Source organism: Dipodomys spectabilis, unplaced genomic scaffold (assembly GCF_019054845.1).
Source record: "Dipodomys spectabilis isolate Male_0828 unplaced genomic scaffold, ASM1905484v1 ptg000173l, whole genome shotgun sequence".
In the NCBI taxonomy this organism is placed as follows: domain Eukaryota; kingdom Metazoa; phylum Chordata; class Mammalia; order Rodentia; family Heteromyidae; genus Dipodomys; species Dipodomys spectabilis.
Window position 1 is genome coordinate 6,546,676 of NW_024870850.1, and position 72,089 is coordinate 6,618,764.

Below are 72,089 nucleotides of genomic sequence, written 5' to 3' on the forward strand. Positions count from 1 at the left end.
AGCAACAAAGAAATCGTCTTATAAATATGTTAGAAGCAATTATATGAAAGAAAAAATATTTGAATCCTTATCTTGGGGTTCATTTCACCTAACATCAACTTATCTGACCTTTTCTGCTTGTCTCAGACATATACTAGTTATTGCAAATAAGGGAAACCATGGGGCCTATGTTTCTTTTGGCCTGGCTTACTTCACTTATAATTTTTTCCAAGTCTTTCCATTTCCTAACAAATGGGGCAATGTCATTCTTTCTGATGGAGGCATAGAATTCCATTGTGTATATATACCACATTTTCTTTTTTTTTGGGGGGGGGTCTGGTCGTGGGGCCTGAACTCTGGGCCTGAGCACTGTCCCTCAGCTCTTCAGCTCAAGGCTAGCGTTCTACCACTTGAGCCACAGTGCCACTTCTGGCTTTTTTTTTCTTTTTTGCTTATGTGGTGCTGAGGAATTGAACCCAGGGCCTCATGCATGCAAGGCAAGCGCTTTACCACTGAGCCACCTTCCCAGCCCTATACCACATTTTCTTGATCCATTCATACTGAGGGGCATCTGTGTTGGTTCCAAATCTTAGCTATGGTAAATAATGCTGCAATAAACATAGTTGTGCTGGTAGCTTTAAACCATCTTAACAGGCCCCTATCAAGCATTGAAATAGAAGAAGCAATAAGAGAACTCCATCTAAGAAATGCCCAGGACAAGATGGTTTTATAGCAGAATTCTACAAGGCCTTCCAACAGAGCTCACACCAATAATCCTCCAGTTCTTCAATGGAATTCAAAGACAAAGTTCACTACCAAACTCTTTCTATGAAGCCATCGTAACCCTCATCCCAAAACCAGGAAGGGACTCATCAAAGAAAGAGAACTTTAGACCCATTTCTTTGATGAACATGGATGCAAAACTTCTCAACAAAATTTTGGCCAATCGATTTTAACAATTCATCCAAAAAATCATATACCACGTTCCTCCACTTCTTTGCCCTCTTCCTAGTTCCCCTCAGATGTGCATGCCTATGCTCCATATGTGGGGTCCAGAACATAGAGTCATCTAGAAACTATATAACAACTTAAGGAGACGTTCTTTGTTTCTTGGGTCTTGTTTACTTTTTCATATCTCACTGTAAAACAGTAACACTTTTATGATGGGTAATTTAGTCCAATCAAGTGGCGATTGGACACCACTGGATCTGAAAATGATAAGCAGGAAATAAAGTAGTGGTAGAAAGTACACACTATCTTTTCCCAGTATGGCTAAAGAAATCCCCCCAAAATCTAGTGTATCTGTTGTTCTCTTCTCTCTTCTTCTTTCATTTCTATTTGGGTGTCCTTAGAGATCTGGTCCAATATGATGCACAAATTGACTAATTGTGAGTTCTGAGCATGAATTTTCCCAAGGAAGTCAATGATGAGCCCATCCTTTCCCTCTTTCACTTGAGTGTCTCCAGGACAGGGGTGGGTTCCATGCTTGTATCCTCAGAGAAAGAGGCTGGTACTGGGCAGCTCCTGGTCTGTCAGTTCTGAGGATGGATGCCGAGCTTTCCTTGATTACCAGGCTTTAAAAGTTCTTTTGTTCTTTACCCCTTGGTTGTGTCTAAAGGCAGAAGCAGCTCTACCCAGTAAGTACTGATGTATTTGATACGTGAATATTTTTGGAAATATCACCGCTTAATCATAAATAACAACATAATTGCTTGGGGTAGCCAGTTGGTAGGACAGTGCAGTAAAAATTATTTCATCACTACTGTGATCATCACAGTTCACCAGGTTTTACACGTACTTAGTTGTTTTTGCTTAGTAGAATGGGTAACCAATTTCTTTTCTTTCTACATACACACAACTGGCTGTGTTTCCTGTTGAGATTTTCCCCAAACTACAATACAGGTATCATTCTTAACTCATTTTGAGTACTGTAAAGGTCTGGACCTCAGTTATCAAAACAAATGGTCTGGTACTAGTGGCTCACACCTGTAATCCTAACTAATCAGGGGATGAGATCTGAGGATTGCAGTTCAAAGCCAGCCTGGGCAGGAAAGTCCATGAAACTCTTATCTCCAATTAACCACCAAAACACCAGAAGTGGCACTATGGCTTAAGCAGTAGAGCACACTCCTTGAGCTCTAAAGCTCAGGGACAGCACCCAGGCCCATAGTTCAAGTCCCAAGACCCACAAAAAAAATAACAGCATCAATGATATTATTCAGAGATTCCTGTTTTTGCCAAGCTATGATTTTTGTCTTCTGTGTTGTTCTTTTAATTTCATATGCTTCATCTTTCTGTACTTCACAGTGAATTTCCATCATGGCCACCTAAAGAAATGAAAGTGAGCTGATGTTCTTATAGGTTTTTGTGTTTTATGATGCTGGTTCTGATAGTTGAAATCAGGCTCTAGGTGTTGTTTCTGAGCACTTTTTCTGTGTCAAGTGAGTGCTCTACCACTTGAACCTTGTATCATTGGAGATAAAAAACTCATGAACTTTCCTCCCCAGGCTGGCTAGAAACTTTGATCCTCACACCTCAACTCTCTGAGGAGCTAAGTTTACAAGCCTGAGGCACTAGTGCTCATCTAAGTGTGAGCAATTTTAATGTAATTTGTGACTGTTACAGCTGTGTTTGCATTGGGCTTGCTGCTTATGGACAAAAGACATGAGATCAGAATCATTCTAGTAAGTTGTGGCCTTTATTGTTTTAAGGAACACTTTTTCCATTCCTAGTTTCTCTAGAGCTTTTAACAGGAATGAATGTTGAACCTATGAAAAGCCTTTTCTGCATCAATGGAGATAATCATGTGGTTCTTGAGCTTGGATCTGTTGATGTGTTGGAATGCATTTATTGATTTATGTATGTTAAACTATGCCTGCATCTCTGGTAGGAAACCTACTTGGTCGCGGTGTCTGGAGTTTTTATGTGTTTCTGGATTCTGTTAGCAAGAACTTTGTTAAGGATCTTTGAATCTGGTTCATCAAGGAGATGGGTCTGTAGTTCTCTTTTTTGTTGGGACTTTGCCTGGTTTGGGGATGAGTGTGATACTGGCATCGTAGAAAGAGTTTGGGATAACTCCCTCTTTTTCTGTTTCTCTTAGGAGCTTGAGGAGTATGGGTCTTAGTTCTTCTTTAAAGGTCATGGAATTCCATTGTGAATCCATCTGGTCCTGGGCTTTTCCTTTTTGGAAGCCTTTTGATTGTTTCCAGTATCTCGATGTAAGGTATTGGCTTATTTAATTGATTTATTTCTCCTTTGCTTAGTTTGGGAAAACTTGCATTTCTCTACAAATACATGCATTTCTGCTAGGTTTTCTTTCTTTAGAGAGTATAACTTTTGAAAATAATTCTTTATAAGTGTTTGGATGATCTTGGGTATTTGTTCTGATTTTTTCTATGGCATCCCTAATCTTTTTGATTTGGGTTTTCTCTTCTTTTCTTAATCTTGCCAAAAGTCCATCAATTTTATTTATTTTTTTTGAAAAACCAGATTTGTTTTATTAATTTTATTTGTAATTCCCCTATTCTCTACTTCATTAATTTCCAGTTTCAATTTGGTTATCTGGCTCTGTCTAGTAATTTAGGTTCCATTTTGTCATGTTTTTCTAGCAGTTTGAATTGCAATGTGAGATTATTTACTTGGTCTGTCTCTATTTTCTTGATTGGGCACTGAGGGTGACAAATTTGCCCCTCAGGACTGCTTTTGCTGTGTCCTACAGGTTTCTTTGTGATGTGTATTCATTTTCATTGAATCGTAGGAAATTTATAATTTCTTCTTTAATTTCTTATGTTACCCAGGTGTTGCTAACAAGTGTTCTGTTCAATTTCCATGTATTTGAGTGATTTCTATTGTATGCTTTGTCATTGAGGACTAGCTTGATTCCACTGTGGTTGGATAGGATACTGGGGATTATATCAATCCCCTTGTATTTGCTGAAGTTCCTTGAATGAACTATGATATGATCTATTTTGGAGAAAGTTCCATAAGCTGCTGAGAAGAACATGTACTATGTCATTTTTAGGGTGAAATACTCAGTAGATGTTAGTTAGTTCTGCTTCAAATATGGCCTCACTTAATAATTGGGTAGCTTCTTTGCCAGTCCTCTGGTTGGTAGACCTGATGTTTGGTGAGAGTGGGTATTAAAGTCTCATAGTATTTTCATATTTGGATCTATTTTATTCTGTAAGTTTGAGAGTTTTTGCTTAACATATTTGGGTGCTCCAATGTTTGGGGAGTATAGGCTGATAATGATAATATATTCCTCTTGGATTGTTCCCTGTATTAATGTGCAGTGTCCTTCCTTGTTTTTTTGTGTTGATTTTAATGAAAAGTTTATTTTGTCAGATATCAGGATAGCTACTTCTGATTTCTAACTGGGGGCATTTGCTTGTTAAATCTTTCTCCAACCCTTCATTCTGAGTTTGTTTGTATGTTTGGCTGAGATGTGGTTCTCCTGAAGTCAACAGATGCATGGGTCTTGTTTTCTGATCCAATCTGCAGTTTTTTTTCTTCCGATTGGTGAATGAGTCCGTTAATGTCTATGGTTATTATAGAGAGATGCATTGTGATTCCTGTCATTTCCTGTTTTCCTAAGCTTTTCTTCTTTCCTTTCCTCCTGTGCTTACTAAGTTAGACTCTAGTAATACCTGTCTGATGAGGATCCCAGTTCCTGATTGCTTTCTTCAGGTTGTGTTCCCCTTCTTAGTATTCTTTGCAATGCTACTTTATTGTTTATTGTTCATTTACTTTTTCTTTCCTATTAAAAATTTTAGTTTTTCCATCAAATGTGAATGTAAGCTTTGCTGGGTATATCAGTCTGTGCTGGCAGTTATTGGTTCTCAGGGCTTGATTCTTACTTTCACAGGCCTTTCTTGCATTCAGTGTCTGTGTGGAGAGATCTCCAGTGATTCTGATTTTTTCCCATTATAATACAGCTCCTTTTATTTTCTGCATGCAAGATTTTCCTTTATTATTCAGATCTTTCATTTTTATTGCAATGTGTCTATAAGTGTTTCTCCTGGGATCCTGCTTCTCTTGTGTAGGTAAGATATTCTCTTTTTAAATGGGAATTTTCTTGCTGAGTAGGAGTTGCATTCCCTTGCTTTGATATTCCTTACCTTTGTCCATTCTAATTATATGAAGGTTAAATTTCTTGGCACTATCTGCTTGCTCTTGGATTTCCCGTTGGCATAACTTAAGTGATTTGTCCATATCTGTGACTTTTTTGTCCAGTTGGTGCATTTGTCTTCTGTATCTGAAACTCTAAATTCCATTTTGTTCACTCTGTTACCTATGGCTTCCATTGTGGTTTGCATGGGGGAAATTGATTCATTTATGGATTCTATGTTGTTTCTCAGAGTACTAATCTCACCTCTTATTAAGGTATGTATTGCCTCTATTTTTGCGTGCATCTCCTGTTTGAAAGTGTGCATCACTGTTGATATTCTATTTCTGTGTTCTTTAAATTTCTGATCTATTTCTTACTTTAATTCTTAAGTCATTACCTCCAGCATCTCTTAGATATAGCTTTTGTCTTCCATTCTTGCTTTGCTTCCACTGGGTGGTTGCCGGCTTTTGGGGATAGCTTACTATCTTGGGTCCTGTTAAAACTTGTAATTTTTCTTTGTGATTTTTGCATGGGGATTCAGGAGACTAATTATTGGAGACTAATCTGAAATATTGTTTTGGTTAATGTGTGTCTGTCTTTGATTGTTTGCTGGTTCTGGGTTGGCTGAGTATGTTTGTACCTAGTCTCCGCTCTTTTGAGGGAGAGGCTGACCTCTAGCTTCTAGTCTGACCCACATAGGACTCTCGGTGGTCTTCTGTACATCACTGGCAGTTTCTGCCTTTAGAGGGACTGAGAAGCCTAAACTGTTCCTGTTTACTCTTATAGGCGTTCTTGGGGAGATCACCTGGATTTACTCTCCCAGTTGACGGAGTCTGCTATGAGCTCCTAATTTCTTCTTTTGGTCAGTCATGGGCGTGAATTCTGGGTCTGGGTACTTCCCTTCAGCTTTTCAGCTCAAGGCTAGTGCCCTACCATTTGAGCCACACCACCACTTCTGGCCCTTTCTGCTTTTGTGGTGCTAAGAAATCAGACCCAGGGCCTCGTACACACAAGGCAAGCACTCTATACTTCAGTTGCCTTACCAGCCTGAGCTCCTGACTATTATCACGTGCTGGTGGCCTTAGTTTTCCAATTCCCAGCCTGGATATAAGGATCAGGTTCTGGTGGGGTTAGGGCTTCTAGTTCTCTTGCCCTGGACACACAGTTCTTTTGCTGTCACAGGCGCTATTCCCAGGTGATGTGGTTCCCTGCTTTTCACCCTCTGCTGAGGCATATGTTCAGCTTCTGACTTCAATCGGGAGGAGCTGGTTATGTTGCTCAGGCACCCAATCACCAGGCCTGGTCCTGGCCCTGGCTCCTGGTCACCCTCCTGTGGCACACCAGTTGGACCTGTACTGCTGGATATCCTGCATGTGTTATGCAGCCTGGAGTACACAGTTCAGGATTCTTGCACTGTTAGCTGTTGTGACCCCCAGACACTGTTCCTGGCTTAGGTGTTTAAGCTCCCTTCCAGGGGTGCTCTTGATCTAGCCTGGCTGGCTGGATGTGCTCCATGGGCTGGTGGACAACTCAAACAGTTCCCAGTTTTAGTGGGTCCTGTATTCTAGGTGTTGAGGCAGGGGTCTGGGTCAAGATCTGGGGATTCCCACCGGATCTGGTCTCCCTTGAGGGGGTATATGCTGTCCCCTGTGGGGTACTCACCCTGAATCTAGTTGAGAACTCTCCAACTGTAGTTTCTGTGTGATGTAGGTTGCTGGTTGCCTCTGCAATCTGCATTCAGTAGAGATGCTTGTGGGCTAGGCTGGCCACTAGTGGCTCTGTTTCAGTGTTTCACTTCTGTCACTATGTCTATTGATGCTGTTTGTGTCAATGCTGCAGGCTGTGGATGCCACAGGCTGGATTGTGCATACCATGGGCTGCCGTGGGTGGAGGGGTGGGAGAGGGGTCTCTGTACAGGTTCTGAGCCCTGAGGTTTGTCTCTGTCTGCGTTCTCTGGATCATCACCAATACCTAACAAGTCTTCTACACTGGCATTCTGCGTGCAGACCCCTGTAGTCCTGGGGTTCCTCCCATGGGGCCATGTGGCTGAGTGGCTTTGGTGGGATGGAGCCCCTCTGCTCTGTGGGGGAGGGGTGGAGGATTGGTCTTTGTGCAGGCTCCCAGCTCCGAGGTTTCTCTATTCCTCAGAATCAGAGGATCCAGCACATGTACCTCAGAGGTCTTCTGCAGGGGTGATCTGTAAACGACCCCCTGTGTCTCTGGGGACTTTGGCAGTCCCCACAGGGCCAGGCAGGCCATAGCTGGGAGAGGTCTTTGCACTTTTCTGCTCTGAGATTCTTCCTTTTCTTTCTTTTTTGTTTTTTCCACCACATGTTTTTTTCTGAAATTTTATCTTTTGGTTATTCTTGGATGCTTGGGGAAATTAAGCATTAGAACTCGAACTCTCTCTTTTGTTGGAGAGAGCTGTGGTGTTTCCCTACTGTCCCATCACCATCTGGTTCCCACTCCCCATCCTAGGTTCTTTACCCCTTGGTAGTGTCTAAACACAGCAGCAGGTCTATCCAGTAAGTACAGATGTACTTGATGAGTGAAGAGTCTTGGAATGATCACCTCTTAATTATAAATACCGACATAATGGTTTTGACTAGCCAAATGGTAGGACAGAGCAGTAAAAATTATTTCAGCACTTGAGTGAATGCCACAATTGACCATGTTTTATACATTCTTAATTGTGTTTGATTACCAAAATGGATAACCAAAACAATTTTTTTCTTTCTACCTATACACTACTGGCTCTGTTTCCTATTGAGTTCTTCCCCAAACTGCAATACATGTATTATTCTAATGTCTTTCTGAGTTCTGCAAAGCAACTATCACAATGATATTAAAGGTCTACACCACAGTTATAAAAACAGCATCAATGATATTATTTGGAGATTCCTATTTGCCCAGCTATGACCACTGTGTTCTGTGTTGCTCTTTTTTCATATGTTTCATCTTTCTATACTTCAAATGGAACTTACATCATGACCAACTAGAAAAATTAAAGTGACCTTGTGCTCTTATGGGGCTTTTTGCGTGCTGGTTGTGATAGTTGAAGTCAGGGAATAGGTGTTTTTCCTGAACATTGTTTTTGTGTAAAACTAGTGCCCTACCACTTGAACCAAAGATATATTCTGGTTTTTATTGGTTCATTGCAGATAAAAGACTCATGAACTTTCTTACCCCAGGCTTGCTTGGAACCCTGATACTCACATCTAGCTCTCTGAGGAATGAAATTTACAGGCCTGAGGCATGGGTGCTCAGCAAATTGTGAACAATGTCAATGTAACTCTAAGTATACAGATACACACTGTTACAGCTGTGTTTGCATTGGCCTTGCTGCTTATGGATATAAGACATGAGACTAGGATAATTCTGTTAGTTTGTCCCCATTGACAAGGTAAACTCCCATTTTATTTCACTGAGAGCCCAGGAACAGGTCCATTGTACCTTAACCTCTTTCCTTAGAAATGACTTAATGCTTACTTCCTTTACTCTTAGAGTAGGATGAATGTATAATATAAGGGCAACTAGCTATTTTTTTTCTAGCTATTTATTATTAGCATAAAATGGTAAGTTTACATTTAATAAAGGACAAACAGTTATTGGATTTGAAGTTTCCTTGTTCCTATTTCTCTAGTGGGCAACTGATCAGTCTTCAAAAGTTTGATATAGATATTGGACATGGTAGTCTAACACTCAATTCTTTTGTTTAGTTAGGCTTCAAAAGTTTGAGATAGACATTTGACATGGTAGTCTAACACTCATTTCTTTTGTTTAGTTGGGTTGTTTTGGTACTTATTAAAGCTTTATGGTAGAAAAATTCATCAATATCCCTGTGTTGAAAACATATTTGTCCAAAATTAGCAGTCATTACACCTATATAGAACAGAGAGCTCTCTCTTAAGTCATTGAAACTGCGAATAATCAGTTTGGCTTCCAGACATTTCTGTTTTTGTGCAGATGCTTTTCTGTTTTCCAGCATTGGCCCAGCAGAATTAGAGACAGCGCTGTATGTGTCTCTGTCATGCATGCATGGGTGATGGCACTCCAATGAGCCACAGCTACAGCATTGAAGGACGACAATATCTCTGGACTCAGAGACATTATCTTGCTTGTCTTTTGGAATCCTCCTGACTGTACAATGCAGTGGTGGCCTGACAATATTCCCACTTTAAGCCCCTCAACACTTCTTGTTTCTTAATGGACTCTTCTAAATCATTCTTGTTCTCATAGAATTGTAAAGAATATTGAGAGATATGGAGTCTGAGCCTATCTAATGTTTTTGTCCTCTTTTTGGGGAGTTTTTCTCTTCTTATAAATGATTCTGTTTCTCCTTCCATTAATATTGAGGATTCTTAGGGACTGAGATGACAAGGCTCTGCTGGGCTAATTGTGCATTCTTTATCAATGGCTGTCATGGAGAAATAATGACCAATAAGCAAACTATTGCTCCCACTGCTCATTTGGACAACTCTAGTTAGTTTGGTGCCCTCACATTTCTTCCAGAAAAAAAAACCTGTAGATTCCTGTGGGAAACTGGAGCAGATAAATATTCTGCTATAAAATTCTTCAGGAAAGAAGAGAGAGAATGAGAGATTTTGTAAAAAATATACTCACTAATATAGCAAAATATAAAATATGTTATCTATAGGGTATGTTGTGCATGTCATTGTTACAATGGGTCAAACTCTAACCCTTTTTAAGCATTTTGTTTTTTCTCTTCCCTTCCTCAAATTAGAGAAATTTGTATAGAAGATGCAGGGCACTGGAATCAAGCATCCCAGGGGGATGCCCTGGGAGAGGAACAAAGACAGAAAAAAACTCATATACCACGTTACATCTTCAGCGAGGGTGGATCAGAGTAGTTGTGGAGGTGGGAGGGAAAGGATTGTAGGTGAAAAACTAAGGAGGAGGCAACAATGTTTGATTGAAAATGTACTCATTACCTTGTTCATGTAACTGGAACCTCTCTGTACAGTATTTTTACAATTAAAAATATACAAAAAAGAAATAAAGGAAATATAATACTAGCCTTAGAAATATAGTGCTGTACAAGCAGCAAAACAGCATAGGTAGGAAGAAAAATCGAGACAGGAAATAGAAAGGAAGAAGCACAGTAGATAATGTACTCACAAGGAAGAATGATAGCATAAAAGGCAGATTACATTCAAAAAGCATAATATATCCAAGTTAGAACGCAATTTAGGAGGTCTTGTTGGAAATTTGCTATGACTCTAACATAACCAGAGGAATGAATAAGAGTAACTTCTTTGCTCTAAGTATTCAATTAAGAGTTGACTGTCAAATTAGTACAGATTGCTCTCAGAGCCTCTAAACATTCTGGGCAACAATTAGGTTCATCTTAATGTTTGTTTCTTCCAGAACGTGATCTCTCCCTGATCCTGGACAGAGAATTTCTCTCAGGTCTTATCAAGATGATGTAGCACTTGGGGGCAAAAATGCAGCCAAGAAGCCCTGCACTGGAGGCCAAGATGGAGAAGACTTGCACAGCCACCATGACCTTCCCCTTGGTGCTGTGGTAGACAGGCAGGAAGGTGAGCCACACACTGCAGAACACCAGCATGCTGAAGGTTAGGAATTTGGCCTCATTGAAGGTGTCAGGCAGGTTCCTGACCATAAAAGCCACCATGAAACTGGCCAGGGCCAGGGTGCCCAGGTATCCCAGGACACAGTGGAAGGCAGTGAGGGACCCCATGTTGCACAGGATGATGACATGGCCATGTTCAGAGTGCACATCTGTGTCCACAAAGGGAGGAGTGGTTACCAGCCATAAGCCACAGAGAATCATCTGGATAAGGGTGCAGATGGGGATGAGGAGGTTAGGAACCCATGACACCAGCATCTTCCTCGCCCTTCTTCCTGGAGCAGTGAGTGTGAAGGCCAGAACCACAGTGATGGTCTTGGCCAGGACAGTGGAAATAGCCATGGTGAAGACCACTCCGAATGTGGTGTGCTGGAGGATGCAGGTGACTGTGTGTGGACGGCCAAGGAAAAGCAAGGAGCAGAGGAAGCAGCAGATGAGGGAGATGAGCAAGATATAGCTGAGGACCCAGTTATTGGCCTTGACAATGGGAGTGTCTTGGTGCTTGATAAACACCCAAAGAACAGCAGCTGTGAATGCAGAGCAGCAGAGAGCCATGCATACTAGAGCCATGCCCAAGGGGTCTTCATAAGCTAGGAAGCTCTCAGTTTTCATCAGACATTGGTTTCTCTGAGTGCTGGCAAACTGATGATCTGTACACCTCACACATTGCTCCATGTCTGGTGAGGAGTGAGAATCACTATTAATCTGTTTTCATAATTTCTCTTTACTCTCATCCCCTTCCACTCAAGCAACTCCTTTTCCCTGATTCACCATTTGACCTGTATTGCTTTCAATACCATGTAGACTACCTCTCTATATCAAAATACATTCAGGTACATTTTCTTTCTCACATTTCTTCTTCTTTCCTTACTCCCTTTCTCTTTTTTCTGGTTATCTCTTTCCTTCTCCTTCCCTCCTCTCCTTGCTTTCTTCCTTCTTTCCTTCCTTCCTTCCTCCATTCCTTCCTTCCTTTCTATCTTTCCTCCCTTCTCCCTCCCTCACTCCCTCTTTTTTTCTTTCCTTCTCTTTCTTTCTCTTTCTGCTATTCTTTACTTCTTTCCTTCCTTCTTTCTTCTTTTTCTTCCTTCCTTCCTTCCTTCCTTCTTTCTCCTTTTTCTTCCTTCCTTCCTTCCTTCCTTCCTTCCTTCCTTCCTTCCTTCCTTTCTTTCTTTCTTTCTTTCTCTTTTCTTCTTTCTTTCCTCTAGTGTTTGAACTCTGGCCCTGGGAATTTTTCCAGAGAATTCATGCCCAACACTGCCACCCTCACACTGACCCACAGCTTGCATTCCAACATTATTGTTGCTTAATTGTGGGAATGAATCTTATTGAGTTTCCTTCCCATCATTGCATCAAACTCCATCTCAAATCTCAACTGCCTGAGTACCTTGGATTTCAAGTGTAATAATTACCTAGCATTATGTACTCATTCTAGACAGGTCATATCACGCTGGCTCTCTACTACTAATTCAAGAAATAATGGAGAATAGAGAAGAGGGCCTAATCCACAACTCAACCTACTCCTTATATCAAACAAAAACCTCCTGAGCATTTGTTGTGTGTCAAGAACAATGCTACTCCCCACAACTGACAAAAAGCAAATCAAAACAAAAAATAAAACAATAAAGATAAATGGAAAAAAAGAACAATGCCCCTCCACCAATATGATACGTTCTGGGAAAGATCACTGGAGGAGGGAGAAGCCAAATGAAATGGAGATTGTAAACAACTTCTGAATGGAGAAGCCAAAAGAAATGGGGTTGGTAAAAATTTCTGAATCAATTATATTTGAATGGAGAAGCCAAATGAAATGGAGTTGGTAAACTACTCTTGAATCAATTACGTTTGAAGATTTGATAGTCAACCTAGTGCCTGTGTCAGATATGGAGTTATCCAAACAAAGCCCTTTGTATTATTAGAGTATGCTAAATATAAAATAAAATTTAATTTGAAAAGATCAGCAATGGGACTCAGAAATGAAAGGCTGTGTTAGATCCAGATTTCCATGATCATTTGCACATCATTTCAAAGATCAACAACTGGTACTTGATATTTTCTTTTTTTTTTTTTTTTTTACATATTTTCTTTAAATACAAAAAATGTGACGGTGGAGAGTGGAACAGGAATGTTCTCAAGATAAAGCCTGTAGTAGATTAGAAAATACAATCAGGTATGTAATGGAGAAGCATTGGGTTGGTTCTTCTAAGGAGAAATATGGTTAACAGTAGGATGGAATTTTGTATGAACATGCATGTGTCTTCTTGCCTTGCTACTAGATCATTCCACTGGCTTGAAGGTTAGGAAGGAGAGATGTGGAATTTCACTCTACAGACTCACCTGTCATATTAGAAATCTCATTCTCTGGGCAAGGAGTACAATCAAAGCAACAGGTAGCATTTCCCTCCAGAGAGGCTTTCCTGAATCCAGGACCACAGCTCTCACTGCACACAGACTGAGGACTCTGAGAACATTCAAATGAATGTTAGTGACTATTCATCTTTTACCTGACATTCCAGACACTACAGTGATTTGGGGGATAAGTTGATCAAAACACATAATCTTTATATAAATACAGCCAATGAATTGATTGAGCATTTTACAGTTTCATATAACATCACTTGAAGAACATGTGGGGCCTCAACACCCAGCCCCTCATGCTATCAGGAAGACATGGAGCCTTTAACATGTGGATTCTAGGAAATTGGAAAATGGAATTAAATCTTGCATCCATTTTTTTTAATTGGATACGATTCTTGAACTATGGTGATGATGTATTTTCTCTCTTATTCATCTGTGAATAGATGAATAAGAGCACGAGAGGAAAATCAATCAGGAAACTTCAAACCCACACTCTAAAGCCTGGCTAATTGCTTTGGAGGTGCTGCTGTACCCAGGGCCATTCACATCTCTTCCTCTTGCCATCCCAATTGCCACGAGGTGGGTGAAATTCACTGGCAGATGCTCCTTTCATTACATCCTGTCTCAATACAAACTCAAAATCAACACTCTATCCAACTGCGGTATGAAATCTCCAGGCAGAAGCAAACCAAGCCCTTCTGCCTTCTCATTTGATTCCCTCAGATATTTGGTCACAGTGCTGGAAAGATGATTCATAGGTGTTATTTAACTTTTATGATGTTTAATATACAAATATATAACAACATAATGGTAAAGAAAAGTTCTCCTATTCCCTCCATGAATCTGTTAGTAAGAAACTTCCAGGAACAGGAAGTTTTGAAATGTCCACCACTGAGACATAGTTTTATTGAACAAGCTTAAAAACAGGATAAGCTTATTGCTTATTTAAAATAGATCATGATATTACAGTTAGAGAAGACCAACTACGGGGAAGAAATAAGAGTGTGGTGACATTGTGGACAAGCCTTGAACTCAAAACATCACTAAGAATTCTAAGCTCTTCCTACAGCTACTTCACACTAACAATACAGTTTTTAAAAAACAAGAGAGCAAAAAAAGTACAAATGAATCACCTTGGTAATTCCTATGGGCCACTCTATCAGATTTTCAAACAAAATCAGTTGTTGACCATGTGGCCTAAATGGAGAAAATTTGCCAACTTTCACCGTTTGTCCCAGACCTTTAGGAAAGTTCCAAAAGCTCATAATGTCATACTCTGCCTCCAATTTCCTTTCCTCATTCAAAACCACTTGGTCTCCAACAAGATTGATAAATTGGATCTTCTTCAAAAAGTGATGCAGCTAAAAGAGACATTATAGTATGGCGAATTGATTGCCAGAGTTATCACAGAACCCCATAACAATGGATGCACACAGATTAGCTTAAATTCCCACCACATAATTCACTAGCACCACAGGAATCTAATCAAATGTATCAAATGTAGGCCCACAGAGGACTAAAGTGTTACCAAGTTCTAAAACCTAATTATCCAGGATGGGATGCAGAAACTCATTTTTAAAGGAATGAGACTCCAGCCACATCCAACCAAACAATGAATTATATTGTGACAGACCTCAATCACCACTCTAAAGTGAATTCCAATCACTTATTGAAGATCAGAGAGTCTGTCTGAAATATAGGTAAATAATGAACTAAGTAGAATATAGAGTGTTTATGGCAAGTATGAAAGATTACCTTAAGCAAGACTTAGTTCATTATGTGTGGGTATAAGTGTGTGTATGTGTACGTGTGTGTATGTGTGAGTGTGTGTATCCAGTCCTGTAGCTCAAACTCAAGGTTTAGGCACTGAACGTGAGGTATTTTTGTTTGTTTGTTTTTTTCCTTTCGACATAAGAATTCTATTATTAGAGCCACAGCTCCAACTCTGGCGTTTCGGTGGTTAATTGTACTCAGGGGTAGGCTACATAAGTGGGCCCCTTGTGTATAGACAATCTTAGCTTTACAAGAACTAGTCACCCTTGATTTGTTATTTTTAAAAGGTACAAAGTCAATATGGAAATATGGTATTGAAAAGGGGACGGCTTTTTCCATATTTAGTGCACATAGGGGTCAGAAGACACAGCACTTCCTTGTCACGGAAGCAGCATTCTTCAAAAACATTGTCTTCGCAGCTCTACAGTCATTTCAATGAGACCACAACAGGCCCAGTGTCTCTTGTATTTTCCTAAATGAAGCCAGATAACCTAGTTCCATCTGATTTGTAAGCTTCTACAGAAAGTCTGCATGCCTAGTGTAGGTCACCCAAAAGCAAAACCATTACCTGTGAAGAGATAAATGCCCTTGGTTTCCCATTGTGCACTGGTGGCTCTTCTATGTGATGAAGAAACATCTGGTGGAGGGCGTGGGCCAAGGCATACACAGCATTGTAGATGTTGTAACTTTCTTCTGACATGGTCATGTCAAAAATGTGCCTCAGCAACCAATCCAGTGTGGCATTGTATGAACAGTGCCCCAAGTCTCTGCAGTCAGACTTAATCAGTAGGCAATAAACAGACTGAATCCATGACTTGGGAAGGGAGTAATCTCCTGAGTTCTTGGATAAGGTATCTGTCAGAATATAATTGGTGAATCCGTGAGTGTTTCTATGATGGTGAGAGAAGATGAGAGGAGCATGAAAAGAATCGAGCAAAAAATATCTACCAATTGTCAAGTCATCATAGTGTGAGTTCATGACCCAGACTTTCCCTGTAATTAAAAAGTGCCCAAATTTAAGAGTAAAGCTTATTAGAAATTTACTGTCCCCATAAATGATAATCACATTGGTTGATGAATCCATCAGCTGGCGATGCATCCGTAGATCATTTGATAAATCTGCAAGTGCAGTGTAAGTGATCATGTTCTCAAAGGCCAAACAGACTCCATTTTTGTACAACTCTTCTCTCAATTCTGAGAGGAACCACACACCATAGTCATCTTCATTGGTGAACAGTCCCACCCATGTCCAGCTGAAATGAAGCATCAAGGTTACCATGGCCAGAGCTAGAGCTGAGTCCTTGGCAGCCATCTGATAGACAGTACTGAACTTTCCATGGACATTCAGGAGAGGATCAAATATCCCAAACGTGAACTACAGGGAAAAAAATGAACACAAACCCCAGGAAGAGAATGGTCATAGGCAAATCTTGGTCCTGATGTTAACTACACAACAACTCATAGCAGTGGGAGCAAAAGTTTGCTTATCCCATTTGCAAATATATCTCCCATGTTCCAAGCTCTTTGTAAAAATGTACAGATAAGGCTTAGAGTTTTGGATCATCCTTTAGTCTCCTAAAAACCTCTCCTTTTAGTTATTTATTTTTTGCAGCAAAGAAAATGTGTATGCCCCACTCACCTTTCGAGTCTTTTCCCTGTGAGATCATGCATTTTGGAGGGTTTTTTGTTCAGCCTGTAGAGGACAGAGTCAATGTGAACATGGTATCACATCTGCCCACCCCTTCCAGCCTCACCTGTGGTAGTTTGTAGAGGTCTAGCAGTGTCCCAATTGGGACAGATATGGTTGAGGTTCCTGTGAGTACTGCTAAAGCTTTGCTGTCTCTTCTGCAGTTGTAATTAGGGCTGTTTGTATTCATCCCAGAGAGCCAGATGAGAGGATTCTCTAACATATCAGCATCTTTGAAATTCTCATTATAGATCTCAAACCCCAGAGTCATGTTGGGTAGCAGATGGGCATTCTTGTTGATCTCCTCAACAGCTAACACCAGGGTAAGAAGCAATTGGTATTTCTGTAAGTTCATCCTGCACATAGGTCACAAAAATTTGGTGTGTATATGTGTATTACAAAAGATTAACTGCAAATCTCATGACATTGTTGAATCAAATGCTTATTTCTACACAGTAGTATATGTAGATCCTATCTTCCAACAGGATGGCATTATAATTTGGAGTCTTAGACAAGTTATTACAATTAGGAGAGCTCCTGAACTGGCCTTGATCAGCATACACGAGATGATTATTGTTCTGAGATTGTAGAAAGGGGGGGGGAGGGATGAGCAAGCTGGTTTTTCCTCTCTGGAATATATGGATATGTGAAAAACACTGCTGTCTTCTGGGACATAAGAGCTTGCCCAGCTCACATACCAAGTCATTAAGTACCTTGACTTAGCTGTGCATCTGAGAAAACTCTTAAGAAATCTAATTCAAATTGGGAGCAGCTTGTTCACCCAATTTCAACCAGTATGAGAAGAGAGGCAAGGCCTGCTGTATTAGTACTAACTAGGAAAACAGGCTACCTTGTCTCTGTGCTCACTTGCCAGATCATGCAGATGGCCCACCCTGCTGCAAAGAAGTTAATCTTGCCTTGTGAGGAAATTAAAGCAAACAAAGAAATACAATTCATGTTATGTGGTAGAGGCACACTAAGCTGACTCAGAGAATACCATCATTCAAGGGGATTCCCCAGAAGCAGAGCAAGATGGCAGCCAAGGAAGATAGAACATGAAGATTGCACCACCCAACAAAGAACACATCTGAGTCAAGTGGTGTGGACCAGAAGGTACTTCTCTAGTAGAACAAAACAACAGAAAAGGAGGTGTAAGAAATTGTGGAAAGAAGCTGGCTTCTTTCTCACCATCATCAGTGTTAATAGTTCTCTATGGACAGAAACCCTCTTACATTGCATGAAGGGAGAGAATTAAAGTTAAATCTCAGAATCATGCACATAAACTGAGACAAGTGGTTGGAAATGCTTATAGTCTCTGCTCTTGGGTCCAGATTGTGCCTCTGGAACTCTTTTAGGATAAAGAAGGAAGACACTGACACAACCTGCCTCCTCCAATCTTGTGAACCACAGCAGGTATTGGATTCAACCTCCTAGTGAGCAGGGCATAAGTATAGGTCAGGTTTTTCTTAGACTGCTGTGTCAGACATAAAATGGTTGGACCAATAATCCAGAATAAACAATATGCCTTGCTTGGTGCTAGCATCAGTGCGTCCATTGGATCTTCCAGGAGGATCCCAGTTGCCCCAGGGCAGCCTAGGAAGGAAAGTCTGTGTATTTTCTTTGTCAGTCATGGGGCTTGAATTCTGGGCAAGGGCACTGTCCCTGAGCTCTTCAGCTCAAGGGTAGTGTTCTACCATCTAAGCCACAGTGCCTCTTCTAGAGTGGAACTCTAGATAGCAGTCACCCTCCATCATCAAAATCTGTCTAGTCCCAACCAAGCCAAAAGAAAAGTGGACTATGGCAAAGCATACGAAGTTTTATCAGTAATTGGCTTTGAGGAATACATAGAGACTCAAGCTCCCTAAACAACCAGAGAAACTCACTCTTTAGGTTTTTTTATATTTGATGTTTGTTGTTTTTATTTCTCTGTGTTACTTTTGTGTATTGGTTTTTAGGATTTTCTATTTCTTCAATCTTCTATTTTTCACTATTATTTGTTTTTTCCTTCCACTTTTCAATTTCCTAATTTTCTATTTTGTGTTTCCTCTTACAATCCCCTTTTCATTTCTCTCCACATTATAATGCTACTCCATCAGAGATACCCTGTTTAGTTGTATACACAAAGAAAGGCCTCTTTCTATGTATGTAAACAATAATTACAGGAGTTATTTTAGATTCAGTGCCATCCCAATACTCTTTGAATAAACCATTTTCTAGTCTCAGCAACTTTTCCAAATACACTTATATATATAACTTTTTTTCTTATCTATATATACCTTTTTTTCTAAACTTTATCTAGCTCTCTCAGCTGTTCCCTACATAACATTTCTTTGAATTCTTTTCTACCTCTTACTCTCAGAAACAAAGCCTCTACTGTATATTCTTGTGCTATAAGCAGTTCTTACCCCTCTACTATCATTATACCCAATTTTTCTTCTGAACTTAAATTTATATCTCTCCAATCCTAACCCTTCTCTTTTTCATCTGCTCCAGTCCATTGATCCCTAACAGTTTCTATCTGACCAAATATTAGATTTGGTTCTGTTGTGACTATGTATAAGAGGCACATCCTGTTACCTCTAAGATGCAGACTAGTTATCAGCTAATCATACATCTCCTCAAAAGTTACAACTATATACAATTTCTACCTCAGAGCCACAACATCTCCCTTCAAGCAAAGAAAAAGAGAGCTAAATAGGAAAACACCTATCCATAATACTGAACCCCTAAGATCTATACATTTATATGACACCGGTTGCCTCTGGCCCTAAAAGACTGTCCTATAATCATACCCGTGTGGTTCTTATCTTCAAATGGGTAGAACTAACTGCAGAAACAAAGGAAACATGGCCAATCAACAAACTCCAACACCATCTCAATGTAAATAAGCCATAGAGTGTCCCAGAATGACCTAGAGGATAATACTCAAGCTATTTTAAAAGTATGGCTGGTAAATCTACTGAATGAAAAATTGGACACACTGCTTAGGGCTATAAGAGAAGGTGATCAGGCCTACCAGAAGTTAATAGATGACTTCATGGCCTCCACAAATAAAAGGATAAAGGAACTTCAAAAGAAGAAGAAAGAGTCTAATGAAAAGATAGAAACCCAGATAAAAGAGTGGAAAGAGAAGTCCAAAAACCAATTCCGAGAGATAAGGCAATCTATTCAAAACTTTAAAAAAAAAACCTTAATAAAGAGCTGGCCACCATTAAGAAAGGCCAGCAAAAAGGAAAGGAGATAAATAGCAAAGTAAAAAGTCTTGAAAGCAAAATGGAGGAGGCAGAAGAAAGAATCTCTGAGGCAGAAGACAGTTAAGACTCCAGAGAGAAACAGTACACAGATATTCATAACAAAACCAACAAGCATGAAGATCATTGCAGGAAATACAGGAGACATTCAGAAATCCTAATTTGAGAATAAAAGGTATACAAGAAGGCCTGGAGAGGGAAACCAATGGATTAGGAAATACATTCAGAAAAATCCTAGCAGCGAATTTCCCAAATATACAAAAGGACAGGCATATCTAGATACAAGAAGCTTTTAGAATCCCAAATAAGCCACACCAGAACAGATCATCCTACCACCACATTATAATCTCTCCTGGATCAATAGCTAGTAAGAAGACCGAGTTCCGGGAAGATGGCTGAGGAGAAGCTGGAGGCTAAACAAGCTTTTGCATAGAAAGAAATTTTAGAGTTCCAGTGAATAGTCCTAAGCCAGAGAATCACACCAAGTGTGCCTTCACAGGACAGAGAGTTAGGCCAGAGAGAGAAAATACAGGCAGGGAGACAGCCCTGAGCACTTGCCAGCAGCTGCAGCGGCGGCGGCAGCGGTGACAGGGCCAACTGTAGCGGCCATACCTGAAACACAAAGAGTCCAAGACAAAGGAGCCAGAAGCAGCAGGCAAGCAGATTCTACTCAACACCAGCAAGAACCGACAAGGAGAAGATATCTTCATCCTCCAGTTCCCAGACCAGAGACCACCCAGGAACCAAAACTCGGTGTGAGTAGAAGCCTGAAGTCCTCACTCCTTCTCAGGGAGCAGAGGAGGGAAGGCCACCCCTTCTCCCTCCCTCCAGTATCGGAGATCTCCATATTGGATACCGACAAAGCTCGGCAGAGCTGCTAATTCCAACTCAGACCCTGGAATAAATCTAGAGTCATCTAGCAGGTCAAAAGAGCCTACCTGACCTGCCAGACTCAGCTCCACCCAGGGAAAAGTCACCCAGCTCGGGCGCCAGCCCCAGGAGTGGCTTTCTTCACCGGGTAATAAGAGCCAGAAGCTGCCCCTCCCTTTAGCAGCCTCCACAATCAACTGAAATTCAGTAAACAGAAACCCTGATAGTGTCTCCATGCTGGGCTCTGTGAGTTTCTCACAAACCAGCCCCCCAGGAAAAGCTACGGTTTGCTGAAAGGCCTCAACTCTACCCAGAACCTAGCCTCATCACAGCATCTCCAAATTCGAGGAAAAAGCCATCTCCTCCCATTGAACTAACCTGGGAGGAGGATCGCAGAGCATTTTTCTGCCTGTTCAAAGAAACTGACTTAAGTAACCAACCAAGCCATAGGAACACAAGCAGACCAGAGACTCCAACAAGAGGCTGGTTACGGACACAAGGGAGACACGGGATTTTTCCCATCCCTCCCCCAAAAAATCAAAGAACTTTTTTCTGTTGTTGTTTTGTTGTACCTTGTATAAAAAATTTTTTTTAATCTTTAATTTTTACCTTTTTTGAAAAAAATTGTTTTCTAGTAATTTTTTTTCCTCTTAGAATTTTATTTTAGGGGTAAAAGTATGTGTGCATTTTTCTTCCTTTCTTCTTGTTTTTGTTTTTATTTTTGTTTTTTGTTTTGTTTTGTTTTTTGTTTAGCTCTACTGAACTTCTGATCTTTTTTCTTTCTCTCTTATCCTTTTCACCGGTTCTTCTCTTTCGTTCTTTATGTGACTTAATTGCTGTTCTGCACATCCTCAGATAAACCCATAATGGAATATTAGACCTTATCCCCCATTGTGTGCACACTTAATCCACAAATTTATTACTCAATTCAAAACCTCTTAGGGGTAAATTCCTTAATAGCAGTACTACCTCTTTATACCTATATAATATTTTAAGTATTTTTATTTTTAAGTTTTTCACATCTCCTTTATATCCCTCCCCTTCTCTCATTATATTCATCTTCTTCTCTGAATAGCTTGTTTTCGAATCTGTATAATATTATTAATTTTTACCTTTCTATTTTTTCTGGTCTCTTTTTGTTCCCTTTCTCTTCTTTTCTTTCTCTCTCTCTCTACTTTCATCCCATCCAACCTATTTCCTGCTTTGAGATTAGGACTTAGTTAACACTCCCTGTGCCTTCCCACATCACTCTATTCCTATTTTTTTACCCACATTTCTTCCTAAACCTAAAAATTTCTGGTTTACCAAATTCTTCTTTACAGTTCGTAGCCCATTAATATATAGTTGTTTGATGTTAAAGAGGTGTATCTGTTGAACTAGATTGTATCTGCAGACAATTGACTGTGCAAATACAGACTTTGATTGATGCTTGCCTTAAGATAGTGTTCTATCACAAAACTGGTGTTAACTTCATCCTAAATGGGCAGAGTAAACTGGAAAAACACAAGAAAAATGGCAAGTCCGGGTATCTCAGCTTCCACTCATGATAACCAGGGGACAGAACAGATAATGAATAATCCAGAGGAGAGTTCCCAGATAGCTCTACAAACACTGCTGGCAAAAATGATAAATGAAAAGATTGAAAACATACAAAGGTCTCCGTATGAGTGTGATAGGGATAATGAGGAGGCAATCCAAAAGTTTATACAGGAATATCATAAGCATGAGGAAGCTACTAAAAAACTGATACAGGATTTGCATGAGCAGCTTGAGAATATTCAAAGAGAAAGGCAGGAATGGTGTGAGCAGGCTGAGAACACTCAAAGAGAACTACAGGAATCGCACAAACGGGAGGAAGCTAATCAAAGAGTAATACAGGAATTGAGAGAACAGGATGAGAGTACACAAAGATCACTAAAGCCATTCATGGAATCCATTAACGAAGAGCTGAAGGAAGTCAGGGAGACCACAAAGGGAATGCTGAATGGAAACCAACAGAAGGAATGGGAGTCCAAGGAAACCACAACCAATCAACTAAGTGATTTGAGAATAAACACTGAACACCAAATTAAGGAAGTAAAGAAGTTCATACAAGATCTAGAACAAAGCTTCAACAAAGATTTTGAAGCCATCAAAGCTGACCAACTAGAAGGAAAAGAAATAAAAAAACAAAGTAGAAAGTCTCGACAGCAGGTTAGACCATGCAGAAGATCGAATCTCAGGGATTAAAGACAGCCTAGACATTATAGAGAAAGAACATACAACCATCCAAGACAAATCCAAGAAATATGAGAGATCTATCCAACACTTGGAAGACACCATCAGAAGGCCGAATCTAAGGATAATGGGAGTAGAGGAGCACCTAGAAACAGAAGTTAATGGTCTAGGAAATTTGTTTAACAGGATCCTAGCAGAGAACTTCCCAAACATGCCAAAAGAGAGGCCTATTCAAATACAATAAGCTTTTAGAACTCCAAATAGACCAGACCAGAATAGGACATCCCACCTTCCCATTATAATCCACAGAGGATCAATTCAGACCAAGGAAAAGATCCTTAAAGCTGTCAAAGAGAAAAGATTAACCACCTATAAAGGGAAACCAATTAGAATCACCTCAGATTTCTCAGCAGATACAGTCAAAGCAAGAAGAGCGTGGAATGATGTATGCCATGCCCTAAAAACAAACAGCTATCAACCAAGAATACTGTACCCAGCTAAACTCTCCTTCATAACTGAAGGCCAAATAAAAACCTTCCATAGCAAAGAAAAATTGAAACAATACATCTCCACCAAACCAGCCCTACAAAAGATTCTTAAAGATGTCCTACACATAGAAAACCAACAAGACCACAATAAAGGCCAAGTACTGCACCCAAACTGAGAATCCAAGAACCATAGGAAGAACCCAGTTTTCGCAGCCCCGAAGAAGGTGGATAACATGGTAGGAACTCCCAAATACCTCTAAGTTCTATCTCTTAACATTAACGGTCTTAACTCTCCAATTAAGGGACATAGACTGTCTAGTTGGAATAAAAAACAAGATCCTTCTATCTGCTGCCTTCAGGAGTCACATCTTGCCTGTAAAAACAAACACATTTTGAATGTTAAAGGTTGGAACAAAATCTACCAAGCAAATGGCCCCCATAAACAGGAGGGAGTTGCAATCCTAATATCAGATAAATATACTTCAAATTAAAATTCGTGAGAAGAGATAAAGAAGATCGCTAAATACTAATTAAGGGATCTCTCTTCCAAGAGGATATTACAATTCTAAATATCTATTCGCCAAACAACAGAGCACCCAAATTTATCCAAGAAACACTACTTTCCCTCAAATCCCACATAGATCCAAAGACATTAATTGTTGGGGATTTTAACATACCACTCTCCCCACTAGATAGATCAACTCAGCAAAAACTCAACAGAGAAACCGCAGATCTAAACAGCTGCATAGATCAACTAGATTTAACAGACATCTACCGAATATTTCACCCAACAGCATCAGAATACACGTTTTCCTTAGCAGCACATGGAACATTTTCTAAAATAGACCACATTTTAGGCCACAAAGCAAACTTGTCCAAATTCAGAAACATTGAAGTTATACCTTGCATTCTCTCTGACCACAAGGGAATAAAATTAGAACTCAACACCAAAAGCTATCAAAGAAAGTCTGGTAACACATGGAGGCTGAACAACACACTGCTGAATCACGAGTGGGTCAAGGAAGAGATTAGAAAGGAAATTCAAATGTTCATGCTATTTAACAAAAATGAGCACACAAATTACCAGCTCCTCTGGGACACAGGAAAGGCAGTACTCAGAGGCAAGTTTATAGCTCTGAGTTCCTACATCAACAAATTAGAGAGATCTGAAACCAACAATTTAATGAGACATCTGAACCTCCTTGAAAAATAGCAGCAAGATAAACCCCAATCCAGTAGATGGAAAGAAATAATTAAAATTAAATGAATTAGAATCCAAAAAAACTATGGCAAGAATCAACAAAACAAAGAGTTGATTCTTCGAAAAAATTAACAAAATTGACAGACCTTTAGCAAATCTTATCAGAAAAAGAAGAGTACACACCCAAATAAACTCAGAGAGGAGAATGGAAACATCACCATGGAAACAACCAAGATTCAGAACATTTTAAGGGAACACTTCTCAAAACTTTATGCTAATAAGTTTGCTAACTTGGCAGAAATGGACCTTTTCCTAGCAAATATTGACATGCCAAAACTAAACCAAGATGAGTTAAACCTTCTTAACAGGCCCATATCAAGCATTGAAATAGAAACAGCAATAAGAGATCTCCAAGCTAAGAAAAGTCCAGGACCATATGGTTTTACAGTGGAATTCTACAAGGCCTTCAAAGCAGAGCTCACACCAATACTCCTCCAACTCTTCAATGAAATTGAGAGAAAGTTCACTACAGAACACATTCTATGAAGCCATCATAACCCTCATCCCAAAACCAGGCAGGGACTCATCAAAGAAAGAAAACTATAGACCCATTTCTTTGATGAACATTGATGCAAAACTTCTCAAAAAAATTTTGGCCAATCAACTTCAACAATTCATCCCCAAAATCATACTCCATGGTCAAACAGGATTCATTTCAGGATGCAAAGGTGGTTCAATATATGCAAATCAATTAATATTATTCATCACATCAACAGGAGCAAGGATAAGAACCACATGGTTATCTCAATAGATGCAGAAAAAGCATTCGACAAGATCCAACACCCCTTTATGATGAAGGTTTTGTAAAAATGAGGAATCCTTGGAACATTACTCAATACAATAACGGCTGTATATGACAAACCTACAGCCAGCATTATACTTAATGGTGAAAAACTAAAGCCATTTCCTCTTAACTCAGGAACAAGACAAGGATGTCCACTCTATCCACTTCTCTTCAACCTAGTATTAGAATGCCTAGCTACAGCAATAAGACAAGATGCAGACATAAAGGGGATCCAAATAGGGAAAGAAGAAATAAAATTCTCCCTCTTTGCAGATGACATGATCTTGTACTTAAAGAATCCCATAGACTCCACTCTCAAATTACTCAAGCTGATTCAAAACTTTGGCAAAGTAGCAGGTTACAAAATTAACCCTCAAAAATCAATGGCTTTTCTGTATGCCAACAATGAGAAAAGTGTGGCTGAAATTTGGAAAGCAACACCATTTGTAATAGCCCCACAAAAAATAAAATGCCTAGGAATTAACTTAACCAAAGAAGTGAAGGACCTCTATGATGAAAACTTTAAAATCTTGAAAAAGGAAATCAAAACAGAACTTAGAAAATGGCAAAACCTCCCATGCTCCTGGATTGGAAAGATTAACATCGTGAAAATGGCAATACTTCCCAAGGCTATCTACAAATTTAATGCGATACCTATCAAAATTCCAACCTCATTCTTCAAGGAAATAGAAGAGACAATCCAAAAATTCATATGGAACAATAAAAGACCCCGAATAGCAAAAACGCTCCTCAACGGAAAGAACATGCTGGAGGAATATCAATACAAAATTTCAAACTCTACTATAAAGCTATAGTAATCAAAAGAGCTTGGTACTGGCACAAGAACAGACCTCAGGACCAATGGAATAGAATTGAAAACCCAGAAATGAACCTACAGACCTATAGCCATCTAATCTTTGATAAGGGAGCTAAAAAAATAGAATGGAAGAAAGACAGCATCTTCAGTAAATGGTGCTGGCAAAATTGGTGCACTACTTGTAGAAAACTAAAGCTAGATCCTTATATATCACCCTGCACCAGAATCAACCCCAAATTGATCAAAGACCTTGGAGTCAAAACAGACACTCTGAAAACATTACAGGATGGAATAGGAGAAACACTAGAACTCCTTGGTGCAGGACGAAATTTTCTTAATAGAGACCCAGAAACATAACAAATCAAAGAAAGGTTGGACAAATGGGATTGCATGAAGTTGCAGAGCTTCTGCATGGCAAAGGACATAGCTAGCAAGATCAATAGAAAGCTCACGGATTGGGAGAAGATCTTCACTAACCATACAACCGACAAGGGTCTCATATCTAAAATATACTTGGAACTCAAAAAATTAAATCCCCCAACAACAAATCTCCAAAGAAGCAACTGCCCAATAAATAAGTGGGCTAATGACTTAAAGAGAAACTTTTCTGAAGAAGAAAGAAGGATGGCCAATAGACACATGAAGAAATGCTCAACCTCCCTAGCCATAAAAGAAATGCAAATCAAAACAACATTGAGATACCACCTCATCCCAGTTAGAATGGCTAAAATCAAGAACTCTAATTACAACAGATGCTGGAGGGGATGTGGACAGAAGGGAACCTTACTTCATTGTTGGTGGGAGTGTAAACTTGTTCAACCACTTGGAAAATAGTATGGAGGTTCCTCAAAAGGCTCCCCATAGAGCTCCCGTATGACCCAGCAGTCCCACTTTTGGGGATTTACCCAAATGTTTACAAACAAGACCAGACTAAAGCTACCAGCACAACTATGTTTATTGCAGCATTATTTACCATAGCTAAGATATGGAACCAACCCAGATGCCCCTCAGTAGATGAATGGATCAAGAAAGTGTGGTATATATACACAATGGAATTCTATGCCTCCATCAGAAAGAATGGCATTGCCCCATTTGTTAGGAAATGGAAAGACTTGGAAAACATTATATTAAGTGAAGTAAGCCAAGCCCAAAGAAGCATAGGTCCCATGATTTCCCTTATTTGCAATATCTAGTATATGTATGAGTCAAGCAGAAAAGGCCAGATAAGGTGATGTTAGGCGAAATGAACCCTAAGATATGTATTTTAAATGTTTTTTTCTTTAATGTATTTGTTTCTAACGCAATTATAAGATTATTTTTTGTTGCTTTGTATGTCCCTCCCCCACAGTATAACCCATGCTTTCACTGTATTTGTTGTCGGTATAATTTGTGGAGGGGAAGGGGAAAAACAAGTCGTTTAAATAAGGATACAGGTGGACCTGTTGCAACATTGAGAAGTACAAGTTGTCATGTCAAAAATGAACTTTACAGCTTGGAGTGGGGGAGGATTATGTGGTGGGGAGGGAGGATGGGAAGGGATGGGAAGGGTAAACAAAGGAGGAGGCTACAATGCTTGATAAGTAATGTACTCACTATCTTGCCCATGTAATTGTAACCCCTCTGTACAGTATTTTCACAATAAAAAAAGAAATGTACTCATTATCTTACTTGTGTAACTGCAACCACTCTTTACAGCATCTTTACAACAAAATAAAATTTTAAAATAAGCCTAAAAAAATAGCTACTAAGAAAAGAATTCTTAAAGCTGCCAAGGAAAAGAAAACAATCACATATAAATGTAACCCAATCAGAATCACCTCAGACTTCTCAGTAGACACCATAAAATCAAGGATGGCCTGGAAAGAGGTTAGCCACACCCTAAATACAAAGACCTACCAACCAACAATAATCTACCCAGCTAAGCTCTTTTTCATAGCAGAAGGACAAATAAAAACCTTCCACAGCAAGGAAAATCTGAAGCAATATATCACTACCAAACCATCTCTTCAAAAAATCCTCAAAGACATTATACATATAGAACACCAACAGGTACAGAATATACCCAATGATGAAGTCCACAAACAGAGAACTAAGTAATTACAGCAGGAACAACCAAGGCACCTCTCCCCTACCCAAAAAAAGTGGATGAGTGTCATGCATAGACAAATATGTTTCAGTCATAGCTCTCAGTATTAATGGACTTGTCTCCAATTCAACAACACAGATTGTCCACTTTGATCAGAAAGCAAGATCCTTCTATTTGCTGTCTTCAAATGACACATCTTGCCCAAAAAGATAAACAGATTCTGAAAGTGAAAGGCTGGAATAAGATCTACAAAGAAAACAGCCTCCATAAACAAGCAGGAGTTGAAATCCTAATATCAGATAAAATAGAATACAAATTAAAATTAATGAGAAAAGATAAAGAAGGTCACTGTCATGATTCATTAAGGGATCTCTCATTCAGGAAGACATTATGATTCTAAATATCTACTCACCAATAAAGGAACACCCAAATTTATCCAAGAAACACTACTTTGCCTCAAATCACACATTGATTTAAAAACAATAATTGTTGGGTACTTTAACACACCACTATCCCGGCTAGATAGATCAACCCAGCAAGGATGCAACAGAGAAACCTCGGATCTTAACATCTGCATAGATCATCTAGACTTAACAGACATTTACCAAATATTTCATGAAGCAGCATCAGGTTATACTTCCTTTTTAGGAGCACATAAAAATTCTTTAAAATAGACCACATTCTAGGCCACAAAGCAAAATTTATCGAAGTTCAGAAACATTGAAATTATGCCCAGCATTCTATCAGACCACAAGGGAATAAAATTAAAATTCAACACCAAAAGCCACCAAAGGAGAACCTGTAACACATCGAGGCTGAACATCACACTGTTAAATCACCAGTGGGCCATTGACAAGATTAGAAAAGAAATTCAAATATTCATGATATTTTACGAAAATGAACACACAATCTATCAGCTCCTCTGGGACACAACAAAGGCAGTACTCAGAGGCAAGTTTATAGGTCTGAGTTCCTCATTAACAAATTGGAGTGATCTGAAACCAAAAAGTTAATGAGGTACCTAAATTTCAGAGGGAAACAAATAATTAAAATTAAATCCGAATTAAATGAATTAGCATCCAAAAATCTTTAGATAGAATTAAAAAGAAAAAGAGTTCGTTCTTTGAAAAACTTAACAAAATTTGCAGAGCCTTACCAATCTTATCAGGAAAAAGAACACATTCAAATAAACTCAGAGATGAGAATGGAAACCTCACTATCAAAAAAAAAAAAAAAGATTCAGAATATAATAAGGGGTTACTTTCCAAACTTTTATGCTAATAAGTTTGAGAATCTGAAAGATATGGATCAATTTCTAGCAAATATTGACATGCTGATACTAAACCAAGATGATTAAACCAATTTAGTAGACCCATATCAAGCATCAAAATAGAAAGAGCAGTAAGATACCTCCAACCCAAGAAAAGCCCAGAACTGGATGGATTTAAACCTGAATTCTACAAGACCTTCAAAGCAGAACTCACACCAATACTGCTCCAACTCTTCTATGAAACTGAAAGAGAAAGATCACTACCAAACACTGTCTATGAAGCAATCATAACCCTCATCCCAAAACCAGGCAGGGAGTCATCAAAGAGTCCCATTTTTTTGATGAATATCGATGTAAAACTTCTCAAGAAAATTTTAGCCAATTGACTTCAACAATTCATCAAAAAAATCATACACCATGATCAAACAGGATTCATTTCAAGGATGCAAAGATGATTCAACATATGGAAATCTACTAATATAATTCATCACATCAACAAGAGCAAGGACAAGAACCACATGATTATCTCAATAGATGTAGAAAAAGCATCTGACAAGATCCAACACCACTTTATGATGAGAGCTCTGGAAAAAGTAGGAATCCATGGAAAATTCCTCAATATAATAAAGGCTGTGTCTGATAAACCAAGAGCCAGCATTATAATTAATGGAGAAAAGTTAAAGCCATTTCCTCTAAATTCAGGAATGAGACAAGGACGTTGTGCTCTCCACTCCTCTTCAAATTGGTATTAGAATGCCTAGCTGGGGCAATAAGGAAAGATGCAAACATAAAGGGGATGCAAATCGGGAAAGATGAAGTAAAATTCTCCATCTTTGCAGATGACATGATCTTGTATTTAAAGATCCACATGGACTCCACTCCCAAGATGTTGAGCTGATCAGAAACCTTGGCAAAAGTAACAGGGTATAAAATTAACCCTCAAAAATCACTGGCTTTCATGCATGCCAACAATGCCTTCCCTGAAATAAGGAAAGCAACTCATTTTGTAATAGCCTCACAAAAAATAAAATGCGTAGAAGCTAGCTTAACTAAGAGGTAAAGGACTCTAAGATGAAAACTTTATAAACACCTGAAAAAGGAAATTAAACAGAACTAAGGAAGTGGAAAAACCTTCCATGCTCCTGCATTGGGAGGATTAACATCATGATAAAGGCAATAATGCCAAAGGCTATCTACAATTTCAATGCCACACCTACCAATTTTCAAACCTCATTCGTCAATGAAATAAAAGAAGCAATCCAAAAATACATATGGAACAATGAAAGACCCCAAATAGCACAAATGATCCTTAGCAGAAAGAATAGTGATGGAGGAATATCAATTCCAAATTTGAAACTCCATTACATAGTCATATTAATCAAAGCAGCTTGGTAATGGCACAAGAACAGACCGGAAAACCAATGGAATAATAAGATTGAAGACCCAGAAATTAACAAAGAGATCTAAAGGTACATAATCTTTGACAAGGGAGCTAAAAAATACAATGGAAGAAAGACAGCCTCTTTAGTGCTGGCAAAATTGGTTAATGGAGTATAGAAAATTAAAGCTAGATTTGCATATATCACCTTACACCAGAATCCAATGGATCAAAGACCTCAAAATAAAAGCAGACACCATAAAAACATTACAGGAAAGAATAGGAGAAACTCTAGGGCTCCTTGGCACAGGCAAAATATTTCTTAATAGAGACCCAGAAACACAACAAATCAAAGAAAGGATGAACAAACGGTATTGCATGAAACAGAAGAGCTTCTGCATGGAAAAGGACATAGCTAGCAAGATCAATAGAAAGCCCATGTACTGGGAGAAGTTCTTCACTAGCCATACAATGTACAAGGCTCTCATATCTAAAATATTCTTAGAACTCAAAAAACTTTAATCCCCCAACAACAAATCCTCAAAGAAGCAACAGCCAGATAAATACTTGGGCTACAAACCTAAAGAGAAACTTCTCTGAAGAGAAAAAAGAATAGCCAACAGACACAGGAAGAAATGCTCAACTTCTCTAGCCATAAATGTAAATCAAGACAACATTGAGATCCCACCTCACCCAATTTAGAATGGCTATAATCAAGAAATCTACTAACATATCTTAGCTGTAGTAAATAATGCTGCAATAAACATAGTTGTGCTAGTAGCTTTCGTATGTTCTTGTTTGTGATCATTCAGGTAAATGCCCAAAAGTTGGATTGCTGGGTCATAGTGAAGCTCTATATTGAGTCTTTTGTGGAATCTTCATACTACTTTCCAAAGGGGTTGAACATTTTTACACTCCCAACAACAATGCAGTATGGTTCCCTTCTGTCCACTTCCCCTCCAGCATCTGTTGTTATTAGAGTTCTGGATTATAAGCATTATAAATGGGGTGAGGTAGTATCTCACTGTTGTTTTGATTTGCATCTCTTTTATGGCTAGAGAGGTTGAGCATTCCTTCAGTTGTCTATTGGCCATCTTTCTTTCCTCTTCAGAGAAGTTTCTCTGTAAGTCTTTAGCCCACTTATTTATTGGGCCATTGTTTCTCTGAGGATTTGTTGTTTGGGGATTTAATGTTTTGAGTTATATTTAAGAAATGAGACCCTTGTCCATTGTATGGCTGGTGAAGTTCTCCTAATCCGTGGACTTCTACTGATCTAGTTAGCTATGTCCTTTGCCTTGAAGAAGCTCTGCAATTTCATGAAATCCCATTTGTGCAACGTTTCTTTGATATGTTGTGTTTCTGGGTCTCTATTAAGAAAATTTTGGCCTGTGCCAGGGAGACCTAGGGTTGCTCCTATTCCATCCTGTAATGTATTCAGGGTCTCAGTTTTTACTCTGGGGTCTTTGATCCATTTGCAGTTGATTCTGGTACAGGGTGATATATAAGGATTTAGCTTTAGTTTTCTACAAGTGATTAACCAATTTTGCTAGCACCATTTACTGATGAGGCTCTCCTTCTTCCTAAGATGTGGAAACAACACAGATGTCCCTCAGAAGATGAATGGACCAAGAAAATGCGGTGTGTGTATAGAATAGATTTCTATGTATCCATCAGAAAGAATGACATTGCCCCATTTGTTAAAAAATTATATTAAGTGAAGTAAGCCAGGCCCAAAGGAACAGAGGGCCCAGGGTTTCCCTTATTTTCAATAACTAGTATATGTCTGAGACAAGCAGAAATGATCAGATAAGATGACATTAGGCAAAATGAACCCCAAGATAAGGACATGAGTGGTTTCTTTTCTTTCTTGCTATTGTTTCTAACATATTTATAAGATGATTTTTAGTTGTTTTGTATGTCACCCCCAGCATGGTTTAACTCCTGTTTTCACCATATGTGATGTTGGTATAATTTGGGAGGGGAAGGGAAAAAACAAATTGTTTAAACAGGGATACAGGTGGACCCATTGCAACCATGAGAGGTACAAGATGCTATGTCAAAAAACGAACTTTACAACTTTGGTGTGGAGGCGAGGAGGGTGGTGGAGGTTGGGAGTGTAGTCCTGGAGATGGGAGGGCAGGGATGGTAGGGGAAAAACAAAGGAGGAGGCAACAATGCTTGATAAGAACTATACTCATTACTTTCCTCATGTAATTATAAACCATCTGTAAGGTATTTTCACAATAAAAAGAACTTATTAAAAAAAAGAAATCTAGTAACAACAGATGTTGGAGGGGATATGCCCAAAAGGAACCATATTGCATTGTTGATGGTAGTGTAAACTTGTACTTCGACTTGGGAAAGCAGTTATGGATGTTTCTCAAAAGACTCCACATACAGCTCCCCTATTACCCAGCAATCCCACTTTTAGGCATTTACCCAAATGATCACAAACAAGGTCATACTAAAGCTACAAGCACAAACATGTTTATTTCAGCATTATTCACCATAGCTAAGATACAGAACCAACCTAGATGCCCCTCAGTAGAGGAATGGATAGAGAAAATGTGAATATACATTGAGAGAGAGAGAGAGAGAGACAGAGACAATGGAATTCTATGCCTCCATCAGAAAGAATGACATTGCACCATTTGTTAGGAAATGAAAAGACTTGGAAAAACATTATATAAAGTGAACAAAGTCAGGCCCAAAGAAACATAGGTCCCATGGTTTCCCTTGTTTGAAATGACTAGTACATGCCAAGGACAAGCAGAGAAGGTCAAATGCTATGAACTTATGTCCATATAAGATGATGTTAAGCAAAATGTACCCCAAGACAGGGAGAAGAGTGTTTTTTCTTTCTTGCTATTGTATTTAATGAAATTATAATAGACTATGTGATTCTTTTGTTTCTTTTATTCGTTCTTCCCCCATGGTTTAACCCTGTTTTCACTGGATTTGATGCCAGTGTTCTGTATCTTGTACATACATTTTTGTAATGTGGGGAGGTAAAGGGGTATAGCAGAATGCTTAAATAGGGATGTAGGTTGACCTATTGTGACAATGATATGTCCAGGACACTGGGTTGAAAACAAAATTTACAATGTTAGGGGCAGGAGGTAAGTAGTAGTTGCGGCGGTGGGGAAGAAAGGGATGGTAGGGAAAAAAAGGGGGAGGTAACAATGCTGGATAGGAAACGTACTCATTGCCTTACTCATGCAACTGTAACTCCCCTGTACATTATTTTTACTATATATATATATTTTTTTAAAGGTAAAAATAATAATTAGGAGGTGTTGGAAGGTCCCTGAGGCAGAACCAAATGCCATTTGCATCAGTTCCCACCATGGGTGAAGGAGGTTGACACTTGTCTTCCTATGCCTTCCCCCCAAAAATGCTCCCTCAAAACTTAAGCAACCTCCTACCCCAAATATAAGCACCAGCACACCTTCCTCACCTCAAGGATAATCATTTTGAAAGAATGGCCAAAACATACAGAAACTCTGAAACACTGGGAGTGATTAGAGCAAAGATGAGATACCTATGTTTGCATAACTTTGAAGTCAGAACTCCTACCTTTACCATATTAATACCCCTGGCAGCCCAAGAGCTGTGTGTCTCTCCTCAGTTAGAGTGTGTCTTTGCCTTTCTGTTTCCTGTTTGTCTACCTACTTGTTTGTTTGCTTCCTTACTCAGTAAAGCTCTGCCACTTTGTGACTTGTCTAGAATTTCTTCTTCTGAGATCAAAGTTAAGGATCCTAAGTGAAGAGTCCCTACTTTTAGAGGGAAACTTCATTGAACTTCACCTGTTTTAGTGACCCTGCTAGTTGGTATTCCAGGTGTATTAGAGTTCTGTTGGCCACATCTATAATTAAGACCTGTTGCAGCACACAGATCTTGCCACTGCTAGACAGAATCTTCTCATATGACCATTCTCTGTGGATGAGGCATATAGGCCCCCTTGGCCCCAGGAAGAGGCAGGATGGAACCCACCACTCACTTGTGTTTTCCCTGAGGTTTGTAGAACCACACAGTATTTGTCACCCAACTTGCCTTTGGTTTTCTCTGCTACTGGTTTATCGCCAGACCGGCTGACTTCTCACCGGGCCTATCCTCCCTCTAGTGGTGACATTGTGGAAGTCACTGCAGACTCAGGAACCCTGAAGCCTGCCTGGAATTTCTGGAAAGACAGGCACAAACCCAGACCAGGCAGACTGGTCTATATCTCAGACTTTTCAAAGGCCAGATGATATCACATGTCCAATATGATCAAGTATGTTCCAGAATGATGAGCTCTCCTAGCATTCAATATAATCATTTTATGGAAATTCTCATAGAGAGAATCTCAAGTCTCGTGGATGTTTGCTGATGTCCTTTTGTACAATGTAACTCTGAGGCTTGACAACTAGAATGTTAGTAATACTAAATATTAATCCAACGCTGGTGGCTCAGGCCTGTAATCATAACTACTCAGGAGGATGAGATCCAAGAATTATGTTTTGCAGTCACTTTGGGCAGGAATGTCTGTGAGCTTCTTATGTGCAATCAACGACACAGAAAATGTTAGCAGATCTGTGGGTCAAGTGGTAGAGTGCCAGCCATGAGGAAAAAAATTTTAAGGGACAGCCCTCAGGACTTGAGATTATGCATGATTACCAAAGCATGTGTGAACATGCACACACACACACACACATACATGCATACACGCAGCTCAATTAGAGAATGGACAGAGCAGAATATAGCTCTATAATCTTCCACCTCCAATGGGAGTACTTTTCTATTGCTGGGTCTACACATGAGCCCCATCTGTCTCACTCACTTCCACACCACATTCAGTTGGCTTCAATATATCTCACAAATCTCTCATGGAATAAAGTTTTCCTTTCCATTCCCATACACAGTGTATCCACACAACTTGTCTGAGAAGATTCATCCATGACTTCACTAGTTTACAGAGAATTCTGTAGATCTAAAAGTGGTGAGCTCATCTGAGTCAAATGAATGAATCAAAGTGTATAAAATACATGAAAAAGCTGGGTGCCAGTGGCTGATGCCTTTAATTCTAGTTACTCACGAGGCAGAGATCTGATGATGGCTGTTCAAAGCCAGCCCTGGCAGAAAAGTGCATGAGATGCTTAAAACCAATAAAGCACTAGAAAACTGGAAGTGGTGGTGCTGTGGATCAAGTGGTAGAGTGCTACCCTTGAGCTGAAGAGTGCGAGGACATAACCCAGGCCCAGAGCTCAAGCCTCATGCCAAAAAAAAGCATGAAAAATACATTGAAATTTCATTTAGGAAGTTATGAGCAGGGGAAAAATAGATAAACCTGGAGAGATGTCAGAGAACAAGGAATAGAAGCAGGGCTTCTGGGAATGTCAGAGGAGACAGGCTGAGATAAGGACAGCAGGGCACAGGCTCACTTACATTAGTTAAGGCAAAAATCAAACATGTCATGGATCTCTTATTCCTGATCTGACCAGCAGCTCCCTATTCCAGGAGCTATGCTAACATGAAATTACACCAGAAGAAGAAAATGCATGTCTATCGTAAGAAATGTTGCCCTCAAGGAAGTCCAAACATTAGTCCTGTTTTTAAAAGTATAAACAACACAATTGACTGAAGATTCCCTGGCCTATGCCCTATGGATGGGGACATTGCATTTTAGTGTGTTAATATGGACTCTTTGTCACCCTATTGACCATGAGCCAGGTCAAGTAAGGCTTGAGGAGTCACAGAGATTGTGGGAAGTTTGGGAGAGCCCTGGGAAAGGGCAGTGGAATGGAACTGACAGAAATCTCTCTACCCTTTGGAAGAAAGAAAAATATTTATCAGCAAAGTCTGAAGTAAAGGAGAGTTGTTATGGTGAGGACAGAGTAGAAGATACAGAGAACAATAATGGATGTAACTAACTTCACCCACCCTGACTGATAATCAAACAGAAATTGCAAATTTTAAGAAAACTGAAGAAATTACTTACTGTAGGCTCTGTTGCTGCTCGCCAGGATCGTTAATGTTCCGAACAAATTCCCAAGAATAAAGGGGGAAAAATCCAGCAATCACCACATCTCCCCTGCTGTGTGCCACAGATTTCTCTCTGCAAATGAGTCTGCCATCTTCAGAGGAACTGACCACATGTAGATGCTGGAGGAAAAGCAGTGTCAGAGCCACAGGGAACATTGCTGCTGCGTTGTCATGGAGATATGATTCTGGCAGCAAACTGAGCCTGCTGTGTCGGGGGGTGTCTAAATGGATCTTCAGTTTCCGTGGCTCCTTGTTCCCAGGATGGCCACTGGGACACACCAACGGCCTCCTCCACGGTCCTATAGGAAAACAGAGCCTATTCTGCCCTCCGGCACTGCATCTGGGGTCCAGCTTCAAGGTCAACACAGAAGTTGGAAAACATGTGTAGCATATTCTCCACACCCTCAGGACTGTGATTTCATCCAAGATGGTAGATAATGAAACTCTAGGGATGGATTCCTTTCTAGTTGAGTTTTTCACAAACTTGTGTGAAAGCAAAGAGTTGAAAAGAAAAAAAATACACAAAATAAAGTCTCATAGGAAAGCCACTAGGGATGATAGGAATGGATGACACCAGAGGTTGCCAGGTGAAGGTCAAAAGGTCATAGAATGCCATGGCCAGAAAAGGCCCAATCAGAGTTATTGGAGCACAATCAAGGATAAGATGGGCAGACTCACAACCCAGGGCCAAGGGAGTCACAGAAGTTTACTGAAATGACCCATTCAGGTTTCCATACCAACTGTACATGCAGAAGTATCCACAAGTGGTCAATTCATTTATTTACTGTTGCTGAAGGTACCAACAGTGTCCCTGAATTCAACGATTACAGATCAATACTTTAAGGTCAAGGTACACATCCAATTGGATGTGAAACTTCTTCAGTGCTAGCATGTCTTTGACCAGCAGAATGCATCTATCAATACATTGGGGCCATCCACTGTTAGACAGAGATGTTCTTTGATATATGACTTTCTGGGAACATAGCAGGCCTGCCTACCGAGCATCCTGGAAGCTGTGTGTGTATGGATGGGTCTTGTTCTGCTGTGTGTCTCTTTCATGTCCCAGGTGCTGGGGGAATTATTGTTCCCACTTGGACAGGCATGTGGTCCCTGCTCTGTCCATGCCTCCCTACCTGTCTCCTCTTTTATTTGATCAGAAGAGAAGAGAAACAAGGTCACAGCATAGGTTCCTGCTCCCCACAGAGCTCACCTTGGTGCCTGGTTCTGTGATCTGGCTCCATATATTTATCAGGATGGGATTGGCAAAAGTAAGTTGGAGTGAGGTGGTGTCTCAATGATGTTTTGATTTGCATTTCTGTTATGGCTAGGGAAGATGAACATTTCTTCATGTGTCTTAGAATGTGTCTTCTTCATGTGTCTTAGCCTTCTTAGAATGGCTATAATCAAGATCTGTAATAACAACAGATGCTGGAGGGGATGTGGACAGAAGGGAATCTTACTGCATTGTTGGTGGGAGTGTAAACTTGTTGAACCACTTTGGAAAGCAGTATGGAGATTCCTCAAAAGACTCCACATAGAGCTTCCCTATGACCCATCAATCCCACTTTTGGGCATTTACCCAAATGATCACAAACAAGACCACGCTAATGCTATGTTTATTGCAGCATTATTTACAAAAGCTAAGAAATGTAACCTAACCAGATGCCCCTCAGTAGAGAAATGGATCAAGAAAATGTGGTATATATACATAATGGAATTCTATGCCTCCATCAGAAAGAATGACATTGCCGCATTTGTTAGGAAATGGAAAGACTTAGAAAAATTATATTAAGTGAAGTAAGCCAGGCCCAAAGGAACAGAGGGCCCAGGGTTTCCCTTATTTTCAATAACTAGTATATGTCTGAGACAAGCAGAAAAGGTCAGATAAGTTGATGTTAGGTGAAATGAACCCCAAGATAAGTATTCAAATATTTATGCTTTCACGGGATTGTTTCTAACATATTTATAATTTCTTTGTTGCTTTGTATGTCACTCCCCCACTATAATCCCTGCTTTCACTGTATTTGATGTTGGTATAATTTGTGGAGGGGAAGGGAAAAACCAAATCGTTTGTTTAAATAGGAATACAGGTGGACCCATTGTAACAATGAAATGTACAACTCATTATGTCAAAAAAACGAACTTTACAACTTTGGGGGATGGGAAGGGTTGGGGAGGGGAAACAAAGAGGGTGTAACAATGCTTGATAAGAAATGTACTCATTATCTTGCCCATGTAATTGTAACCCTTCTGTACAGTATTTTCACAACAAAAAAGGAAATAATTTTTTAATTAAAAACAAAACAAAACAAAAAAAGTAAGTTGGAAAAGTAAGGATGCAAATGCTACTTGGTGCTGGTAGTCAACAAGACCTTGAAAGAGGGTCAGTGCTGGGGCCAAGCTTGACATGGCTTTCATCCTGTTCCCTGACTCTATTACTCTATTTCTGTTAAGTCTGCCCAGAAAAGCCCCTCCCCACTTCCTCTTCACCTGCTTGAAACCTGTAGTCACCTGTCAATCACCTGACTGTGAGTCAGCAAAGGAACCCACATCTGAGGTCACTTCCTCATCTAGTGAGGTCACTTCCTGAACTGTCCTGGTCACACATCCCTAGTACAGAGAGAGGTTCCTCAGGCTCTGAGGTCACTTCTACATCCACTATGGTTCTGCCTCAGTGAAAGTTCCCTTCTCTTTCTTTGTCTTTTTCTTTTTCCTCTATCTTTTCAATATGCCTCCATTTCCTGTGGGTGGGTAGTTTGGTTTTTATTTCCTGAACCTTGGGTTACATTTCTTTTCTGGAGAACCTTACAATTGTTGTTGATATCTACTCTATTACTCTAAGCCTTTTTCTCCCTATATTTCAATAATGAGAGAAGGGACTGGGAAATTGGCTCAATGGTAGAGTGCTGGCCTTGCATGCATGAGGCCCTGGGTTTGATCCCTCAGCACCACATAAGCAGAAATAAAGCTGAAAGTGGTGCTGTGGCTCAAGTGGTAGAGTGCTACCTTAAGCTGAAGAGCTCAGGGACAGCGCCCAGGCCCAAAATTCAGGCCTCACAACCAACAAAAAATAATGAGAGAAATAATGGGGATCTGTGTTGGGTGATAATACATTTATGTATCTTTCTGGTTGGCTGTGTTGTAAAGATGAGTTACCATTAGGTAAGTCAAGTAATGAGTCCATTTCTGTTTTTACAAGTTTACCCAGTTTTTCCCTCCCTTCCACACACACAGGTTGTATGCTTCATTTTTCACACATGTCCAATATATAACATTGCTGCATTTGTCAGGGTGATTTCCTGAACACGATGATTTCCACTTCCTCCTGTATTCCTGACTCAAATATATACTTGCATTCTCAAGACGCCATTGTTTCTGCATGACTCCATTTACTTTTCCATTCATGTGTTGATTGGAACTGATTCTGGTTCTGCATCTCAGCTTTTAAGTAATGTCATGATAAACAGTAATCATATGTAAACATAGACATAACAAACACCCATACTAGTATGTGTGTGTAATGTGCATGTAATATTATATCTTTTGTCATGTTACCAATAGTGTTATAACATTCCTTTTGGCTACATCCTCACAGCATCTGTAATTATTAATTTTCTTGATCATCAACCAAATAATTTAATACCAATGATGTTATAATAAGCTCTATTTTATGAAACTCAAGACCTACTCTGACCTTGTGCTACTTGAACATTTTGTGGTTAGAAATAGTGAAGGCAATTTTTGCTTCTCAAATCATTTTTTATCCAAATGAAAACAATTTGTTTCCTCAATTTCCTTTCTCAAGTATTTATTTGATAACTTCACTCTTCCTTTACTTTTTAAAATTTCCTTAGTGAGATTTTTTTTGTCAGTCATGGGGCTGTAATATCTCAGTTGGTATTAATAAAGGGCAAAAACCTCTTGGTAAAGAAAAACCTCAGATAAAGACTAACTACTGGTCAGCCTTTGCTTCTCCATCCTTGTAAAAAGCAAAAGAATATCTCTCCCTCAGTAGAGAGGGCAACTTTGAAGATGTCTGCCTACAACCTTGAGGCTTATCATCAGCTGCCCTGGGATGCTGTATTAGTCAGGAGTTTATAATAAAAAATAATTTTTAATAGTGTCAATTGCATTAATAGTAATAGTAATGGTGGCTAAGTCAAGATTATGCTTTGCCTATGCTCCTATGACTCAAGGCTATGTTTTTGCTATGTTTTACTTCTGTAACTTTGCTTGCATGCCTCTGTAACAGGACCTTAAGACCACCAATTATAAACCACCACCCAGTGGTGCCACTATGGGCAGCCTATTGCAAGTTATTACATATGATATTTACCATAAAGAACAAATGAATTTAAAGGTCATATAACTATAACCAATGAAAATGTACCAAACATGCTAGCATAGCTGGTCTTTGTAACTCTATGTAAGCTACCCCTTAAAAACCCTAGCTTGAGAATTGCTCAGGGTCCCAGTCATAACTCCCTGGTCTGTGATGCATCCCTGGCCAGTCACTTCCCCAATAAATTCATCTTTTTACATGATGCTGTCTCTGCATGGTGAATCCTAGTAGAATATAACATCCCTACCAGGATAAATGTGTAATCACCTACAGCAGACCCCATAACAGGGCTTAAAACTCTAGGCCTCGGGGCTGTCACTCAGCTCTTCAGCTTAAGGAGAGTGCTCTACCACTTCAGCCACAGGGCCACTTTCCCTTTTCTTGTGGTTTATTAGAGAGAAGATTCTCATGGACTTTCCTGCCTGGGCTGCTTTTGAACCCTGATCCTCAGATCTCAGCATCCTAAGTAGCTAGGATTACAGGCAAGAGTCAACATTGCCTGGCTTCCTTACTGAGTTATAAAAAATTAAATTTTCAATTGACTCTGAAATATTTGATCTCAAAATGACATTTTTAACTGTAAAGTAATTACCCTTAGACAAACTGGTTGTAAATTAATATTTCCCATTTGGTTTAAAAGTAAGGAAAACAGGAGAATCACCTGCAGAGTGACATTGCATTAAGAGTCCAAACTTAACAAACGAGGTAGCTCAGATCATTTCTTTTGCTGCTTTCAAAATGCATCTAATTTCATCACTTTACACATCACTCTTCTAAGTTTTATCAGATAATATTTGAAGGAAAACAAGTTTTAGGTTAAACAGTCATATTTTGGCCTTTTAGCATGTAAAGAATTGAGCAATAGCCAGGAGCCTGTGGCTCATGCCTTTAATCCTACCTACTCAGGAGGCTGAGATCTGAGGATCGAGGTTCAAACCCAGTCTGGGTAAGAAACACCTTGAGTCTCTAATCTCCAATAAACCACTCAGAAAACCAGAAGTGGTGCTGTAGTTCAAGTGCTTTCCTTTAGCTGATAAGCTGAGGGGAAAGCACCTAGGCCCAGATTCAGGTCCTATAACTGACCAAAAAAAAAAAAAGAAATTGAGCAATATAAGTTAGGTTTTACATTGAAGTAAATATCTGATCAAAGCCAGAAAAAATTATGTATAATTTATTGCAAAAATACTGTACAGAGGATTTACAGTTACATGAGTAGGGTAATGAGTACAGTTTCTATCAAATATTGTTAGCTCCTCCTTTGTTTTCCACCTACCATCCCTTCCCTCCCCACCTGCCAACTCCTCCCTCCCCTCCCCTGACATTGTAAAATTCATTTTCAACGTAGTGTCCTATAGATCTCATCGTCACAATGGGTCACCCTGAATCCCCATTTAAGCATTCTGCCATATCCCTTCCCCTCACCAAATTACAAAAATGTATACACAAGTTGCTGAACACTGCAATAAAATACAGTGAAAACAGGGATTACAAAATGGGGGAAGAACATATAAAAGAAACAAAGCAACCACATAGTGCATTATAAGTACTTAAAAACAATATCAAGAAAGATAAAACCATTTGTGTCCCTGTCTTGGGTATATTTCCCTTCACATCATTTCTATGGTATTATATACATATGCTTTGCACTTCGCTTCTTGTCCTAGACATGTACTAGTCATTGCAAACAGGGGAAACCATAGGACCTATTTTTCTTTGGGCTAGGCATACTTCAGTTAATGTAATTTTTCCAAGTCTTTCCATTCCTAACAAATGGTGCAATGTCATTCTTTTTGATCGAGACATAGAATTCCATATATATCACATTTTCTTGATCCATCCATCTGCTGAGGGGCATCTGAGCTGGTTCCATATCTTAGCTATAGTGAATAATGTTGAGATAAACATGGTTTTCCTAGTAGATTTGGCATGACCTTGTTTGTAATCATTTGGATAAATGCCCAAAAGTGGGATTGCTGGGTCATAGGGGAGCTCTATATAGAGTCTTTTGAGGAACCTCCATGCTGCTTTCCAAAGTGGTTGCCCACATTTACCTGCCCACCAACAATGCAGTAGGGTTCCCTTTTGGCCACATCTCCTCCAGCATCTATTGTTAAGATTTTCTTGATTATATCCATTCTAACTGGGATGAGGTGGGATCTCACGTTTTCTTGATTTGCATTTCTTTTATGGCTAGAGAAGATGACCATTTCTTCCTGTGTCTATTGGCCATTTTTATTTCCTCTTCACAGAAGTCTCTCTTTAAGACTTTAGCTCTCTTATTAATTGGGCAGTTGTTTCTTTGAGGATTTGTGTTCGAGAGATTAAAGTTTTTTTAGTTCTAAGTATATTTTAGATATGAGACCCTTGTCCATTGTATGACTAGTGACCAACTTCTTCCAGTCCTTGGGCTTTCTGTTGATCTTGCTAGCTATGTCCTTTGCCAAGCTCTGCAGTTTCATGCAATCCCATTTGTCCAACCTTTCTTTGATTTGTTGTGTTTCTGGCTGTCCATTAAGAAATTTTGGCCTTTGCCAAGAAGCCCTAGAGTTTCTCTTATTCCTTCCTGTAATGTTTTCATGCTGTCTGCTTTGACTTCAAGGTCATTTGGAGTTGATTCTGGAGAAGGGTGATATATATGGATCTAGCTTAAGTTTTCTAGTGGTGATTAACCAATTTTGCCAGCACCATTTACTGAAGAGGCTGTCTTTCTTCCATTCTATTTTTTTAGCTCCCTTGTCAAAGATTAGTTGGCTATAGGTCTCTGGGTTCATTTCTGGGTCTTCAGTCCTATTCCATTGGTCCTTAGGTCTGTTCTCATTCCAGTAACAAGCTGTTTTGTTTACTATGGCTTTGTAGTAGTTTGAGATTTGGAATTGATATTCCTATAGCGCTGTTCTTTCTACTAAGGATTGTTTTTGCTATTCGGGGTCTTTTATTGTTCTATATGAATTTTTGGATTGCTTCTTCTATTTCATTGAAGAATGAGGTTGGGATTATGATAGGTATGGCATTGAAATTGTATATAGCCTTGGGCAGTATTTCACTTTTCACGATGTTAATCCTCCCAATCCAGGAGCATGCTAGCTTTTTTCAGTTTCTTATTTCTGCTTAAATTTCCTTTTTCAGGTTTTTAAAGTGTTCTTCAGACAGGTCCTTCACCTCTTCAGTTAACTACTAAGTGTTTCATTTTTTGTGGTGTTATACAAAAGGGGTGTCTTTCCACTATGGAAAGCAGTATGGAGGTTCCTCAAAAGACTCCACATAGAGCTGCCCTATGACCCAGTAATCCCACTTTTGGCCATTTGCCCAACTGATCACAAACAAGGCCATACTAAGGCTACCAGCACAACTATGTTTATCGCAGCATTTTAACCATAGCTAAGAAATGGAACCTAACCAGATGCCCCTCAGTAGAAGAATGGATCAAGAAAATGTGGTGTATATGTATATGTGTGTATATATATATATATATATATATGCAATAGAATTCTATGTCTCCATCAGAAAGAATGACATTGCCCCATTTGTTAGGAAATGGAAAGACTTGGAAAAAATTATATTAAATGAAGTAAGCCAGGCCCAAAGAAACATAGGTCCCATGGTTTCCCTTATTTGCAATAACTAATATTTGTGTAGGACAAGTAGAAAAGGTCAAAGGCAATGTACATATCAGCATATAAGATGATGTTAAGCAAAATGAACCCCAACCTAGGGACACAAATATCATTATCTTTCTTGTTATTGTTTCTAACATATTTATAATGTACCATGTTTTGTTTTGTTTTGTTTTTTTGGTTCTTTCTATGTTCCTCCTCCACAGTAAAACCCTGTTATCACTGTATTTGATGTCGGTGCCCTGCATCTTGTATATACACTTCTCTAACTCAGGGAGGGGAAGGGAAAATACAAAAAACTTAAGTAGGGATAAAAGTTGACCCATTGTAACAATGAAATGTCTAAAACACTATGTTGAAAATAAACTTTACAACTTCGACAGAGTTGCAGTGGGGGGTAGTTTTGGTGGCATGAGAGAAGAGATGGTAGGGGAAAAAATGGAAGAGGAAACAATCCTCGATAGGAAATATATTCATTACTTTGTAACCCCTTTGTACAGTATTTTTACAATAAAAAAAACTTACAAAAAAGAGGGGAATTGCTTTCCTCATTTCAGCCATGCTCTTGAAATTGGCACACAGGTAAGCCATTGATTTCTAAGGTTTAATTTTATAACCTGCTGATCTGCCAAACTTTCCAATCAGCTCATGTAATTTGGGAGTGGAGTCCATGAATTTCTTTGAATACAAGATTATATCATCTGCAAAGAGGGAGAGTTTTTCTTCATCCTTCCCAATTTGGGAAAGATGTTGGGAGCCGACAGTAAAGTTTTAAGGTCATCTTGACCTCGGTGCTCACTTGAAGGCAAGTACAAGGAACTGGCTTACTTTTTTTTTTTTTTTTAATTTTTTTTTTTTGGGTCCGGTCCTGGGGCCTGAACTCTGGGCCTGGGCGATGTCCCTCAGCTCTTCAGCTCAAGGCTAGCGCTCTACCACTTGAGCATTGTGCCACTTCCGGCTTTTTTCTTTTTGCTTATGTGGTGCTGGGGAATGGAACCCAGGGCCTCAGGCATGCAAGGCAAGCGCTCTACCACTGAGCCACCTTCCCAGCCCGGAACTGGCTTACTTAAAAAACACCAGGTACCCAGGATGGCTTTGCTATGCCTGCATAGTTTGTTTTACTTTCTACCAGTTGACCTTGTCTTGTTTTTATTGCACTCTGTTTTTACTGAAATTTTCCTTGTTTTACTGGACTATTGTAACCTTATGTTACCTCTTGACTTCTAATAGGATATATTAGGGAAAGTTAAAAATAAACTGTGCTGCAGTCTTGAGCTGCAGACCCTCCCAACCCCATACTTTGTCTTATGTTTTTATTTTTCCTCATCCTCACCCCCTAATTCAGGATTCCCTTTCGTTGCCGGCAGGCCCTGGCATCTTTATGTTTGCATCTTGTATTTTTGCCCTAGCTAAGCATTCTAAGTTGAAGAGGAGTGGAGAGAGTGGACATCCTTGTCTCATTCCTGAATTTTGAAGAAATAAATCCAGGAAAATTTAAACGTAGGTGCTATTTGTTTTCTTTGTCCCTCGAAGGAAACCACAATGGGAAAAATATGTATGTAGAGCAAATTGCACATTATCTATTTGAACGATATCTATAAAAAAGTAAAATCTGAACACACACTCCATGAATTTTTTTTTTACCAAAGGAATCCTGGGGCTGAAAAACAAGGCATATATGACTTTGGAGGGGTTAGTATTGGCAAGAAGTGGCAAAATAAGAGAAGAAAAATAAGAAAACTGTAAAACTCAAGGTAATATTCTTACCTTTTGATGTTCTCAAAGCCAGTTAGAAGATTTCTACCTCCTATCCCTTTGGTTGGTGGAAGCTACCAGTAGGTTGCCAGATCCTCCTGGGGAGGTACCCAAAGATTTCCAGATCCCAGTCTGGTTGCTTCTTGATCCATTCACCACCTGTTAGAGCTGGAGTGCAGCTTCTGCCTCTGGGAGCGTCTAGATCCACCCTTACCAGGCCAACGCCCTAGTTCACCCTGTGCATCAGGCCTTCCCCAGACATGACAACCAAGGTGTCCAAGCTGCCCAGCTCCTGTGCATAGATTGGCCCCTCTCAGGAAGATGGAGCTCAGGGTCCTGCTCTGGAAGGGGAAGGATACTCCCAGCATCCCCTGGGACATGGGGCAGTGAGCGTCATTGGGAAGGAGACCTGGGTCTTGACCATGGGGGGCTGCACGAGGCTCTGGAATAATACAGGGCCCATTTCTGGGAGCGGGTTCAGCAACACCAAATCACACAGATCCTGAGCAGCAGGCCCAGGGAGTTCTGGCGGGATCCACAGCCTATTCCTGCTATTCCAGCCCTTCTCTGGGTTGGGTTGTCTCACCTGCCACGAGTAAGCTTCTCTTTTCTTCTGCTCACACATATTGAGTTTGTTTTCATTTAATGATTGTGTGGCTTTAATATATCGGGTGTTTCTATTTCTCTCTCTCTCTTTTTCTGTCTTCCTCTCACCCCCCTTTTTATCTCTTCGTATATGCGGAACCTTTGCCATCATTGGTACTGCCTACAGTGGCATCTACAGACACAGAAAAGACATGACTTATTAGTTAAATATACATATATATATATATATATATATATATATATATATATATATATATATATATACATACATACAGGGTTGACGCTTTTAAGAGTTGGGTGGTGGGAATAAATGGAATTAAAATCAATTTAAGTATTCAATATGGAAAAAAGTGCGTCGGTTACAAAGGAGGAGGCAACAGTGCTTTATAAGAAATGTACTCATTACCTTGTCCATGTAATTGTAACCCCTCTGTACGGTGTTTTCACAATAAAAACAAAGTGTGTGTGTGTGTGTGTGTGTGTGTGTGTGTGTGTGTGTGTGTGTGTGTGTGTGTGTTGGTGGGTGGGTGGGTGGATATGTTTTGGGTTTGTGAATCAGCCCTGGAAGTCAGGGCCCCAGCTCCCATTCTTGGATTTCCTATTCACAAGTGGCATTATACCATTTAAGAAATACCTTCAGTCACATATTTTAACTTTTAAGTTAGAGATGGAGTCTCATAGACTTTTCTGTCCAGGCTAGTTTTGAATTGTGATCCTCAGATCCCAGCCTTCTAAGGGAGCCACTGGTGTCTGACTTGAAAAAAATGTTACGTGTATAATATTGAAATTCATAATGAATTTAATAATAGATTTACACAAGAATGTAAAAAGTTAACACATATTACTCAAGGTTTTAGTCAGTATTTTAAAACAGTAACACTTTTTCTTTATTGAGATTAAGTAAATACATAAATTTCACAGTACTGTGGCATAGTGATTCTTAGCTTAAGTCAGTAACACCTTTTAACCTTCACAATTCATCTTGTCATTGTCTTAATTACAAAGCTTATGAACTCTACAGACTTTAAAAATAAAACACTTTTTTCCAAACTGGCTGATGTGTACATTCCTTTTGCTTAGTACCAGCTGTTTCCTCATTCTTTCTCATCCCCTCCCTCCCATCATCACTCTTGAGTTGCTTAGTTCGCTTTCATCAATGACCATTGCAGCTGATGAGCCCCGCTGCCATATTTTTCACCCATTTTCATATAGTTCTTTGCCCTTCTTCTAGTTTCCTTCAGATGTGAATGTGTATACACCATATATGGGGTACAGAATATAGAGTCATCTAGAAAGTATATGACAAGTTAAGAACAGATCCTTTGATTCTTGGGTCTCGTTTACTTTGTCATATCTCATTGTAAAACACTAACACTTTTATGATGTGAAATTTAGTACAATACAAGGAGAGACTGAATTTCACTGGATCTTTAAAAATTAAGCAGAAAATAAAGCAGTGGAAGAAAAGACACACTATCTTTTCCCAGAGTAGCTTAAAGAACGGTCCCCCAAATATTGTGGGTGTTCTTGTTTCTTCTCTTCTTCTTCCATTTGTGTTTGGAAGTCAGAGATATGATCCAATAAATTGCACAAGTTGGCTAATTGTGAGCTCTGGGCATTGATTTCCCCAGGGTCACATGACAGTCAATGATGAGCCCATCCTTTCCCTCATTCACTTGAGTGTGTCCAGGACAGGTGTGGACTCCATGCTTGTATCCTCAGGGACAGAGGCAGGCACTGGTCAGCTCTTGGTCTGTCAGTCCTGAGGATGGAGGAGGCTGAGTTTCCTTGGGCATCAGTCTTGAAAAGATCCTTGCTCATTTTTTTACTAACAAATTGATTCTTTATTAAAATTTGAAGATTCTGTTGATAACAACTAGAGTATAAAGTCTAGACATTTTTATTAATTATAGTCTTTAGACCACCTATATCAGATTCACACGAGGGTTCTTAAGAAAGTAAGCTTACATTCCCAGCCTCAATCTCAAATATACAAAATCAGAATTCCCAAGGAAAGAGCCAATAAATTAGCATCATCAACAAGTCTAGAATATTCGTATGCATGAGACACATTGCTATGGGTGAAATATTGTGTACAAAGCAAATAAGTCTCTATATATTAGAATTATACATATATATCTAATATATATTAGTATATCCTCATTAAAAAAGAAGTTGGAGCAAGCATATCTATCTTAATTATTTTGGAAAGTGTCATATTCCCATTTAAAGAAGAAACCAAAATTCAAAAAATGAAAGCAATGTGAAATCCATCTAAAGAAACTCCATTTACAAATTTAGTGACATGTCAAAATCAGATTTTCAGTCATTCAGTCTAAGAGCAGCAAAATAAATAAGTTACAAGTTTAGAAAATATTTTCTATGAATTTTAATAATTGGAACATTATATATAGCTGTTTGCTGATTGGGGCAGGATATGAACAGTACATGAGCATTCATTAAAGAACACAAGCTTAGCATATATGAAGCCCTGGGGTCAACCCCCAGAAGCAAAAACAAAACAAAATTAATAGCAACAATGAATTTGCTGGCCCTATTTTTCAATATTATGCATATATGTGTGTGACTTTAAAATTACATAGGTTTGGGGACAAATCTTTTAATATATTCACTTCTATTATGAATACTAAAGGATATTTTGTGTCACATGGAATAGAAATTAACACTAAATTTATTACATTGAGTAGAAATCTAGAATAACCATCAAAAATGTAAGAGCTGTATCTACAATCTAGGTATTTATAGGTCAACTCTATTCTATTTCTATATTAAAAATATTGCTCATGCTTAAAGCTCTTAAATCTTTAGCATTAAATATCTCCACTTATTATTATTTCCTTCTTTGGATATAATTGGTTTTTGGAAAGATGATGTTAACAGGGTACCATTGTTATACTTAAGGATGTTGCCCCTTTCTCCCCTTGCATTGTAGACATAAAGTTTTTACTATGAACAATGGGGAATGCATTCTCACAAGTTTCACTGTGGTCTCAACTATTGGAATTACCACAACCATACCCAGCTCTTGCCCCATTCTCCTTCATTCTCACTCGCAGTGCCCTAATGGATTCCTATGGCAGACGGTGTGCCCATTGTGTTATGTGTATTAACTCTAAATGCTCACAACTTAAAAAAATAGTTGCCATTGTTTTTGTCCTCACAGATCAGAATATTGAAAAGTGAGGAAGTTGGTCTGTGTAAATGGAAGAACCAAGAATAATGACTTCAGAGATCAAACACTTTAAAATAATGTATAGTTCCAGGTGAAATGGAACCTCCTCTGGTCATAAAATAGTTTACTCATATAAGAGTTCATACAATGAAATGAAAACTAGATTTTAATGACAAAAATCAACATGACCTTTCTCTTTCTCTTTTTTACAACACTGGGGACTAAACCCCCAAACTTCTTTTTTTTCAAGTTTTTAAATCTTTTGTTACAGAGATTTGAGTTAAATGTCACGACATAATATAAAAGTTTCCACAAAGATTCCATAAATGATAATTACTCCTAATCATTCAGAATCAAGTCCAAGCTTCAGACCCTTTAATAGATGAAACTGAACTCTCCACAGCCTAATTGCAACTTGCCTTTCCAAAAACATCTCTTAATAAAATGTCTGAATCCCTTGTATCTTACCCCTTCCTTCTTTCATTTTTTTGCAAATTCTTCATGGTGATTGATTACATAATTTCCCAAATTTCACAATATTGTGGGATAGTGATGCTTAGTCAAAGTCACAAACATTCTAACTTTCAAGGAGCAAATTGTCTATCATGGTCTACAAAGTTTTGAGTTCTATGAGCTTGGACAATACTGTTATTTTTGTACCTCAGGTGATATGTATATTTCTTTCCTTTTGCATAGCATTAGCTAGCTGTTTCCTCTTTCCCACTCTTTCCCTCCGTCCCAGAGCTGCCATTGAGTGGTTTAGTTTGTTTTGATCAATGTCTAGTGCAGCTGATAGGTCCCACTGTTGTATGTTTTTGCCTGATTCCCTCTTGTTCTGTGTCTCCTCTTGGTTTCCCTCCGGTATGCACATATAGACCGTATATGTGATCAGCAGCATGGGGTTATTTAGTAGTGATTCAACTACATGGGTGGAGGTCCTTTGTTCCTAAATTCTTGTTAACTTTGTCATATCACCTTACTTTTTGGATTTGACATCCACTTATCAGGGAGACCATGTGACATTTGTCTCTTTGCTCTTGGCTAACCTCACTTAACATGATTTCTTCTAGTTCCATGCATTTCCCTGCAAATGTCATTATTTTGTCCTTTCTAATGGCTGCATAATATTCCAATGTGTATACATATAAAAATTTTTGGATCTACTTATCTGTGTTGGTGCATCTGGGTTGTTTCCATATCCTGGAAAGAGCTGAAATAAACATGTAAGTGCATGTGTCCTTGTATACAGGTTCCTGTTGTTCAGGATAGATGCCTAGGAGTGATATGGCTGGGTCATAGGTGTAGTCAATATTTAGCTTTATGAGGACCCTCCAGACTGCTTTCCAAGGTGGTGTATAAGTGTACATTCGCACCAGCAAGGTAATAGGGTTCCTCTTTCTCTGCATCCCCTCCAGCATTTGTCGTTGGCTGACTTTAGGGTGTGGGCCATTCTGACTCGGGTAAGGTGGTATCTCAGGGTTGTCTTTACTTGCATTTTCTTTACAACTAGGGATGGTGAACATTCCCTCATGTGTTTCTTTGCCATTTTTATCTCTTCTTCTGAGAAGTCTCTCTTTAGTTCCCTTGCCCATTTAGTAATTGATTTGTTAGGTTTGGGAGGGATTAGTTTCTTGAGTTCCCTCTATATAACGGATATTATCTCCTTATCTGATATATTGCTGGTAAATATTTTTTCCCAGTTAGTTGGTTGCCTTTCTAGCTTGGTTGCTATGACTTTAGCTGTGCAGAAACTTTTTATTTTACGGTAGGCCTATTTGTCGAGTCTCTCTCCAATTTGTTGTGACCCAGGGATTCTATTGAGGAAGTTCTTCCCTGTGCTTATAAGTGCAAGTGTCTCTCCTACTATGTCCTGCAGTAGTTTCAGAGATTCAGGTTTAATATTAAGGTCTTTAATCCATTTTGAGTTGATGTTAGTGCTTGGTGACAGGCTGGGGTCCACTTTTAATATTCTTCATGCGGCTGCCCCGATTTTCCCAGCACTAGTAGTAGAAGAGGCTGTGATTCTTCCACTGTACATCTTTGGCAGCTTTGTCAAATATCAGCTGACTGTAGGCATGTAGTTTTATTTCTGCATCTTCTATTCTATTCCATTGGCCTTTGGGTCAGTTTTCGTGCCAGTACCAGGCTGTCTTTGTTATTATGGCTCTATAGTAGAGTTTGAAGTCTGGCATTGAGATCCCTCCCATGTTGTCTTTTTTGCCTAGAATTGTTTTGGCTATTCTATGTCTTTTGTTGTTTCATATGAATTTTTGGACTGTTTTCTGTACTTCAGGATTGTAAATCGTTAGGATTTTGTATTTGCTTAAGTTCCTTGGATGAACTGATGGTGGTCTATTTTGGAGAAAGTTCCATAAGCTGCTGAGAAGAACATGTACTCTTTCATTTGAGGGTGAAATACTTGGTAGATGTCAGTTAGTTCTGCTTGAAATATGGCCTCACTTAATTGGGTAGCATCTTTGCCAATCCTCTGGTTGATAGACCTGCCATTTGGTGAGAGTGGGGTATTAAAGTCTCATAGTATTATCGTATTTGGATCTATTTTATTCTGTAAGTTTGAGTTTTTGCTTAATATATTTGAGCGTTCCAATGCTTGGGAAGTATAGGCTGATAATGGTAATATACTTTCCTGGATTGTTCTCTGTATTAATATGTAGTGTCCTTCCTTGTCTTTTTGTATTGATTTTAATGAAAAGTTTATTTTGTCAGATATCAGGATAATTACTCCTGATTTCTTACTGAGGGCATTTGCTTGGTAGATCTTTCTCCAACCCTTCACTCTGAGTTTGTTTGTATGTTCGGTGAGAGGTGGGTCTCCTGAAGTCAACAGATGGATGGGTTGTGTTTTCTGATCCAATCTGCAGTTCTTTTTCTTTTGATTGCTGAATTGAGTCCGTTAATATTTATGATTATTATAGAGAGATGCATTGCAATTCCTGTAATTTCCTGTTTTCCTAAGTTTTTCTTCTTTCCTTTCCTCCTGTGCTTACTAAGTTAGATTTCTAGTGATACCTTTCTGATGAGGATCACAGTTCCTGATGTTTTCTTCAGCTTGTGTTCCCCTTCTTAGTATTCTTTGCAATGCTGGTTTATTGTTTATTGTTCATTTAATTTTTCTTTCCTATTAAAAATTTTAGTTTCTCCATCGAATGTGAATGCTAGCTTTGCTGGGTATATAAGTCTGGGCTGGCAGTTATTGGTTCTCAGGTCTTGAACCTTACATTCCCAGGCCTTTCTTGCATTCAGTGTCTTTGTGGAGAGATCTGCACTTTGCTGCGAGGACAGTAAAGGTTGGGGATGGGGACTTCAGCTTTTCGGTACTGAAATTCTTTCCTTTCTTTCTCTTTTGTTTTTTTCCACCTCCTGTTTTTCTCTGGATGTTCGTGCTTTTCTTGTTTTGGTTGCTTGGGGAAATTAAGCATTGGAAATCAACCTCTCTTTTGGTTGGAGAGAACTGTGTATTTCCCTACTGTCCCATTGCCATCTCGTCTCCCCTCCCCATCCTTGGTTCTTTACACCTTGGATGTGTCTAAAGACAGAGGCAGCTCTATCCAGTAAGTACAGATGTATTTGATGAGTGAAGAGTCATGGAAATATCACCTCTTAATCATAAATACTGACATAATGGTTTTGTCTAGCCAGATGTTAGGACAGCACAGTAAAAATTATTTCACCACTTGTGTGAATGCCAAAGTTCACCATGTTTTATATGTTCTTCCTTGTGTTTGATTACCAAAATGGGCAACCAAAACATTTTTTTTCTACCTATACAGAACTGGCTGTTTCCTGTTGAGGTCTTCACCAAACTACAATACATGTGTTATTCTAAACTATTTCTGAGTACTACAAAGGGACTATCACAATGATATTAAAGGTCAAGACTTTGGTTATAAAAACAGCATCAATGATATTATTAGGAGATTCTATTTTGCCCAGCTATGTTCATTGTGCTCTCTGTTGCTCTTTTTATTTCATATGCTTCATCTTTCTGTACTTCACATGGAATTTACATCAGGGCCACCTAGAGAAATGAAAGTGACACATATAAATATGGATTTTTTTGGGGGGGCTGGTTCTGATATTTGAAGTCAGGGTATGGGTGTTGTTTCTGAGCATTGTTTTTGTGTAAACCTAGTGCTTTACCATTTGAACCACAGATATATTCTGGCTTTTGTTGGTTCATTGCAGATAAAAGACTCATGAACTTTCCTTCCCCAGGCTGTCTTGGAACCCTGAGGAGTGAACTCTTGGAACTCTGAGGAGTGAAGTTTACAGGCCTGAGGCATGGGTGCTCAGCAGAGTGAGTGATTTTAATGTATCTCATAAGTGTATAGAAACACACTGTGATAGCTCTCTATGCAATGGACTTGCTGCTTATGGACATAAGGCATGAGACTAGGATAATTCTGGTAGGTTGCCCCCTTTGACAAGGTAAATATCCATTTCATTCCACTGAGAGCACAGGAACAGGTGCATTGTACCTTAACCTCTTTCCTTAGAAATGACTTAAGCTTATTTCCTATACTATTGGAGTAGGATGAATATATAAGGGAAACTAGCTATTTATTATTAGCATAAATGGTAAGTTTATACTTAATAAAGGGCAAACAGTTATTGGAGTTGAAGTTTCCTTGTTCCTATTTCTCTAGTGGGCAACTTATCAGAGCTTCAAAAGTTTAATGTAGATATTTGACATGGTAGTCTAACACTCATTTGTTTAGTATAGGTAGGCTGTTTTGATTCTCATTAAAGTGTTATTGTAGCAAAATCCATCAATGTCCCTGTGTTATATGATATTTGCTCAACAATGGCAATTGTTACATAAGCACCTATACAGAACAGCGAGCCCTCTCTTCTTTGAGTCCTTGTAAGTGGGAATAATCTATTTGGCTTCCAGATATTTCTGTCTTTGTGCAGATGCTTTTCTGTTTTCCAGCAGTGTGCCAGCAGAATTAGAGACAGCGCTGTGTGTGTCTCTGTCATGCATGCGTGGGTGATGTCACTCCAATGAGCCACAGTGACAACATTGAATGATGTCAAGATCTCTGGAGTCAGAGACATGATCTTGCTTGTCATTTGGACTCCTCCTGACTCTACAATGCAGTGGTGGCCTTACAATATTCCTACTTCAAGCTCCTCAACACTTCTGATTTCTTAAGGGACTCTTCTAAATCATTCTTGTTCTCATAGAATTATAAAGAACATTGAGAAATACGGAGTCTGAGCCTATCTAAATGTTTTTCCTCTCTTTGGGGAGCTTTGTCTCTTCTTATAAATCATTCCATTCCTTCTTCCATTAATACTGAGGATTCTTAGGGACTGGGATGACAAGGCTCTGCTTGGCCATTTGTGCACTCTGTATCTTTGACTTTCAATGATAAATAATGATCAATAACTATTGCTACAGCTTCTCATTTCGACAGATCTAGTTATTTTGGTGCCCTTGCATTTCTTCCAGAAAAAAATGCTAGATTCCTGTGGGAAACTGGAGCAGATTAATATTCTGCTCTACAACTCTTAAGGAAGGAAGCGTGAGAATGAGAGATTTTCTTAAAAAAAAAAAAACTGCACTCGCTAATATAGAAAATAGAAAATATGTGAACTGCACAGTGTTTTGTACATCTCATTGTTACAATGGTCAACCTCTATACCTATTACAGCATTTTCTTTTTCCCCTTTCCCTCCCAAAATTAGAGAACTGTATATAGAAAATACAGAGTACCAGAATCAAATATAGTGAAAACAAGGGTTATACCGTGGAGGAGGAACATACAAAGAAAAAAATCATATAGAACTTTACAACTTCAGCATCTTAAGGGTAAGTAATTGTGGAGGTTGGAGAGAAGGGATTGTAGGGGGGAAACAAAGGAAGAAGCAACAATGCTTGATACAAAATGTACTCATTACCATGTTCATGTACCTGGAACCCCTCCATACAGTATTTTTACAATAAAAAACGTACAAAAAAAGAGAAATGCAATAAAGAAAATCTGTGAAAAGAAATACAAAACTAGATCAGAGAATGGACTCGAGGTACCATAATGCAATCATGGAAACGTTCGACAACATAATGTTCATATACTAGTAGCCTTAGCAATATAGTGATGTACAAGCAGCAATATAGCATAGATAGAAAGAGTAATTGAAACAGGAAAGAGAAAGGAAGAAGCACAGTACATAATATACTCATAAGGAAGAATGACAGCATAAAGGGCAGATTGCACTGGAAGAAGCATAATATATCCAAGTTAGAATGCAATTTAGGAGGACTTGTTGGGAATTTGCTATGACTCTAACATAAGCAGAGGAATGAATTAGAGTCAATACTTTGTTCAAATAATTCCTCAAATTAAACTAAGTTGTGATTGCCAAATTGATACAGATTTCTCTCAAAGGCTTTATACATTCTAAACAACACATGTTCAACTTAATATGTATTTCTTCTAGAATGTGATCTCTACCTGAATCTGGACAGAGAATTTCTCTGAGATCTTATCAAGATGATGTAGCACTTAGGGACAAAGATGCAGCCGAGGAGGCCTCCACTGGAGGCCAAGACAGAGAAGAACTCCACAGCCATCAGGACTTTACCCTTGGCACTGTGGAGGACAGGCAGGAAGGTGAGCCACACACTGCAGAACAACAGCATGCTGAAAGTCAGAAACTTGGCCTCGTTGAAGGTGTCAGGGATGTTCCTGGCCAGGAAAGATACTGTGAAGCTGGCTAGGGCCAGGGCACCCACGTATCCCAAGACACAGTAGAAGGCACTGAGGGAGCCCATGTTGCATAGGATGATGATATGTCCATGTTCAGAGTGTGCATCTATGTCCACAAAGGGAGGAGAGGTTCCCAGTCAGAGGCCATAGAGAGTCACCTGGATTAGGGTGCAGATGGGGAAGATGAGGTTAGGAGCCCAGGACACAAGCCACTGTCTCCTGCATCTCCCTGGAACAGTGAGCGTGAAGGCCAGAACCACAGAGATGATCTTGTCCAGGACAGTAGAAACAGCCATGGTGAAGACCATTCTGAATATTTTGTGCTGGTGGAAGCAGGTGGCTGTGTGGGGACGGCCAAGGAAGAGCAAGGAGTAGAGGAAGCAGCAGATGAGGGAGATGAGCAGGATGTAGCTGAGGGCCCGGTTTTTGGCCTTGACAATAGGGGTGTCTTGGTGCTTGAGAAACACCCCAAGAAGAACAGATGTGAGTGCAGTGCAGCAGAGAGCCAAGCAGGACAGAAACACACCCAAGGGGTCTTCATAAGCTAGGAAGCTCTTAGTTTTTACCAGACGTTGGTTTCTTTCAGTGTTGCCAAACTGATGATCTGCACACCTCACACAGTGCTCCATGTCTGGTGAGGAGTGAGAATCATTGTTAGTCTGTATTCAGAATTTCTCTTTCCTCTCATCCCTCTCCAATTAAGCAGCTCCTTTTCCCTGACACACCAGTTGACTTTTATGTGGTGATTGCCGGGATTTTCCCCCCTTTATTCTTGGGAATTTGTTCCCAACATGAATGACCTTTCCATGCACCAACAGAGCTTTCAGTAAGTGATTTCTTTGGTTTTCTTAAAATTTGCATTTTCTGTTTGGTTATCAGACTGGTTGGGGGAAGTTTGGTTGCATCCACTAATTTTCTCTGGATCTTCATTGTCCTCACCACAGCAGCTCTACTTTATTTCATGTTTTCTTGATGAATATTTTTCTTCTTTCCAAAGAGCAGAGAGGTTTCTGCCTGTCTTCAATTCTGCTCCCCTTTTCCAGGGCTGCCCCAACAACCCCACCATCACTGGGACTCCTCCAGTCATCACTGTTCCTCAGGGTCAATTGGGTGAACAACAGTCCACACGAAGACACTAAAATGCAATGTCCCCATTCATAGGGCAAAGGCCAAGGAACTTTGAATCAATTCTCTTCTTTGTACTTTTCAGAACAGGTCCAATGTTTGGACCTTCTTCAGGGCAACATTTCTTAGGATAGACATGCAGTTTCTGCTTCTGGGGTTATTTCATGTCAGTAAAGCTCTGGAAATGAGGAGCTGCTGGTCAGATCAGGAATAAGAGATCCATGACGTTTGATTTTTTTTTCCCTTTAACTAATGTAAGTAAGCCTCTGCCCTGCTGTAGTTATCTCAGCCTGTATCCTATATCATTCCCAGAAGTTTGGTTTCTATACTATGTTCTCTGCCATATTTCCAGGCTTATCTATTTTTCCCCTACTCATGCTTTCTTTTTTATTTTTAATATTTTTGTTGTAAAAATACTGTACAGAGGGTTACAGTTACATGAGTAAGGTAATAAGTACGTTATCTATCGAGCATTGTTGCCTCTTCTTTGTTTTTCCCCTATCATCTCTTCCTTAGCCACCTCCAAAAGTAAGTACTGCCTGCCTTTCCCCTACCCAGCCCCCTGAAATTGTAAAGTTTATTTTCAACATAGTGTCCTGTGCGTCTTATTGTTACAATGGCTGGACCTATATCCCTATTTAAGCATTTTGTTTTCTTCCCTACCCTCCCCAAATTAGAAATATATATATATACAAGATGCAGGACAGTGACATTAAATACAGTGAAAACAGGGGGTATAACAAAGAAACAAAAAAATCACTTAGTACATTATAAATGTTAAAAACAATAGCAAGAAAGAAAAGACTACTTGTGCACTTTCTTGGGGTTAATTTCCCTTAACATCATCTTACATGGTCATATATATACATAGCTTTTGACCTTTCTGCTTGACCTAGACTTATACTAGTTATTTCAAATAAGGGAAACCATGGGACCTATGTTTCTTTGGGCCTATCTTGCTTCACTTAATGTAATTTTTTCCAAGTCTTTCCATTTTCTAACAGATGGGGTGATGCCATTCTTTCTGATGGAGGCATACAATTAAATTGTGTGTGTGTGTGTGTGTGTGTGTGTGTGTGTGTGTGTGTGTGTGTGTGTGTGTGTATCACATTTTCTTGATTCATTCATCTACTGAGGGGTATCTGGGTTGGTTCCATATCTTTGCTATGATAAATAATGTAATAATTCTGTGATAAACATCATTGTTCTGGTAGCTTTAGTAAGGTCTTGTCTGTGATCATTCAGGTAGATGCCCAAAAGTGGGATTGCTAGTTCATCGGGGAGTTCTATGTGGAGTCTTTTGAGGAACCTCCATACTACTTTCCAAAGTGGTTGAACAAGTTTACACTCCCACCAACAATACAGTAAGGTTCCCTTTTGGCCACATCCCCTCCAGCATCTGTTGATATTAGATTTCTTGATTATAGACATTCTAACTGGGGTGAGGTGGAATCTCAATGTTGTTCTGATTTGCAATTCTTTTGTATCTAGATAAATTGAGCATATCTTCATATGTCTATTGTCCATTCTTATTTCCTCTTTAGAGAAGTTTCTCTATGTCTTTAGCCCACTTACTTCCCATGCATTTTTTGAGGATTTGTTGTTGGGGGATTTAATTTTTTGAGTTCTAAGTCTATTTTAGATATGAGACCCTTGTCTGTTGTATGGCTAGTGAGGATCTTCTCCAAATCTGTGGGCTTTTTCTATTGATCTTGCTGTTTATGTAATTTGGTATGCAGAAGCTCTGCAGTTTCATGCAATCCCATTTTGTCCAATCTTTCTTTGATTTTTTGAGTTTCTGGGTCTCTATTAAGAAAATTTTGGCCTATGCCAAGATCATCTAGGGTTTCTCCTATACCTTCCTGTACTGTTTTCAGGGTGTAGGCTTTGATTCTGAGGTCTTTGATACATTTGGAGTTGATTTTGTTGCAAGGTGATATATAAGGATCTAGCTTAGTTTTCTAGAGGTGTTAAACCAATTTTTCCAGGACCATTTACTGCTGAGGATGTCTTTCTTCCATGCTATTTTTTTTAGCTCCCTTGTCAAAAATTAGATGACTATAGGTCTGTGCATTCATTTCTCGGTCTTCATTTCTATTCCATTGGTCCTAAGGTATGATCTTGTGCCAACACTAAGCTGCTTTGATTACTATGGCTTTGTAGTTAGGTTTCAGGTTTGGTATTGATATTTCTCCAGCACTGAAAGGATCGTTTTTGCTATTTAGGGTCTTTTATTGTTCCATATGATTTTTTTGGATTGTTTCTTCTAGTTCATTGAAAAATGAGGTTGGAATATTGATAGGTATTGCATTGAATTTGTCGATAGCCTTTGGAAGTATTGCCATTTTCACAATGTTATTCTCCCAATCCAGGAGATTGGGAGGTTTTTTCACTTCCTAAGTCTGCTTTAATTTCCATTTTCAGGTTTTTAAATTTTTCACCATAGAGGTGTTTCAATTGTTTAGTTAACTCCTATGTATTTTATTTTTTGTGTGGCTATTACAAAAGGAGTCATTGCAGCCATGCTCTTTTCATACAGAAGAGCATACAGAAAAGCCAATGAATTTCGAGAGTTAATTTTATACCTGATACTTTGCCAAAGTTTCAAATCAGCTGAAGCAATTTGGGAGTGGAGTCCATGGGATTCTTTTTCTTTTTCTTTTTTTGGTTGGTCATGGGGCTTGAACTCTGGCCTGGGTGCTGTTTCTTAGCTCTTCAGCTCAAGGCAAGCCCTCTTCCACTTGAGCCACAATGCCACTTTCAGTTTTCTAGTGATTTATTGGAGATAAGAGTCTCGGGGACTTTTCCTGCCCAGGCTGGGTTTGAACTGCTATCCTCAGACCTCAGCCTCCTGAGTAGCTGGAATTACAGGCGTGAACCACCAGTGTCTGGCTTCCATGGGATTCTTTAAATACAAGATTATGCCATCTGCAAAGAGGGGAGTTTTACTTCATCTTTCTCTATTTGGATCCCATTTATGTTTGCATCTTTTCTTATTGTTGTTGCTAGGCATTCTAATATGAAATTGAAGAGAAGTGGAGAGAGTGGACATCCTGTGTCATTCCTGAGTTTAGAGGAAATGGCTTTATCTTTTTGTCATTAAGTATAATGTTGGCTTGTAAGTTTGTCTAACACTGCCTTTATTATATTGAGGAATGTTCCATGGATTCTTAGTTTTTCTGGAGATTTCATCATAAATGGTATTGAATCTTGTCAACTGATTTTTTTGCATCTATTAAGATAATCATGTGGTTCTTATCCTTACACTTGTTGATGTGATAAATTATATTAATTGATTTGCATATATGGAACCAGATTTGCATCCCTGAATGAATCCTGTTTGATCATAGTGTATGATTTTTTTGATGAGTTGTTGAAGTGAGTTGGCCAAAATTTTGTTGAGAAGTTTTGCATCCATGTTCATCAAAGTAATGGGTGTATAGTTCTCTTTTTCTCATGAGTCCCTGCCTGTTTTGGGGATGAGGGTTATGATGGCTTCATAGAAAGAGTTTAGTAGTATATTTTCAATTTCATTGAAGAGTTGGAAGAGTATTAGTGTGGGATCTGCATTGAAGGCCGTGTAAAATTCCACTGTAAATGCATCTGGTCCTGGCCTTTTCTGAGTTGGGAGGTTTCTTATTACTGTTTATATTTCAATGCTTGATATAGATCTGTTAAGTTGGTGTAATTCAACTTGGTTTAGATTCCACATGTCAATATTTGGTAACAAATCTTCCATTTCCTCCAGATTCTCAAACTTATTCCTAGTCATAACTTTCAAAACTGGATTTGAAGTTTTTCATATGTTTTATACACATTTTGATTCATGCATTTGAATGCAGGTGAGCTCACTACTTTCAGATCTCCAGAAATCCCTGTAAACTAGGAAGTCACAGATAAATCTTCTCAGACAGTTGTATGGAAACATTCTGTATGTGCTTTGTTTGAGAGAGGAATACTTTATGTCATGAAATATTTGTGAGAGTTACTGAAGCCAACTGAACATGGAGTGGAAGTGAGACAGATGGGGCTCATGTGTAAATCCAGAATTAGAAATGTACCTCTATGGGAGGTGAGAGATGTCAAAGATTTCTTCTGCATTGTCCACTCTCTAAATGAGCTCTCTGTGTGTGCACACATTCTCACACCCCTTTTCCCACATGCTCACACTGCTCTGGTATTCGGACTTGAACTCAAATTCTGATGGCTGTCACTTAGCATTGATTTCTGGCACTCTACTACTTGACCCACAGCTCTGCCACTAGCTTCTGAGTGAGATAACAATCTCAAAGACATTCCTGCCCAAAGTGATTTCAAAACATAATGCTCAGATGTCAGCGTCCTGAGTAGCCGCAATTAAAGGCCTGAGCCACCAGTTCCCAATTAATATTTAGTATTCCTGACATTCTAGCTGTCAAGCCCCAGAATTACATTGTATAAGAGCATATCAAAAACAACCGTGAGATTTGAGATTCTCTCTATGAGAATTTCCCTAAACTGATTATATTGAATCCTAGGAGAACTTATAGTTGTGGAACATTTTTGATTCATATTAGCATGTGATACCATCTGGCCTTTGAAATGTCTCAGCAGAATTAGACCAGTCTGCCTGGTCGGGCTTTGTGCCTGTCTTTCAAGAAATTCCAAGCAGGCTTCAGTATTCCTGAGTCTGTAGTGACTTACATAATGTCACCACTAGAGGGAGAAAAGGCCTTGAGGGAAGTGAGCTGGTGAGGTAATAGACCTCTTCAGTAGCAGAATAAACCAAAGGCAATTTGGGTAACAAACTAAAAACCTCAAAGAGAACCCCAATGAGTGGTGGGTCCAAGCATGCCTCCTCCTAGGAACACTGGGACCCATATGCTTCATGCACAGAGAATGACTACATGATGGGATTCTGTCTAGCAATTGCAAGATCTGTGTGCTGGAACAGGTCTTAGTCACAGCCATGGCCACTAGAACTCTATTACAACTGGAATACCAACGAGCAGGGACACCAAAAGGTGAAGATTAATGAGGTTTCCATCTAAAAGTAGGGACCCTTCACTTAGGGTCCTTGACTTTGATCTCAGAAGAACAAATTCTAGACAAGTCACAATGGTAAGAAAATGTGGCAGAGCTTTATTAAGCAAAGATGCAAACAAGCAAGCAGGAATAGACACAGGAAACAGAAAGCACAGACACACTGCAACTGAGGAGAGGCACATGGCTCTTGGGCTGCCATGGGTATTCATGTAAAGGCAGGAGGTCTGACTTCAAACTTACACAAACATAGGTGGCTCATCTTTGCTCTAATCACTCCTGGTATTACACTTTCTGAGTTTCTGTATGTTTTGGACATTCTTTTCAGATAAGAAGGCATCCTTCCCTAAAACATATGATTACTCTTGCAGTGAGGAAGGCGTGCTGTTGTCTATGTTTTGGGAAGGACGTTGCTTATGTTTTGGGGGAGCATTTTGGGGGGAAGGTATCCTTGCTGCCAGACAACTGTTAATTCATATGATGAGAAATATATCTCTCAGGAAGAAATGTATCCTGTTCTCTCTCTCTGAAGCAAAGTTAGTGCTTCTGTGTTTCTATATCATATGTTTCAGAGTTGCCTTCACCAAAACTCATTTTTTTCCCCTCAATTTATCCAACTTCATTTTCTGCTCAGTGACTTTGGTCCCTTAATCTTAAGGGATATAGGTGAACGAATAGGTCTCTATTTGCTGTGAGAATAACATACCTCATTTCTCCTTATCTATGCTACTCCATTTTCCTCTGAATGACTTAATTCCCTTAATATTAAGAGAAGTAGATGACAAGCTTTAAGCTTGAGTTTTTGAATTCCTGGCATGCATTAACCAGGCCTCATTTTCCCTAGTCTACCTTGCCACAGTACTACATCCTCAGTCCATTGCAATCAAGATCAGAACAGTGCTGGCTAAACAGTAAGATCCACCCAATTTGTGTGTAGTAGAAGTGTCCTCATGGTCCATGATGGCCACAACCATACACAATTTGTGATAGGTAGAATAGAACTGATTGTCTGGTAGTAGATGACTTTGCCAGGTACTGAGGTGATTACAGAGTTCTGCCAGAGGCTTGCCTGGCTATGGGGTCATAGCACAATTCTAGTGCTATCAATTGGCCCACACTAAGCTGTGGGACAATATCACCATCTTGCTTCCCTGTCCTACTCATGACAAGTGGGATGGAAAACTATGCTATGTCACATCAGCATGGTAAGTTTTGTCAAGGAAGGCACAAGTTCTGCACCAGTAGATGACACCTGTAATCCCAGCTACTTAGAATGCTGACATCCAAGGATTGGGGATCAAAGCAAGCCTAGGCAGAAAATTCAATGAGACTTTTATCTCCAATAAAACATCAGAAAACTGGTGGTGGCACTATGGTCAAGTAGTGGAGCACTAGCATTGCTCTGAAGAATTCAGCGTCAGATCCCCGGCCTAGAGTTCAAGCCCCATATCCGACAAAAAATGGAAGCCATAAGGCCATTTTGGGGAACACCACCATGCACTGAGGCTTACTATCCCATCCAGAAAGCCCTAACTGTCATGTGGATACAGTGAGGCCCACACTCCAGCTTGTGCTGCTGTAGACCAATGCACAATAGTTTCCTAGAGCAACCTAAGTTTCTGCTTGGTACCACCTTGAGCACTGTCCTTCTAGGGCAATGGTCCCTGAGATGATTCACTAAACAACAAGACTGGGACTGACCAGATGACAACAGAGTCACCCAGCAACAGTGCCTTCACAAGGCTCAGGGACCTTCTAACACCTCCTGAAAGCTTCTAATGAAAGCTATGGTGATAGCATACCAACAGTGCCTCTAATTTATACTGGATTTTTGGTCCAACCATGACATGCCTGATACAAGAGTTCTAAGAAAAACCCAGACCCACTATTCTTACCCTGCTCACTAGGAGGTTGTATCCCATACATGGTGTCTTTCACAAGATTGAGGAGGAAGATTTTGGCAGTGTCTTTATTCTATGTCCTAAAACAGTTCCATAGACACAATCTAAATGTCTGTACCGAAGAGTAGAGACTATAAGCACTTCCCCATCCCCGGTCTCTGTATATAGGGATGGTGCTGAGATTTAACTAATTCGCTCCCTCCCTGCAATGTAAGAGGGTTTCTGCCCATAATGAGCTACTATGGCTGGTGATGGGGAGGAACATGGAAATGGCTTCTTCTACCTTTTCTCACACTACCTTTTCTGTTGTTTTGTTATACTAAAGAAATACTCTACGTCTGAGCCACCATCCCAGCCCTTCTTTGTTTTCTTTACATGCCTCACAAGGCAAGATTTACTTCTTTGCAGAAGGGTGCCCCATCAGCAAGAGTGTGGCAATCAAGCACAGAGACAAAGCAGCCTGTTTTCCTTTTTACTCCTAACACAGCAGACCCTGCCTCTCTGCTCATATTGATTGTACTCAGGTGGACAATCAGCTCCCAATTTCAATTGTATTTCTTAAGAGTTTCTTCATATGCACAACTAATTCAAAGTAGTTAATGGCTTGATATGTTACCTGAGCTTGTTCCAATGTCCCACACAGTATTGTTTTTCACAAATCCATACGTGGCAGAGTGGAAAAGCCATCTTGCTTGTTCCCCCCTACCCAACCTCTCTGCAATCTCAGAACAATCATCTCGAGTATGCTGATCAAAGCCTGTTCAGGAGCTCTCCCAATTCAAAGAACTTTTCTAAGACTCCAAATTATAATGTCATCTTTTTGGAAGATAGGATCTACACATACTACTGTGTATAGAGATAAGCATTTGATTCAACAAAGTCATGAGATTTGCAGTTAATCATTTGTAATACACGTATACCTACCCAAATATTTCTGGCCTTTTTGCAGCACCAACTTAAAGAAATACCAATTGCTTCTCACCCTGGTGCTTGCTATGGAAGAGATCAACAAGAATCCATCTGCTTCCCAACATGACTCTGGGGTTTGAGATCTATAGTGAACATTACAAAGATACTGATATGTTAGAGGATCCTCTAATCTGGCTGTCTGGGAAGAATAAAACCAACCCTAATTACACCTGCTGAACAGACAGCAAAGCTTTAGCAGCACTCACAGGAACCTCAAGCACATCTGTTGCAATTGGGACACTGCTAGACCTCTACAAACTTCCACAGGTGAGGCTGGGAGAGGTGGGCAGATGTGAAGCCATGTCCACATGGACTCTGTTCTCCACAGGCTGAAAAAGAGGTGTTAGCACAAACCCTTCCAAATGCATGATCTTACAAGGAAAGGACTTCAAAAGTGGGTGGGACCTACACATTCTCTTTGCTGTAAAAATAAGTAAATAAAAGGAGAGATTGTAAGAGAGCAAAAGATAGCCCAAAGCTCTCAGCCTTATCCATACATGTGTATAATAACTTGGAACATGGGAGATAACTTTGCAAGTGGGATAAGCAAACTTTCTCTCCCACCACTGCCAGTTGTTGTTTAGACTAATAATTGCCTATGACCATCATCTTCCTGCTGTTGTATTCATTTTTCCCCTGTAGTTCACCTTTGGGTCTTTTGATCCTCTCCTGAGTGACCATGGAAAGTTCAGTACTGTCTATCAGATGGCTGCAAAGGACTCAGGTCTAGCTCTGGCCATGGTCTCCTTGATGCTTTATTTTAGATGGACCTGGGTGGGACTGTTTATCTCAGAAGACGACTACAGTGTGTGGTTCCTCTCAGAATTGAGAGAAGAGATGGGCAAGAATGGAATCTGTTTGGCCTTTGAGAACATGATAACTTACATAGCCATTTCAGATATCTCAAATGATCTATCAATGCATCTCCAGCTAATGGAATCATCAACCAATGTGATTATCATTTATGGGGACACTAAATTTCTATTAAGCTTTATCATTAAATTTGGGCACTTTTTAATTACAGGGAAAGTCTGGGTCATGAACTCACGCTATGAGGATGTGACCACTGGTAAAAGATATTTTCTGATCAACTCCTTCCATGCATCTCTCATCTTCTCTCACCATCTTAGAAACACTTCTGGGTTCACCAATTTTATTCTGACAGAAACATTGTCCAAGAACTCAGGAGTAAATTCCCTTTCCAGATCATGGATTCAGTCTTCTTATGAAGAACGTAAAAAAATATTCATATATATACATGTGTGTGTGTGTGTGTGTGTGTGTGTATACACATATATATGACAGCACCTAACAGCCATTTTTGCTTCTGTATGAATTGCTTTGTGCTAGATGATTGTATGGTTTTTGTATAATTTTAACTGTGACTGGTTTTAGTTACTCAGTAGTGGAATGTCAGCCTGGGAGCCTAGAGTTACTTAGTAAAAGACTTCAAAGGGTTTACAACCCTGACCAAGAGGGTAAAGTCCTCAGAATTATTCCCACAGCTGCAATGCCCCTCCTGGAGGCCGAGGCAGCAAGTCCCTAGGGAAGAAATATAATGTTTTAAGAAACCTAAGCAACTCCATTTTTGTTTAACACTCCATCTCAGTTCTGTGACTTGACTCATGATCCATTTTAGCCCCAATGCAAGACAGAAAGCCATGCACAATTCTTGGAGCCATAGATGGCGTTTGCTTAAGGCAGGTGTTAGCCCCCAAATGGTGTTGCCCCCCCCACCCACCTAGGACTAATAAGAGTTTCTAACCAACCCATTCTTCAGAGCCCGGGGTGAGACATGCCATGCATTCTGTTGGTCTGGGTGTGACTCATAACCTTTTTCGGTCAAGCTATGGAACAAGGACATTTTTTCTGTAAAGATCGACCAATCATTATTTGCCCAGTTTAGCTTGCTTTAAATGTAAATGTTAACCAATCATGTAATTTCTTATGTAAAAGTTCCTTAAAGTTGTTTGTTCAATACTATAAAAACGGCCCTGATTCTATGCTCAGGGCCTCTTAGTGTCACCAGTTACCGTGTGCACGGAGGACCAAGCTCGAGCTTGCAATAAACCAGCTCTTTGTTGCTTACATTGATCGTGGTCTCTGGTGGTCTTCTGGGGGTCCCCGAATTTCGGTATAACATTTATTGCCTACTGATTAATTCTGACTGCAGAGACGTGGGGCATTGTTCATGCAATGCCACACTGGATTGCTTGCTGAGGCACATTTTTGACATGACCATGTCAGACGAGAGTTACAACATCTACAACACTGTGTATGCTTTGGCACATGCCCTCCACCAGAGGTTTCTTCATCACACAGAAGAACCACCAGTGGACAATATGCAACCAAGAGCATTTCTCTCTTCACAGGTAATGGCTTTGCTTTTGGGTGACCTACGCTAGGCATGCGTACTTTCTATAGAAGCTTTCATAGCAGATGGAAACTAGATCAACTGGCTCCATTTTGGATAGTACAAGAGACAGTGGGCCTGTCATCCTGTCCATGAAATGACTGTAGAGCTATGAAGGCAATGTTCTTGAAGAAAGCTGCATCCCTGACAAGGAAGTGCTGTGTCTTCTGTCCCCACTTCACTATGCGTGGAAAAAGCCATACCTTCTTCAATAGCATATATCCAAATTCTCCTTGTACCTTTTTAAAATGACAGATCAATTGTGATTAATTCTTGGAAACCTACGATTGTCTGGACATAAGTGGCTCACACCAGTGGCTAATTCCTGATTACAATTAACATCCCAAAAGCCAGAGGTGGAGCTGTGGCTCAATGAATAGAATGCTTACTTTGAAAAGAAAAAAAAATACCTCAAGTTGAGGACCTAGGCCTGAGGTCGAGCCACAGGACAGGCACACACACACACACACACACACACACACACACACACACACACACACACACACACACTCTGAACTAAGTCTTGCTTCATGTAATCTTTCATAGTTGTCATAAATATTCTATGATTCTACTTACGTATTTTTCAGACTGACTCTCTTATCAGAATCATAATATAAATGATTAGAATGCACTTTAGAGAGGTGGTTGAGGTCTGTCACATGATAATTCATTATTTGGTTGGATGTGGCTAGAGTTTCACTCCCTTCAAATTGAGTTTCTGCATCCCATCCTGGATAACCAGGTTTTATAACTTGGTAATACTTTATTCTGCTGTGAGCCTGCATTGATACAGTTGGATGGATTCCTTTGGTGTGTGTGAATCAAGTGGTGGGAATGAAGACTAATCTGTGTGCTTCCACTGTTCTGAGGTTCTGTGATGAATCTGGGAAGCACTTCACCAAACTGTAATGTGTCCATTTTAGTTGCATCCCTTTTTGAGGAAGATCCAATTTACCAATCCTGTTGGAGACCAAGTGGTTTTGAATGAGGAAAGGAAATTAGAGGCAGAGTATGACATTATAAGTGTTTGGAATTTTCCTGAAGGTCTGAGACAAAGGGTGAAAGTTGGCTAGTTTTCTCCATCTAGGCAACATGGGCAACTGACTTTGTTTGAAAATCTGATAGAGTGGCCCATAGGAATTACCAAAGTGAGTCATTTCTACTTTTTTCACTCTTTCCTTTTTTTTAAAAGGAAAGAACAACTATGAAGTAGTTGTTGAAAGAGTTTATATTTCTCTTAGTCAGGTCATGAGTACAATGCTTGTAGACAATGTCACCACATCCTTATTTCTCCCCCAGAGTTGGTTGTTTCTAACCATAATGTCATGTCATGATCCATGCATAAATAAACAATGAGCTTTTCCTGTTTGAAACGTTGTTCACTAAAATTATGACTCAGTGGTATACATTTCACCACTTCTTGTTTCTGGAAGTTTCTTACTAATAGATTCATGGAAGGCATAGGGGAATATTTCATTACCATTACGTTGTAATATTATTCTATGTTTGCATATTGAATATCATAAAAGGTGAATGACATCTGTGAATCATTGTTCCAGCACTGTGACAAAATATCTGAGAGAACCAAATTGGAAGGCAGAAGAGCTTGCTTTGCTTCTGCCTGGAGATTTCAGACCATGGTTGGGTAGATGTTGCTTTTGAGTCTGTGCTGAGACAGGAGGTAATGAAAGGAGCATCTGCCAGTGAAGTTCACCCACCTCATAAAATCTGGGAAGCCAAGAGAGATGTGAATGACCCTGGGTACAGCAGCACCTCCAAAGCAATTAGCCATGCCTTAGAGTGTAGGTTTGAAGTTTCCCTGAGTCATTTCCTATCATGCTCTTATTCATCTGTTCACAGATGAATAAGAGAGAAAACACATCACCTGAATTCAAAAATGGGATGCAAGATTTAACTCCCAATTCCTAATTTCCTAGAATTAACATCCAGTTCTTAAAGGCTCTATGAATTCCCAATAGCATGGAGGACAGGGTGTCGAGGACCTACATTTTCTTCAGGTCATGTTAGATGAAACTATAAGAAGGCTCAATCAACTCACTCCCTGTATATATATATAAAGATTTTGTGTTTTGATGAACTTTTCCTCCAAATCACTGGAGTGTCTGGGATATCAGGTAAAAGATGAATAGTCACTAACCTTCATCTGAATGTTCTCAGACTCCTCAGTCTGTCTGCACTGAGAGCTGTGATCCTGAATTCAGAAAGACCTCTATGGAAGGAAATGCTACCTGTTGCTTTGACTGCACTCCTTGCCCAGAGAATGAGATTTCTAATGTGACAGGTGAGTATGGCAGTGATAGAGAAATTCCCATCCCTCCTTCCTAATCTTCAGTCCATGTAAGACAGTGGAGTGATCTACAGTAGAAAAGCATGGAAACACATTCACCTTCATGCAGAGTTCCATGGCTACCAATAACCATGCTGCTCCTTAGAAGGAACAACACACTGCCTCTCCATTATATCTCTGATTGTATTTTCTAATCTATTACAAGATTTATCTTGAGAATAAACCTGTTTCCCCCTCCTCATCCCATGTTGTTTTTTTTATTTAAAGAAAGTTAAAAAAAAAGAAAATATCAAAGATCAATTGCTGACCTTTGAAATGATGTGTAAATAATCATGGAATTTTGGATCTAACATAGCCTTTCATTTCTGAGTGTCCTCTGCTGCTCTTTTCTAATTAAATTTTATTTTCTACTTATCATATACTAATAATACAAGGGGCTTTGTTATGATCACTCTGTATCTGACACTGGCACTAGGCAGACTAGCAATTACTCAAATATAATTGATTCAGAAGTAGTTTACCATTTCCATTTCATTTCTCATCTCCCTGTCCCAGCTGATCTTTCCCAGAACCCCTTAAATCAGTGGAGGATCATTATTCTTGACACAGATCAAATGCTCAGGAAGTTTGTATTTGTTGTAAGGAATAAGCTGAGGTTTGGATTAGACCCTCTTGTCAAAAATGGATGGATTGGGCTGATTCTCTATTCTCCATAGTTTCTTGAATGAGTAGCAATGAGTCAGAGTGGTATGACCTGCCAAGAACGCAACACATAATGCTAGGTATTTATATATTACACCTGTAATCCAAGCGACTCAGGCAGTTGAGATTTTAGGATGGAGCTTAGATGCAATGATGGGCAGGAAACTCAGTAAGATTCATTTCCTCAATTAAGCACCAAAAAAGGTGAACGAATACTCTGGAAAAATTCCCAGGGCCAGAGTTCAAGCATTGGAAGACAGAAAGAAGGAAAGAAGGAAAGAAGGAAAGAAAGAAAGAAAGAAAGAAAGAAAGAAAGAAAGAAAGAAAGAAAGAAAGAAAGAAAGAAAGAAAGAAAGAAAGAAAGAAAGAAAGAAAGAAGGAAGGAAAGAAAGAAAGAAAGACAGACAGAAAGACAGAAAGGAAGGAAGGAAGGAAGGAAGAGAGGAAGGA

The 72,089-nt window shown here is 39.5% G+C and overlaps 1 protein-coding gene across 1 annotated transcript; it reads right to left on the reverse strand.

The window, feature by feature from the left end:
• Positions 1-10,454: 10,454 nt before the first annotated feature.
• On the reverse strand, positions 10,455-57,264 carry LOC122119975 (vomeronasal type-2 receptor 116-like). The gene is made up of 9 exons (XM_042694015.1): positions 56,945-57,264; positions 37,794-37,869; positions 36,912-37,075; positions 16,580-16,868; positions 15,870-16,200; positions 15,394-15,680; positions 14,186-14,413; positions 13,032-13,155; positions 10,455-11,374 (listed from the first exon to the last, which is right to left on the reverse strand). Exons 1-9 carry the CDS (start codon positions 57,262-57,264, stop codon positions 10,455-10,457), a joined length of 2,739 nt encoding a protein of 912 aa, XP_042549949.1.
• Positions 57,265-72,089: the final 14,825 nt, after the last annotated feature.

Coding starts and splice junctions, on each gene's coding strand:
- LOC122119975 (XM_042694015.1), bottom strand. CDS start 57,264: ATGGGCTCCCTCAGTGCCTTCTACTGTGTCTTGGGATACGTGGGTGCC. Junction 16,201..16,579: donor ACCTCTACAAACTACCACAG/GTGAGGCTGGAA, acceptor TTTTCCCTGTAG/TTCACGTTTGGGATATTTGA. Junction 11,375..13,031: donor TGAGATTTCTAATATGACAG/GTGAGTCTGTAG, acceptor ACTCCTCACCAG/ACATGGAGCAATGTGTGAGG.